Source organism: Nymphaea colorata, chromosome 2 (genome assembly GCF_008831285.2).
Source record: "Nymphaea colorata isolate Beijing-Zhang1983 chromosome 2, ASM883128v2, whole genome shotgun sequence".
In the NCBI taxonomy this organism is placed as follows: Eukaryota; Viridiplantae; Streptophyta; class Magnoliopsida; order Nymphaeales; family Nymphaeaceae; genus Nymphaea; species Nymphaea colorata.
The window spans coordinates 200449-265603 of record NC_045139.1 but is presented as its reverse complement, the minus strand read 5'-3'; the positions used below and the strand labels follow the sequence as shown (position 1 = coordinate 265603).

Sequence of the window (65155 nt, the reverse complement as noted above, 5' to 3'; positions counted from 1 at the left end):
CAGCTGCTTCAACAAATTTGTGATAACTCGACGTACTCTCCTTGTGGTAATTCACCGTCAAATGCATGAAGCATGAATAACTCTCGCGACAGATCTTCATTCAGTTCTTGTGGCTTGTAAATTTCATCTTGTTTCACGTTGTGGGCTAGCAGTACCCCCTCATCTCTAGTTGTGATTATGATCACGATTCCTGAGCCAAACCAATCTCTCTCACCAGCCAATGCATCAAGTTGTTCTCCGGAATCAACGTCATCTAAGATAATCAGAACTCTTTTACAAACTGGCCCTGTCTTTGATCACATTTTTTCCTTGTGCAACATCACGTAAGGATGTATTTTTTCTTTCAAGATATCTTCAATGAACTGTTTTGTAAGTTGACCAATCCATTGGGTTGCCCAGCATTTTCCCTAACATTTGAAATAAAACAAGTGGCGCCATTGAACTCTTCGGCTAAGTCGTTGTAAACAGCCTTGGCAATCGTTGTTTTTCCAATACCACCCATACCATGGATGCCAACCACATGAACACATCAATATTGCCTCCATTCTCCAATATTTTCTTCACGTCATGAACACGAGTTTCAATCCCGATTGGACCAACCACACGAACACCATTAATATTGCTTCCATTCTTCCAACATTTTCTTCACGTCATGAACACGAGTTTCAATCTCGATTGGATGCTTTGCGACTTCGAATGGCTTCTTGTTCAGTTTGGCTGACACTCTCTTAATGACTGCACGCTTTAGCTTTGCCTCATCCCTGCAAGTATTAATTTCTCCCATGCATGACAAACCATGAACAATAGGAAAAATGAATTTATGATGCTCCTTTTGCAGATCCAATATGAATATCTGCATATGTGTATTTATTGATTGTTTACAATGAAAATCTCTTTCCATAACAGGCTTCATTCAGTTAATTTACACCTTTCTTTCATCAGTTTTCCCACATTCATCCATATGTTTGAACGTTTGGTCCCACTCATCCGTAAGTCTGCTCCGGTTCACGCAAATAAACATTTGAGTTATATTAAGGCTGGTCACTGGGGAAGAAGACTGGCTACTTTACGTTCCAGTACACTTTAAATATTTATAAACATTTTCCAGGAAAACTAATGGCGTGCATGTAATTTTTATAAGCAAGAACTCGAAAATTGATCAAATAATCTTCTGTTCATTGGTAAGTAAGAAATTTTAAGAAGAAAAACGTGTGTCCGTTAATTTTAGATTTCTCATAAAATCTGATACATGCTTTCTGGGGAAACATGATTTTTCTTTTGGTTAATTGTTTAATTAAGTTTTTCAACACAAAGATCACGTCTTAATTGTCTCACTTTAACTGATAGTAGCTTTAAGGATATGTCCCGGTTAATTAAGTAAAGTAATTAAGTGAAAGATGAATTTGAGAAACTCGAATAGTGAAGGATGCATTTGATTAATATAGCTCATAAGATAATGATTTTAAAGAAAAAAAAAAATCTAAAATACTAGCCAAACATGATGTTGGGATAACGCAAGCCGAAAATAAGGTTATGAGTAAGATATGAATGGAAGCAACTGAAAGCTATGGACAACAAGCATCAGCGACTTTACATTTGGAGAGAGAGAGAAAGAAAGAGAGAGGTGATTAAACTTTAATTCATCTAGAGGGAGAGAGGGAGAGAGAGATACCCATTCATGTCCTTGAGAGTGAAGCCAGAGATATTTCGACTTTCTTCAATGCTTCCCTCCATTCCATCACCTCCTCTTGGTCCTGTTCCTTGTTCGATTGATGATCCTTAAACGCAGATTTGAAAGGGCCACCCTGGTTGCAGACGTCAGAAGGTTCCACGCCAAAAAACACCGGAATTATCTCCTTTCCACACTCCACACTTTTGGTCACCTCTTTCAAGCACCATTTTGATTCTGCAAAGCGTTTGGAGAAGATGGGAACAACGATCTTGGACCTGTCTATGTATTCCAACAGCTTGTTGATCTCCTCCCCCTTTTCCAACTTCTCGCAGTCTATGAAGGTGGTAATACCGCGCTCCTGGAGCCCGTCATGAAGATGCCCAGTGAAACCCTTTCGGGTGTCTTCGCTTCTGAAGCTGAGGAAACACTTCAAACTCAGATCCATCAACTCTTGGTGAAGATGGTGAAGGTAATGTCTCTAGTACCTCTTCCCCTGCCTCCATGTTTCTTCCTCTAATTCCTCCACTACCATTTTGGTTGGCTGAAAATTGCAAGAAATCCTTGATTCGCTGAAGGAAGACATGACCAAAGAGAACGGTGATGAAGAGTACTATGAATAAAGCTGCAAAGATCACCATTTTCCCGATCTTAGCTTGGAGAACCAAGAAGAAGATGGTAAAATTAGGCAATCTTTTCGTGGTCAGCAACACCGCCTCCACACAGAATATTAATAACTATCACAACAGTAGACACACAAAACGATCACTCCTCCTCACCCAACAAGCAGGAACAAGGCAGGAGATCGACAAGAGATGACAAGTGATATCGAGGAAGCTTCTGGCTGAGCTTCTTTCGGTGGAACAAGGGATCTTAATTAATGGCGGAAGACCCCATTGCATTACACCCTTTTTACCCTGTTTTTGATTAATTATCCGTTGCCTAGTCAACAGTTGAAACTTTCTTGTAAATGAAATTTCTTGGTAGTTTTCTAGTTGAATGTTCATCCATTTTCCTATGCATAAAATCATTTTCGCTTGAACTGATCCATTTTTTGTTTGCAGGAAGAGTAATATACTGTTGGACACATTCATTGTTTATGGCATATTTAAATTTGTTTTCTTTTTAAAATGTCCTTCAATTTTCAGATAGCCAAACAAAAAAAAAAGGAGAGAGAGAGATCTCATTTCACAGAGAATCTAGATTTGCTTTTGCCAAATGATTGTAACTATATGGTACTTCTTTTTTTTCAAATATTGTCATGAAAAAACTGCACTTGAACAATTAATCACTTATATAATTTCCTGAACTTAGTTCGGAGAACCAAGAGGAAAGTGGTAAGATCTGGCAAGCTTTCGTGGTCACCAACACACTCAAAAAATGATCACGCTTCACCCAAGAAGCAGGAAGAAGGCAGGAGATCGATAAGAGATATCGAGGAAGCTTTTGGATGAGCTTCCCGGCTCTTAATTTATGGCAGAAGACGCCATGACATTGCTTCTTTTTTACCCTGTTCTTGATGAACTACACTCTTGTAAAGATCTACCCCAATCATCGTGCTGGACACGTTCACATTGCCAAACGATCCATAACATTTAATACCGCGGGTCCGTTATGTTCAGCTCCATCCATACAGTGACAATCTTGAAGAAATTTTGACAGGAATGTAAATTCACCTACCTGCAATTTAGAACCTTCATTATCAGCCGAGCACTTATAAAATAGTTTCATTTTGTTTTCTTATGAGACTTATCCAACTAGTAGTTAGTTCTTTCTTTCTCCCAGTGAAAAGAATTGTGAACGTGGCCAAGTTTCTGATCAATCATGAGGATGCCAACATCTTTAGGTTGAAGAGGAAGATGAACATCAACAACTATATTTAGCAATTCGTCACTGTCATGGTCTAGACAATTTACAGGCTTTTTTTTATCTGAAGAGCACCAAGGAACAAAAATAGTACAATACCTACATTATAGATCTAAAAACTGACAATACATTGACCTTCTTCTACCTAGAATGGCAAAAAATGATCAATTTGTAATTTTTTTTATCATAAACGTGGCCTTAATTCTTTAGGGGTCGTTCGGTAATAGGAACTACAATAAAGTGTTTCATGAACATGTTCCAATCTTTTAATGCAGATTCATGGAACACTGTGTTACAATGATTTTTTTTTTCTCTTTATGGTAAATTTAATGATGGTTTTAATTCATTTCTCTTTACTACAAACACATCATTTTCAATTCTGAAATCAAAATTTCTGACTATTAAACACAACAAGGAGCTAGAATTGGAATTTTAATTCAAATTCCAATCCAATTTGAAAGGAAATTTTGCTTCTAAAATTTTAATTCTAAAATCAAAATTCAAGGTCTTCAAGTGCCATCTTAGAAAAATCATTCAAATATTGACTTTTCCAAATGAGACATGCACCCACTTCATGACTTAAATAGCTTGGCCCACAACATTAACCTCTAGAAACAGACAATCCTGAAGAAATTTTGATAGCAATGTAAATGCACCATATTTTGTCAACATCTTATTACTATGCCATATTTTGTCTAAAACATTTTGAACATAATTTTAAGTGTTTTAAATTTTATTCTTGGGTTGGAACAAATTTTATGTGCTTGGTGTATGCAATTGCCCACAACAGCCAAACGTAGCACCATAAATTCTTGGCTCAGATCCAAAACAATGTTTCATTGTTTAAAAACATGTCTGGATCCGACATCCGCCTGAAATGGACTTTACATTTTAATTGGACTTGGATGCCGAACTGCATTAACCGCAGGTCAATTATTAATCAGCAATTCCAACAATTTTTCAATATTAATCTAAAAAGTTGGATTATTCAACAATAAATTACATGATCATTGATCACTCTATTATCATGCCTAAATTACTGAAATGCCCAACTATGATTTTTGTGTGGCCTCATATTTCATTGTTATCATAAACCCATTGGCCAAGTCAGATTTTCTTTTTTTTTTTGGAGAGGCACTCACAACCTTTAATACTTAAACATGCAGTTACATGTATAACAAAGTAAATATCAAACGATTTTATTGTAAAAATGAAAGAAAATTAAGAAGCTGGTGTGGGCAATTGCCCACACCAGCCCATATGTGGCTCCGCCACTCACAAACCCGGTTTTTGTTGATTCTGATTTTACTCATATTTTCCTAAATAATCTGTGTTCACCTTGTGATTTGGTATACCAATTGGACCATTGGATCCGAACATTCGTAATTTAATACATGCTTGTACTCTTTGAAAGGATCTAGTATATCCGACCACGATTGAAGAACTTGTATCCGGTAATTTATAAGATTCAAATTGCATGTTCCGTTTCATCGCTAAATGACAAAGCTTAAAATCCTATGCTTATCACACCATGCTCGTTGATTTTGAGTTTGAGAGAAAAGAAAATGAGTTTTTAATATAATTTCAATCCCTCCGAAAATGGAAAGATTGGAAAGGAAATGAATAGATGATCATTCTCTTTCCTTGCTTCTCCTTTCCCTCCCCATTCCCTTCTCTCTGCTTTCCCTTCCTTTTTCCTTCCATCCATTCCTTTCTCTTGGTCCAAATATAGAGTTAAGGACCAATAAAAGAAATAAGGGCTTCTGCTCTTGCTCGGGTAGTAAGATTAATCTTTTTCTTCATCCAACAACTAAATATCATTTAATAAATGTAGAATCGGACTCCATTTCCCATTTCTTGAAATAGCAAATGGACCAAATGTTGAGGGGTTTGGCGGTTGGTTTGCATTGGTAATATAGTCTCAGCTCCCCTGGCAATTTCATCTTTTTTTGTGTTCTCCCTTCACTATTTCCGTCCTTGATAGCATGGAGGTTTGTTTCTTTCACTGTCACAAAAAACATGTTTTATTGGAAAAAAGCACATATAATACGGTAAAACACAATCAGCCGTATAATACCTGTTTTATTCCCGTCTTTTTAAAAAAACGTCAGAAAATTAAAAAAAACATGTATTATACCTGTTTTTTTGTATTTTTTCATATTTTTATGAATTTTTATAATTTTTAGGATTTATTAAATGTTTTAAATTTTTTAAAAATTTGCCGAGATTTTCTCGTTTTATTTCCGAGATACACAACTTTGTTGTATTATACCCGTCTTTTTCCTCGTCGTATAACACCCATACACATTTTTTGTTTTCATAGTTGAATTCCAGTCATCTTCACCTTTGTTCTGTATTACTATGGTCACAGATAGAAGATAGAGTTTTGAAGCTGCAAAACCAACTCATGAGAAGACGGTGGGTTTTTTATGATGTATCGAGGGATTTATTTGACACCATGTTGTTATTGTTTCATGAATATGCCCAAAACTTTGATACGTATTATGTGTTTCATCACTGTCACAGCTCCCCTGGCAATTTCATCTTTTTTTCCGTCCTTGATAGCATGGAGGTTTGTTTCTTTCACTGTCACAAAAAACATGTTTTATTGGAAAAAGGCACATATAATACGGTAAAACACAATCAGCCGTACTTTTTAAAAAAACGTCAGAAAATTAAAAAAAAACATGTATTATACCTGTTTTTTTGTATTTTTTCATATTTTTATGAATTTTTATAATTTTTAGGATTTATTAAATGTTTTAAATTTTTTAAAAATTTGTCAAGATTTTCTCGTTTTATTTCCGAGATACACAACTTTGTTGTATTATACCCGTCTTTTTCCTCGTCGTATAATACCCATACACATTTTTTGTTTTCATAGTTGAATTCCAGTCATCTTCACCTTTGTTCTGTATTACTGTGGTCGCAGATAGAAGATAGAGTTTTGAAGCTGCAAAACCAACTCATGAGAAGACGGTGGGTTTTTTATGATGTATCGAGGGATTTGTTTGACACCATGTTGTTATTGTTTCATGAATATGCCCAAAACTTTGATACGTATTATGTGTTTCATAATTCTGCCCAATGTTTAGGCTGCATGAACAGTTTGATATTGTTGCTGAGTGGCTTTAAAGGGTGCGTTTGGGTGATTCGAAGGCAAAATGAGGTTTAACATGTATTTGGATGATGATCAAAACTGGTTTTTGTTAGAAAACATTATTTTCAAAAGAGACTGATAAGCTTGTGCATACCATCATGTTGTTTCGTCCAAAGGGAGTGAGTATTCCATCTGAATCAGGTGAAGAAGAAGGAGAAGGAGTTTCCAGTCTCAGTTGGCAGTCCTGTAAGGTGGTGAAATTTTCTTGGGCTCTCGCCTTCTCTTCCATTGGCACTGAAGTTGGGATTACTGGATAGTTGTTCATTTTGGTTCATTTCTGGAGTTGTTAGGATTAATGTGTTGCACTTGTTTTGCTCTTGGCTTTTGGATTTTGAAGTTGTGAGTGTTGGGTAGTTCTTAAATTTATAATTTCTTGAGTATGCTAGGCTCAAGATATTGAAAGAAATGGTGAGGGAGATACTAAAGGCCCAAGTTCATCTTGTTCTGAGCCGAAACGCCATTTTTTGGGCATGGGTTTTGCAGAGAAGACGGTGGAAAAAGCTATCAAACAAAACGGTTAGGGATCGGGTTGAGATTACTGAAAATCTCAGGTCCGATCATCCTTCTGTCGGGCTTGAAAACCACAGTTAGGAACAGTGGCAGAGCCAGAAATTTCTGCTTAAGGGATACTCTTAGTTCAAATTCCAAACTTTGAGCTACTCTCACATGTAAAAACAACAAAAAATAATGAAGTACCAATACATAAACAGAACAAATTTTATGTGTTTCGTGCATGCAATTAATTGTATGCAACAGCCACAATGTAGCTCCGCCACTGGTTAGAAAATCTATTGGTTGTTTAAGTAGAGGGCCATACAAACTTAGAGTTTAAAATAACTTCAAGTCTGATATCTAAGGCTGTCAAACCCACCCTTAGATTAGATTAAAGCTCATTAAGCAATCTTATAAGTATACACACATCTATGAGAGTGTCTCCCAAAAAATCTCTCCCCGTCCCTCCCACCCTTCCTCTCTCTCTCTCTCTCTCTCATATTCATTGTCACAAAAAACATGTATAGGTATAATGTGGCGAGGAAAAAGATGAGTATAATACGGTAAAATTGTATATTTGAGGAATAAAATGAAAAATTTTAAAACATTTAATAAATCTTAAAAATTATAAAAAAATAAAAATTAATAAAAAAATAAGAAAAACGTAAAAAATAGAGAAAACGTATAATACAGGTATTATATATTATACATATTTTTTTGTTTTTTAGCATTTTCTAAAAAACTTGTTTTTTTAATGTTTTATACAGCTGATGGGTATAATACGGTAAAATTGTATATTTGAGGAATAAAACGGAAAAATTTAAAACATTTAATAAATCTTAAAAATTATAAAAAAATAAAAATTAATAAAAAACAAAAAAATAAGAAAAACATAAAAAATGGGGGAAAACGTATAATACAGGTATTATATACGTATTTTTTTGTTTTTTAGCATTTTTCTAAAAAACTTGTTTTTTTAATGTTTTATACAGCTGACTTGTTTTTCACGTTTTATACGCTTTTTTTTAATAAAACACGTTTTTTGTGACAATTATATATATATATATATATATATATATATATATATATATATATATATATATATATATATATATATATATATATATATATATATATATATGCTTTTGAATTGAATATTGGTCCCACTCCCTTTGCATAAACGTAAAAAAAAGCTAACTGGACCCATGCCACAGCAAATATGGTCCAAAGTCAGAGGATCAGATTCTATTGTCCATTGAAAGGACTAATTCTGATTCTTCTACTCACTTAATGGCAAAGTTGAAGGCGAAAGGGACACTACTTTATGGTCATTTGTCATGCCATTTCAATTTTCCTCCCTTGGTTACTTGGTAAACAAGAAACTGTTTCAATCCAAAGGCTTACTACTTAGGGCTTCTTTGGTTCCTTGTAAATGAAAATATGTCAGACACCTTGCTTTCATCCAATCCAAAAGATATAACATACTTTGCAATAAATTATATGTTTTCTTTACAAAATGTTATCTTATGTACCTTCATTATCAAATATACTTTTCCACTGCAGTAAAACCTCTTTTGAACATTGGTAATCAAATTTATGCTTTACATGTAGGAAATTTTGTATTTGATGATGCCTTTTGGCCATAATCTCAAAAAGAGCCTATTGGTTTTATTTTTTGCTAACAACTGCCAACAGGCAACAGGGGCCTGAGATAGTGAGACTGTTTTTTGTTGGAATATTAGAAAATTTATGTTTTCTAACTTTTCTTTTTTGTGAAGAAATATTTCCACTTTTATATGAAATTACCATCGGTATCATTTTTTTTTCTACTGGATTAGCACTTTCGATCAGAGTTAGGGGCAATCTTAAATATGATTCCATCTGTGTTTTGATTTCTCCTTTCCTCTTTCTGATGATATCCAAATATCCATATCCATATTTTGAAAGTTGTGGTTAAACCCATGTCTCAGGTCAGGGCAGAGCCAAGGTAGGGCTCGCATGGGCCCTTGCCCCACCTCAAAAAATTTTAAAGAAAGAAATTACATATAAATTTTTAAAAATTTTACTTGTTTGTATAAAATTTTGAAAAATGATATTTTGGCTCTAGTCAAAATTTAAAAACTTTAATTCTTCCCCCTCCCCATCATGAAAAATTTTTAGCTCTGCCCCAGTTTGAGATTAAGTCTGGGCTCCAAGTCTTGCCGTGACCAGTACTCAGTACTCAGCCCGACTCAGGCCCGAAAAAACATGACCCAAGCAAGCCTGGGTGGGCCCGATAAGCGCAGATGGGCCCAATAACAACCTTTTTTTTATTTTTTTAGTTATATATATATATATATATATATATATATATATATATATATATATATATATATATATATATAACATTTTATTATTTGTATGTATTACATTATATTAAAAAATATTTTTTTAATATAATCGGGCCGGGCGGGGCTGGGGCTTGAGTTTTTTGAATCCGGTCAGGCCTGGCCTGGGCCCGACTAATTATCGGGCCAGACCGGCCCGATGTCCAAGCTTGTTTAAGTTCTACACAAGTTGGTAGGTTGGTAAAAGCTGATTCTCAGTTTGATTTTTCGTGCGCTCTTCGTCATATTCCCAAGCAGCCTTGAACCTCGAGGGCATAATCACCTCCTTCTAACATCAGGAAACAGGAACTTAGATCCATGTCTTGTAACACCAAAACCTTGTTCGATCTATTTGGATTCGGATCGACCTGAAAAATTGATCCGGTCATGTCACATTCGAATCCATTCTGGGACCTCATCAGAACCCCGTTGGCTCACGCCAGCGACTGGACCCTAACGACCAATGGGTCCTACGAAATCCATGTTCTAGAAACAACGGAAAGAGCGGATCCATAAACTTTATCCAAGCAATATCCATGCCCATTTGTCCAGTAGAAAAAGGATGTAAATGGATCTGATGCAAGATCCATATCTTCTTACTTTTGACTGTCTTGAATTCAATAGGTATCTGAATATGTACGTTTGTCTCATGGGTCCGGCACATTTGAACTTGGATCCGCAGCCAAGCAACCGCCCTCTGACCACCCAATGATACTTACGGTCCCAACTCAACATCATCATCACATGACCATTGCCATCATCATCATCTCATCACATCTTCCATGGTGTTTGTCAAATCTGAGACCGTCAAGTTTGGATTTGAAATTCAACTCAAACCCAAATTCGATGTCACTCAAACACTCCAAAAACATTGTCTCTGGATATCATATCGACTAATACACATTGGCCTATATCAGCATTTTATATCAGATATGCTGAAACGATGCGTACCAGCCGATACTGGCAAATGAGATTCCGATTTGGATAATAATGTTACCGATACGTTGAAGTTTAGATCCAATATCCAACGTATTTAACTGATCCATATCCGAACCATTTAGATCCGGGCCATGCCACCAGAACAAAACCGTTTTCCTTCCCTTTAGATTCTCCGACCAATCAATTTTATCCTCTCAACCGACACCATGTAAGAGGACGCGTGGCGGTGACATGAAGAAATAACTAAAACGCATTTTTTTTTTCTACCGCGTCTTCCATTTTCGATGTTTGACATCAAGGAACAGTTCAATGTCAAGCCCCACTGATTTTGCTACCAGTTGTCGAAGGCAAAGCGAACGTTTGTATCAAATTTGAAATAGAAGCAAAAAGAAAGTTGGACAAGAAGGAGGTAGAATCATTTCTGGTTCATAAATACTAATGATCCAAAGGAGGCTGTCATTGGGGCTGACGTTGTCTATTCAGACGTCTGGGCAAGCATGGGACAAAAGGATGAGGCTGCATACCGCAAGCAACAGTTCCAAGGTTTTCAGGTAAGCCTAATCATATAGTTGGTCACTTATTTTTTTGAGATCTAGGAGTCACTCAAAAAACTATAAAAACGTAATACGCTGAAAGTTCAGTTTCCTTTCAAAAATTGTGAAGAATCTTAGGAGACTTACAAAGGAACTAGCTAATAGATTGATTGTTTTTGTTCCTAACCTTTTTAAGGTTGAAACTAAGCTGCTAAGAGGCACGTTGAGATATGCCAAAATAGAAACCTGAGCCCCGTACAGGAGTGGGTCAGGTTGTACCACACCGGACTAGAGCTCGGAGTGGGTCAGGTTGTACCACACCGGACTCAAGCTCTTAGTTCGGTGGATCCAAAACCCATCTCTTAAGTCATATCCCCTTCAGTTCCAACTCAAAAGGGTTAGGAATCATGATAATCCATCTTTCGGCCAGCCTCATACGATCTTAGATACGGGGACAGAATTTTCAGGATGTTGCAAAAACCCCTAGCCCTAGTTTTGAATAAAGTACAAACTGCATTGTGGAGAAATGAATGAGGCAAAACGGGGATACTATTTACCATTGTCCTAAAATAGCTTGATTGGTTGAACCATGGTCCCAAATATCATTCACGGGTTTTTTGACAAGTAGGTTTTTTTTGGGTTTTTTTTTTTTGAAATTATTCCAGAAAACTCAAGAGAAAATAAAAGTCTAAATGAGAAACTAAATAAAAGATGTCAGAAAAATTAGATAAATGATAAAAATAATGTTTAATGATAAAAATGATTTGATAAATAACTTCATTTAAGTTTAAATTTGATTCTTGATTTCATGATGATATTGATGTAAAAAATGAGAAAAGACAAAAAAGACAAAGAAAGAGGTGTGATAAAAACACAATAAATATATTTTCTTATTTTAAAAAATTGCACCTTTTTGGGGCTTTCTGTATTACTTGTTTTTCTTGTTAATATCACGATATTTTTGAAAATATCATATCTGTGACAATGGAGTGACTACAAAGTCACTTCTGTAGTGGTGCATGACAGAACTACCTTTTGCGTGTTTTTTACGAGGACTTGCAAGCCATGTTGGTGTTTGATTTTGGGCCTTTTGGCATCACCCACTTATATCATCTTATATACCATGTGACAGTCTAGTTGATCTACAATAATTTACTCAAATGTGCATAATGTGATTGCAGGTGGACGAAGCACTGATGAAATTGGCAGGACCTAAGGCATACTTCATGCATTGTCTACCAGCTGAACGGGGCACTGAAGTCACAGATGCCGTGATTGAATCATCCCGCTCTATTGTCTTTCCTCAAGCTGAGAATCGCTTGCATGCACAGAATGCTGTAATGCTGCACGCTTTGGGATTATGAAGGTTGCAACCTCAAATATGTTCCCAATTTTGTATTGCTGATAAATGTGTAGCATTGACAATTTTCTACGCTCACTGATAAGCGGACAAAAACATGGAGAATTTTTACATGCTTTTTTCCTTGGGATATAATGCATAAAAAATAACATTAGATTTTGTGGAGCTGTAAAGATTGCAGCTTGCTTCATGAACGCTTCTGCAGAAACTTGCCTACATGTGCATGCATTTAACATACAAGAATAATCTTCAACAGGAGATATGAACATTTACAAGTTTGTTATCATGCACATAGGTTCCATTTGCTCTTCATGCTTGAAAGCTGCACTCCAGAATGCTTCTTGTACAACTGATGCCACTGCACTGATAGACAGGATGGCTTCCTGTGCGTGGAAGTTAGTTTAAAACGGTTGCATTACAATGGAAAAATCTGGGACGATGACATGAAGCTTTTCAACGCTCCTCGGAATTGAATTTGTTCCATGCCTCCTGCAAAAGCATAAATAGGTTATCGTCACAACAATCAGGGTTTCCTCATAATTGAATGTCTACTCGGTTCTCCCAGTGTAGTGTTATCAAACTTATGCTGCAAAACAATTCCAGGGTAGAGGGGCCACTTGCACCAGCGAAACTTCATAGCCGTCTCTTCAAGCATGAAAGAATGAATAGACCATTAGCATCTCTCCTCGCCATTAATTACGTCTTCTATCAATCTCGTCTTTCATGGTTATTTCAAGATAATCAGAAGCACCATTTGTATCAACTCGAGATTTAAAGGCAGGCCACTACGTAACGGAAGGCGCGTCAATAGTGCTATTTCGTACGCACACCACAGATGATAATCAACGCAGTTGTGTACGGAAAGGACGTTTTTTCTAGCATATCATTGATTGTCGAGGACATACCTTGAGTAAATCGAAGACCTTTTCACAAATATACTTCTGTTGAACGGTTGCACCCCGTTGTTGAACCTTGTCAGGATGTACACAAAGGGTAGCCTTCCGATAGGCCTTCTTGACAGCGGCAGATGTTATTATTTCCGTCAGTGGCACAGGCTGCCATCCATTCTCGGGCCCAAGGATCTAAAAGCAATTATTATACAAAATGTGTTATATACTAACCTTCGTGTGTTTAAGCAAAGAGGGACCACCTTTCTTAGCTGGGCTCATGCAATGTGGATAGCAAAATAAAAATGCAGAGAAATTCTTTTGCACATTAAAAATACAGAATTTGGTACTCAGATAAGAACTATACGTACATATTGCAGTGTTGAAAGCAATGCACGCAAATTTCCTTCCTTCCCAGTCGACCACCTTTTGACATCACCATCAAGGCTTTCAGCTAATCTCTATAGTTACGACACACCAAGTTAGTATATGGCACAGCTAAACTTGGTAATGAAAACGCAGTAAGTCATCACGTTCTCACATTTCTTTCTGCCTGCTCCCTTTGAGCAAGAATATCACGAGCTTTCTTGTCCGCAAGAGCTTTTGCCTAACATTAAACCACAGATTAAGTTTCAGCATTGTCCAAATATGATTCATGATCAGGTCGCTCAAAGCAAGAAAATATGTCAAAAGCAGCTTCAACATAATAGATAAGAGCTTGTAGTTTAGTGGGTAGAAAATCCGACAAAACACATTCAAGCAGTACCAGTCAACATGACATAGATAATACAAGTATAAATTCACTTTGACATTTAAACAACTGCAACTGAGACTTAGGAGTAAATGAGTTGGCAACACTCATACCGCACGTTCTGTAGTACGCCGATATCGATCAAACTTTGCCTTTCGCCTTTTCTCTGTCTCTGATCCAAAATAAATTTAGGTAAGTTATGGCCTTTAATAGGACTGCAACAGGTTTCAAGATACGCTACACTTGTTTTTTGATTTGGAAAAAGGTATTATCAGACACAAGATGGAACAGCAGTACGAGTAAATTTGGTATTAAAACAATTAGAGACTTCAAACAGAAAACAAACATACCACTTGATGAAGCATCACGTGTGTTCTGCACCTCCTGCCAGATTTGAAGATTGCTTAGTTCTCAGAAGTAGGATGAACCAGAAAAAACAAACACTAAAGGGCAAAAGTAGTAGGTGAAAAAAAAAAAAAAGGTAAAATATGCTCACAGCGGTAGTGCTCCGAGCACCATTCATTCTCAGGCTTGTCCCATCTTCACGATCATTATCTTTTTTCTGCTTATCTCTTAATGCAGCAGCAAACCTCTCGGCAACAGCTCTTTCCATACGCTCCCTTGCCTCTGCAGCAACTTTCTCAACAATTGCTCTTTCAGCAGCTCTTTCACGAGCCTCTGCAGTTGCTTTATCTACAGCAGATCGCTCTGTCCTGAACTTGCCTTCTGCAGAAGTCCTGTCTACGACCTTGGGTTCAGGTGGAGCTTTCTCCCTGGCTTCAACAGTTGCTCTCTCTACAGCTGCTTTTTCCGCCTTATCCCAGGCATCAGCAACTGGCTTATCACGAGCTTCATGAGTAGCTCGTTCAACAGCAATCCTGTCCTTTTCTCTTTCGCGTTCCCTTTCTTTTTCTTCTTCTAGTTTCATTAACCGCTCCATTTCTTGTTCCCGATCCCTTTTCAGTCTTTCCTTTTCCAATTGAGATTTTTCTTTTTCACCTTTTTCATGGATTTCATTGAACTTTCTCATCTTCTGTTCAACTCCTTGAATCTCATTGATTTTGTGAGACATCTTTAATATCTTATCTTTCTCTTCCAATTTATTAACATGTTGGGCTGCTTCCACTTTCTTCTCTTTGATTTCCTGCACAGGAGTTGTTTGAGCAGTATTTTGCCTTTTAGTTGTTGCATCAAGATCATCACCATCCACAAGAATATGAAATGCTTTTTCATTTTGTTTATGCTTATCAGCTGCTTCATTAGCTTTCACGCTGATGTTTTCTTCCTGAAACACTGCCTCTTGAGTAGCCCTTGGTTTGTTCTTCTGAATTTCTTCTTGCTTTCTGGATTCTTGAACATCTTTTAATCCGTTTATTCTCTCTCTCAGTTTGTGATTCTTCCCTGCTGTGGTTAACTCTTCCAGTTTTTCATTTCCTTGGCAGTCCTGACCAACCTTTATCTGCTCCTCCTTTTCTTCCTGCAGCTGAACCTCTTCTTGAGCAACATCTTTTTTGTTCTTGAGCATTTCAACTCGCTTTATGGATTCTTCAGCAGTCTCTAAATCATTTGAACATTCATTATCTTGATGAATCTCCCCTCTTGCAGATATTTTTTCCTCTTCATTTCTTTCCCTCACCATATTATCAGGTGTCAGCTTCTCCTCCTCTTCTTGCTGCTGGACTTTCTCTTTGTTCTCATGCACTTCATCTTGCTCTCTAGATTCTTGAGTTGTCACTGCTCCATGTGAACTTCCACCCTGTTCATGAGGCTCCCTAGTAGTAGCTCTTTGTTCCTCTCTTTCATTTCCTTTGCTTTCTTCCTGAAAAATTTTTTGTTCCTTATTCTCGTCCTGCTGCTGGATCTCTGCTTCTTGAGCAGCCTTTTCGTTCTTCTTATGCACCACATCTTCCTTTTTGAATTCTTGAGAAGTCCTCAATCTATTTGAACATTCTTCCTCATGACTTTCCAGTGTGGAAGCAAACTTTTCCTCTATTTTTTCCTGCTGCCAAGTCTCTTCTTCTTGAGCAGCCTTTTCAGTCTTCTTATGCACCTCATCTTCCTTTTTGAATTCTTGAGCAATCTTCAATCCATTTGAACGTTCCTCCTCATGAGTTTCTAGTGTGGAAGCAAACTTTTCCTCTGTTTTTTCCTGCTGCCAAGTCTCTTCCAGTCCCATCGGTTCTTGAGCAGCCATTTGTTTGATCAGATTCATCTTCTCTTGATTCATGGACTCTTGAGCAGTCTCCAGTGTATCTGAGCATGCTCCCTGTTGATGAATCTCTCCTGTTGCAGTTACTTTTCCATCAACTTCATTTCCCACCCAGTATTTTTTATCAGTTTCTATCTTCTCGCTTTCCATATGCTGCTGAGTTGTTTGAACAGCCTTCATAGTCATACCTGTATCGTGTTCACCCATAATTTGTTTCTTCATACCATCCTCCCTTCCATGAGAACAATGATCAGATTCTACTTTCTTCTCATTTTGCTTCCTTTCACAAATCTCAACAGCTGCATTCTCCATCTTCTCACTTACCCTACATATGTGAACCTCCTCCTCTTGAGTTGTTTGAATAGCCTTCATACCTGTATTGTGTTCTGTCATAATTTGTTTCTTCATACCATCCTCCCTTCCATGAGAACTATGATCAGATTCTACTTTCTTCTCATTTTGCTTCCTTTCACAAATCTCAACAGCTGCATTCTCCATCTTCTCACTTACCCTACATATGTGAACCTCCTCCTCTTGAGTTGTTTGAACAGCCTTCATACCCGTATCGTGTTCAGTCATAATTCGTTTCTTCATACCATCCTCCCTTCCATGAGAACGATGATCAGATTCTACCTTCTTGTCATTTTGCTCCTTTTCACAAATCACAACAGCTGCATTCCCCATGTTCTCCCTTACCCTGCATGTGTGAACCTCCTCCACTTGGTGTTCTCTTCTGTTCGTTTTCTGATCACGGGAATCTGAAACCACACTTGTTCCCTTCCTTGCTTTTTCCTCAGTGCATTTCTGGACAAGGACAAAACTCCTTTCTGTTTTTTGAAGTTCAAAACGCTCCAAAGGAGGTTCCACTATTTCCTTGTGCCTGTGTTGCTCAAGACAATGAGTCCCTTCGTTAATTTTGTTCTTATCAGACTCCTTGACAACTTCTGATCCATTCTCCAGACTCTTCTTGGCGCATTCCTCATCCAGGTCAAGACAACTTTGCTTCTCTGGATAGTGAGAATCTTTCTTCGGAGGTCTCCTCTCCTTATGTTCTTCTTGGCAACATTCTTTATACTCACAGTCTGATACTTCAAGAGTCATCTCTAAAGTGCACTCAAAGAATTCTTGAGCACTGTCACATTCTTCTTGCACCTTGTTCCTTTTCTCCTCTCTGTCAGTTTCTTCTTTCTCCATGTTCTTTTTTCCTTTTTTGTCTGTGAACTTTTTATTGTTTTTTAGACTATTTTTTCTTCTTTCCCTGAACTCCTTTGCTAGCTTTAGCTTGGCCTTTGCTTCCTCCATCACTTCCTTCATTGCAGCTGCAGAGGCAGCAGCAGCTGAATTCATGTCAACCTCAACATCTAGGAAACGAGGTGAACTCTGTTTTGAGGCCTCTTCTGCTGAGAAAGTTCCTGAAGCAGCCATGGCATGACGTTGTCGACTGCTGTTCCTCCCATTAAGCAAATCACTGTTCTCATAAAAACTGGTGCTTGTACCCAGCCTTTTTTCAGAAATACCTCGCTTATTTGAATCATGCTTGATGCCTAACATGGGAGGTGGTCTTGAAGGAGGTGGCAGTTCCGTAGGCTGAGTCTGAAGGCTAATCTCAGTAACAGACAAAAATACATCCTTTGACTCGTACTTATCAACACCATAGTCATGGTACGAAGGATATACATGTGAATTAACGAAAGGGCCATCTTCCAACTGACAGGGCTTCAACGTGGCATCTAAGTCGTCTTTCTTGAGCTCATGTCTGAACATTTTAGGTAGGGAATTATCTTTAGAGTCACTTAACAAGGTTCTCTTTGGCGACTTCAAATCGGCTATATTGTCAAGCTTTATTTCTGCTACCTTTTCAGTGACAATAGATGCACTGCTTGCATTAATGCTACCTTTTGTGTTACGAGTCTCCACAGAGGAAAAGTCAGGATCAACCACAATTGTGCTCTTTGAAGCAGCATCGAGTTCTGAAACAAGCATTTCCCTTTGGGCATTCTCTTTGCTTTTGTGATTTATTATTTGAGGTGACATATCCAACTGCATTTGGTTACCACACAATTGCTGATTTGCAGATTTTGAAGCAACTGAGATGTTCTCTGAAACAGAGGTAGAGATTCCATCTGAATTGTCCATGCGAATACTGGAAATTTTGGTAGGAACCTTCTCTAAAGGCTTCTTTTCTCCATCAACTCTGTTAAAAGAAAATCTCAGATCACTTTGTTGATGTCTTCTTCAACAAAGCAGAACATACAGATAGGCCAACATAACAATGAGCATGGCATTAACCACATGAATAAAGGAGACACTGAGAAAGAAGGCATAGTGGCATCAGTTTGAAGTTTGTATACACAATATAATGTTAATGTTCCATATCTTACTATAGAAAGTGCAAGAGCATAAATCCATGCACATAAGGTGAAAAGAAAAAATAAGTCACTTTTTTCTGCGCTAGACAAATACCGTTGGGATCAGGTCATAATCGGTTCTCCAAATGAATGCATGTCTACTTGTCTAGTAATGCTAACATTAGGTTGTTCATCAACTCTCCAGCTAGGGCATCTTGAAAATGGTGCTGGTACAACATGCTCAAGTCCATGAAGAGGATGCACCAAATCCATCATGTTTGGCACTGATGGCTCAAAAGGAAACGTAGATTCTTGTTATATACATTCATTTAGTCCATATATTAGTCACCCAAATGCATGTCATGTCCTCTCAGTAATACCTGAGCTTCATTTCTGACCTTTCTTCTTGCTCTTGGATTGGCCAACTTTTGCTTCTACATGTACATTCAGAATTTACAATTTATTGAATGTACTTAGTCTTACAGCTTTGAGAACTACCATCGACCAAATAGAGATGAGAGGCATCAACTAATGACAATCTATTAAAGTTTCCTACCCAGACCCAAAAAGACATGATACTACAGCTCGCATATTTATACTTTTCATAGTTACAGAAATCTTGCAAAGAGCTCACAAGTTGAATTAGGAAGTGAATTTCTTTTATGCTTTTAAAGCTTCAGGAAGAGTTAGATTCACCAATATAAGCCGAACGTTCATAACATTAGGATCATTTTCATGTCATAACTTAAAAGAACTGCTATTCATTTTCCATTTGTTCGATTTTTTTTTTTTTGGTTCAAAACACTAAAGTACATACTCGTTCAGTAGAATCCACCTTTCCGTTCTTATTCTTTCCACATACGCTTCGGTCATATTTGACATTGATCAGGCTTTCCAATTCACTTCTTACCCTAGTATTTCATCGCTAACCTACGGAGTTGACCATTCCTCCTTTTCTGTTTTATATGTATTTTTCAGCCGGGAGATCCTTGTACCCGTTTCAAAAATAACTAAGAGAAGAACAAGAATGACGGAGTTGATGAACATAATCCTTGATACGACATCCTTTCCTCGCTCTTTCTAGACAAAGACGACCAATATCCATGTTCGTTGCCAAAACCAAGCAGAGCTTCTCCTTTTACTTGAAAGACGTGCAGCGTTCCGGCTCTGCATCCCTTCTACGAGTAGATTGCGAACAAAATCGACACAGCAGAACGCAGAAACAGAGAACCCAAAGTCAAGTGAGAAAAAGAAAAACAAGAGCTCAAGTATTAGTCACCATGACAGTAGTAGAGTGATGATGGAAGTGGCAGAAGCCACAAAAATAGGAGTAGCTGTAGAAGCTGCAACAGTTGCAGTAGTAATAGTAGTAGCAGCAGCAGCAGTAACAATAGTGGTGGTAGCACTAATGTAATAGCAGTGAAAGACAAGGAACGATTTCTAGTTCCAGAAAGAATCAACTAAGGACGAAAAGAATGAAGCAGAAAAGGAAACACTCACACATAGCGGGCTTTCTTAGCAGAATCACCCCTAAAACCCTTCATTTCAGCAGTGGCCTGAGATCGTCCGAGCAGCTCGTCGAGCGAGACAGTGAAATCACAAGCGAACCCGCCAAAGATGTCCGCATAGGAGTCGCCGGAGACTAGCGCGACCTCGCCGTCGTAGTCGCTGGCGAGCTCGAGGAACGGCACAGGAGGCGTCTTCTGAGCAGGGGAAGGACCACGGAATATCTCGGCGTAGTCGTCGACGCAGGGGGGAAACGAGGGGACAGTGTATTTCGGGGGACCGCCGAATACGTCGTCGTAAACGGTCCGAGTAGGAGGGAAGCCATTGCCATTGGCGGCCTTCTTTCCGCTGTGTGCACGGAAGCCATGGCGGCCTCTCAGGACTGATGGCCTCACCTCCTCCATGGCGGAAACCTCCCCACAAGCCGGAAGAGAGACAGAGGGGATTCAGAACAAAGAGGAGGGAGGAAGGGCGCGGGGAAGAAGACGGTGACGGTGGTGCTGAAGATGGTACTATTATTTTTGTTCCAATTTTTTTTTTTTTTTTGTCCTCCTCTTCTGCTTTTATACCTTGAAAGTTGTACTCCAAACACCCCCAGAATTTGGTCTCCTTTATTTTCCTTTTCTCTGCCTCCTTTCCTTCCTTTTCCCCTTTTCTCTCTCTGGCTCTCTGGTTCATCGTCTTCTTTCCGTCCCACGGCGATCGGCGATTTTTTGGCGATATTGGCCTTAATACGGAGGGTGGAGACCCGGGATTCGTGGAAAAATTACGTAAACAACCTTCACGAATTGATAAAAATGCTATGGTTTGAAAAGAAAATGGAGGGCGTGGGAAGGAGACGGGGGCGCACAGTCATGTCACGGCTGGCTGTTTGTTTTATTATTATTAAATGACTACAGAAGACGGGGACATCCCAGCCACGGCCTACTACTTCTTCCTTCTTCCCTTTTCCCGTTGCTAACTTGAAAAAGAAAAAGCAGGCACACGCCGGCCGGCCCTCTCTCTCTACTCTGTTGGCCCCGGAGAAATTCTCCGGCCGGTGCGTGAGAGATAGCAGTTTGAGCAGTTTGGGTAGCTGCTTTGATGAGAATCATGCTTGCCTGAATCAGCCGGTGCGCATTCTCTTACCCAAGCAACTCAAGCCCCTTTCAATATGTGCGTCAACTCGCTGACTCTGCCCCATATTATAAAAAGTTCAACCACGATAAACATTTCGTTTTAAAATTTTTGGAATAATTGGAATTGTTTAAAAGTTACCAGTACATGCTGAAAACGAATGCGTAGGCCGGCATAAAATTGGTTTTCTTTTTCTATACAACAGTGATTGTGGTCTAATGGGGGTATATATATATATATATGGAGAGAGAGAGAGAGAGAGAGAGAGAGATTAAAAAGTCCAATAAGTTGACGTATCATTGTGGTCAAGCATGAAACACATTGGAGTTGCTAGCTTTCACCTTTTTGGTTAAACATCTAAAGCATAAAACTTGAAAGTGTACTTTCTTCTTCTTTTTTTAATTTGTGGAGCAACTTTTTTCAACGAACCAACTGAGCGGATCATGCCTCCCATTCGGATCTGCTGAAATAATGGATGACGATGGCATTAGTACAAGAGTTCCAAACTCTCTCTCTCTCTCTCTCTTAACTCTTAAGGGCATGTTGCTTTCAATCTGCTCGTGAAGTTGAACTCTGGAATCCTCCTTTAGGCTACCAAAAACCTAATTTCTTTATCAAAACAAAAACTGAAAATGTAGTTCTTAATATTTCTCTGCATGTATGTCTTGAGGGCAAACCCAAGATCTTAATTAGAAATTCTTGTTTCTCAAATTAATTGCGCAGACATAATAAATTATATATATATATAAATATATCATTGCTTCCTGTTCGGGCTTCATTCGTCACCTTTTGTTTTGTCCTGCTTCCTTCTTTAGAAGCCTTATAATATTGAAGTCTGCCCTTCTTCTGGTCTTCTTGTGTTTTTTTTCTCTTTTACTGGAAAAAGGCAAAACGCAGGCTAACTTTGACAGATGAATCTGCTAATTGGTGGAAATATATCACCAATACAAGCAATTAGACTTGAATCTGTAATGTTGCTGCTAAAAAGGAGTTGATTTCGACTGCGCAATTGTATTCTGCAAGTGGGCAGCCATTGCAGCAAAGTTGGTAAGGCTCCAACCGGCTAAAACAAACCGACACTTTCATTCCCACTCCTCACAAGTATGAAGTACCCTTTACTTGGAAACGGAAGCTGGCTACTTAGGTGGGTGTTGGGGCAATTCTGCTGAAAATTCTCGTGCCTGTTGTTGCGTAAACTGCCTCCATATGGTTACGTTACTTGCTGCTGAGATATTGTTAGGTAAGAACACATGAATATTTCCGATTCACACAAATATTTGGGTTGCTTGAATTGGAGATCTGAATGAGAAGATTGCTTCCATAGGCTCCACCAGTAAACGAAGTTGTGAGGAAGGGGAGGACGTGTTTGTATGTGACGGAGAAGAGTTGCTTTCTGCAAACTGCAAACAAACACTTGGTGTCTTCTTATGGGCGACTGACTATACGTCTTCTCCCCGGATTGCATTAAAGCGCCAAGAGAACTGAAAAGAACGTTTGTGTTGTGCGCATCACGTTTAACTCATGCCCGCCTCTTCTCAACGGATATTAAATCCGAGATTTGGAGGTTTTTTGTTTGTCTTCTGGTGGAGACCGTTTGTGGGGAAATTAACATTTTGGGTGGCAGTACTTTGCGGCCAACGTCCGACAAAGGGCCTCTACTTTCTCTATTTTATTTTATGCGCACGAGCAATAGGTTCTGGAGACAACTACCAAACGAGGAAGGCTTCTCTTCTCCTCCCTTCTTCCCATTAAAGAGACATATATATATATAGGCTCCAGTGAGACGACCGTATTACCTTTCCCTTCATGTAGAAGCCATGGAGAAGAATTAGCATGTCCAAGGGTTGATTGGAGTTCTTTATCTTGTTTTGTTTTGTTAGGAACTCCAGTCCACTTTTGAATATAAAGATATATATAGTTGGATCTATGTTTATGTAACGTGATTCGAATAGTTATAAATTTGTAATTGGATCCAAAACCATAGGCCCCGCCGCTTCCCTCTATTTAAAGGAGCATAGAGTTCATCTGAGATGAAAAAGTCATTTTTAGGTTGTGTTTGATAGCTTCGGATCTTAAATTTGATGTTGCATTAAAAGATGTATTTTGAGAAATTTTCATTTTGTTTAAATCGATACTATGTGTTAAAAAATCTGTTAATTATTTTATTGTCTTGCTTTATTTTAATCTCAATTTCTGTTATTTATTTTCTGCTTTTATTTTCATATATGTCGTCCTTCTTTACCCTAGTTGTGACTGCTCCATCATACACATCTCAACATGGTCACTAGGCTTTTAAGCGGTAAAGATTTTGTTTGAAGATCTCCTTACCTTGCAATAATCTTTTTGCATCTCTTTTATATATATATATATATATATATATATATAAAAGAGAGAGAGAGAGAGAATTTGAAATGTGATCAGTACAAACAAAAACACAAAAACCGTCACTTCTTTCTCTCTGACAGACTGCACTCATGTTAAAAAATTAAAATAAAAAGTTATGAGGGCGTTGCTAGAGATAAAAAGGGAAAAACTTGGGTCGTACTGCCCACCCGACGGTTCGGCCCTACCGATCGGCCTAACGGCAATCTGTTGGTCAGATGGGATCGGAGCAGAGAAAGAGGGGGAATTAGGTAGAGAGCGAGAGCACGGTTCTGCCGGCGGCTGAGTGGGTTAGGGAGGGGGAGGGGCAGTTTCGGTAATCCGGTTAGGGTTTCGGAATCGGCGTAGCGGCGCGGGCTTCCGAGGAATCCACAAATCGGCGAGTTTTTTTGGGCTCCTTTTCCTTGCGCTTAAAATATAGCCCTGTGAGGCCCCATCTTTTACATTTTTGGCCTTCCCTTTATATTTAGTTATTTTATAGGTTGGGTGTGTTTTCAAAGGGGGCCGCGGGAAAGAGTTGCGGCGGGAGGGTGATGGATGGGGCCTTTTGTTCCTTTCAAACGCGCGTGGGGCCAACACATGCTTTCGCCGGCATCTTGTAGAGACTCCCCTTCACTTAGCCTCGAATTACTGTCACGTCCTTGCCCTTGCCCTGCCCCCCCACGGCCTACCACCTCTCACCTTCATTCCGTTTGTTTGTGCTTGTTGAGGATGTAGGGACACGTTTGGACCACTCAAACACTAGATTGAACTTTTTTTCAAAACGTTTAAAGCAGTGTTTATGTATATATGAGGTATTTGTGAATATCAATCTCTTTTTGTTGCCCTACCTGACCTGGATTAGTGGCGCATCAAAAGAAAAGTTGCGTCAAGTCAATTCGATTCTTGTGAGCGCTATTTTCCTTTTCCTGTATTGTATGGAGGTAGAACATTTTATCGAATAGAACATAGATTTAGTTTTCTCCAAACACTAAAGCAGCCCTGGACTCTAGGCATTAGAGGGGGAGGGGAGAGGTTTAGCCCTCTCTTTTAAGCCATAGGTCATAATCCTTTCACTAACTGTGTAATTCAAATCGACCCTAAGAAATGTTACTTTTATTTTAAGGGTAGACAAACCGTTGGTACCCATTTTGGGGTCAGACAAGTCTACATATATGTATGTGGGTTTTACTGTTTAGACCGTTGCGTCCTGTCTCTTCCTCGCAAATGTGTCTGATGAACCGTCGATTTTCTTTGTCCCTAATAAGCTAAATAAAATAGTGAATTTAAGAGTATGGGCAGATTATGGGTTAAGAATGAAACGGTACTCAAATAAATGGGCATGTTCCAATGTCCATGTCGTCGGTTCACTTAAAGTCATAGTAAATCTCCTTGAATTCTTTGTATTTTACCAACTCTTTTGAAACCACTTGGCCACTTGGGGATGCTACTAATTGTTGAATGTTGCGAAACGTGACCTCTTCTTCTTCTTTTTTTATCCATTGATGGGCAAGTTGGGTATTAAAATTTTACATCAATGGAGATGGAGATGGAGATGGCCGGGGGATTTGAACGTTTTTTTATGACGTTGGACACTCTAGTGAAGTGGGTGAAAGCTCCTGTTAGCTACTTTTTTTTTTTTCTCAATGCCTTGCACATTTCTTATAAGTTATATAACCTTTGCCTCTTAAGGGCGGTTTGGAAAGAGGAACAATGCTTTACTATTTTATTAATTAATATAATACTTTTTAAAATGTCTAATAAATCTAACCTTTTTTTGTGTGTTTAGATGTGTGAGATAATAACAAACGGTCTCTTAATATATTATTTATTCATGATCGAATGCCCGCTATGACATCATTTGGTGGGTCTACCTTTGTTGGACTAGTTTAGCTCCTCTCCCGCCTTAGTGGCCCCCAATTTGATGAGCTAACTCGGTGTTGTAAAGCACCAAATGTTAATGTTGTTCCTGCTTTCTTACAATTACAATTATCTAAGTGGACTTGTGAAAAAGGAAGGTGGACTCTTAAAAAATCTAACCAATGACGTCATTCCTCAACTTAGAATGCACATATCCAAGAGAGTTTAGCACAATGAGGGAGCAGTTGGGTTAGCAAATATTGACACCCGCATACTTTTCTTTTCATTATTAATATTATTGTTTTAATTTGAGAAGATGGGATTGCTTTTAGAAAAGTGGTCACTCTCTCTCTCACTAAACTACTGCACCATATCATATCCATGAGAGTATGATTGTGATGTATCGTTTGATAAGAAGAAGCATTCAGCAGGGTTTATTAGTTAAGAGACCATTAGCGGCATAGTGGAGTCCGTCATTGCATTTACAACGGAGGCTGTATGGGATGACGAGGGAGAACCAAGAAAAGGGGATGGCCTGGCACGTAAATAGGGGATGGAAGGGAGGGGTGTTTTCGGTAGTGGGTTGGGCACATGGTGCCGCCGCCTGGGTGGGGTCAGTGGGCTCCATTTTCTATTGCTTCTGTCCCAGCGGCAGCGCCGATTGAACCTCTCCTCCTCCTCCTTTTATTTTATTTTATTTATTTTTGAGAATTCGACTGGCAAAAGGGGCGCGCGCCTTGGTTCAGCTCAGCAGCCGCGAGGAATTCTCGAGAGTTACATGGAGGAGAAAAAAAAAAAAAAAAAAAAACCCCTAAAATGACATGAGGTGGGGTCCACAAGCCGCTGAGCTGGAGCCTGCTCAGGCACGAACTTGCACGTCCTCCTCGGGTCCCATGCAGCTCCTCCCAAACTACCTAAACCCCCACTCTTCCTCAACATTTCCACAACGAAACCCCGCACCCATGTCAAGTAGTATCGCCAACATCTCGTCATATATTTTGGACTTGTAGCCAAAAAAAATTCATTTTTACTGTATGTTTTCCCTGTTTTTCTTTTTTTATTTTTTACAAAATAATTGGAAAGCGGGGTCCAGCCGGCCACCGCCCAATCTTTTGACCTTTCCACCGGCCGGCCGTCATCTTCTACTTTTTAAAGAGATAAATTGAAGTTCCGAGAAATAAGGCGAGATTTTCAAAACTCGCCTACTTTTTTATTTTTTTGGGTTCATACCCGTCGTAGAAGTAGAAGCAGGGCCTGTGGTTTCTGTAATTTTGCTTCCCCAGTAAAATTTGCCAATATAATAAGCAATTAAAAATCGTCACGAGATTTTGAAGGACGTTTCGTGCCTGCGGGTCCCACCGGCTCCAGGTAGAGACCAGGGGAGTTCCCGGTTTAGGACTTAGGAGGATCCCATTCCCCCGGTCGGACCAGCAAACGGGTCCCGCCATCGTATCCCCTTCCCACCTGACATTATATGTATCTGGGCTCCAGCTGTGCCCGCCCTTCCTCGTGGCAATGGTGGAGCAACTTGAGTTTGGATCCGATCTGGTCTGGGTCCATCCCAGACAGGCCACGTCAAGCAGTCTGGACACAGTACAGGCCGAGCTGGCTCGGTGCCTTGACCCAGCCCTCCCACGGACCAACTTGCGGCGTGTAGGCCAGCCCTGTTCCAGTCTGCTAATTTCAACGGGGAGCAAGATTCACATCCATGCGGTTCGAACTGATGACCAGGCGCGTTCACATGGAGCCGATTATGGTTCATCCGTCTGTATTCGTAGAATCAGAATTCACTGTCACTGCTGGATGCTGGATTGGTCAAGGTCGTGACTGGACTCTGACAAGGGCGGAAGGAAAGGACGCATCATCATCCGAGGATGGGCACAAGATTACGAGCCTTAACCGACCACCCCCATCAGACCACATGCTCTGCCCCCACACACCACTCAGCTGGCTTCCATCTACTCCACCCAGTCGTCGGCGCCGGTCGTAATCTGGATCTGCACCTGGTTCAACGGTATTCGGCTAGCGCGATTCGGGTCCGCTCTCTCCATGAAGCAGGGCAGGGGTAGCTTCGGAGAGCCAGTGGAGAAGAAAAGCGCAGGAGGGTCACGGGAGGAAAGGGACAACCGCCATGTCTGGAGGGGAGCGAAGACCGGATTGGGCGAGGAAGCGGAGACCGGTTCGTACATCACAGTGAAGGTAGAGAGCGTGCATGGCCATGGCATGACGAGGTAGCGCATAAGTGTGGACAAGGCAAATGGCCGCCCCACTGCATGCCTTCTCTTTTTTTTTTTACTTTCTTTAGTTTGGGGAGGGAGGAGTTGTTGGAGAAGAAGACAGGTTACATGTTGCAATGCCTACCCATGCAGATCGTACCCCAATCTCTTACAGCTTACACCCTTCCGAGGACAAGGCCAACGCCTACACCGACGAGTCTCTCTCTTCTCTTTCTCGCAGAGTGAAACCCATGGCTTGCAATCATTGAGGAGGGCTACTGTTGAAAAGGACAGATATCATCTTGAAAGCACTGTTGCTTGGCCACCATGTGAACCCCCCTCTGCTCTTGCTTTATCTGAAAAGAAAGGGTGTGACTTCTTCTTTCAGGGCCAAATTCTGGGAGTCATCCCTCTCTCTCTCTCTCTCCCTCTCTAGCCATGAATTTCCTACCACTAGCTGCCAGTTCATAGAATTATGAAAACAGGACAGCCAAAAGCGCTCCAGTTGCATTTGGAGACTGATTGGATATTTGGTGGGGGATCACTGGCTTTTCAGAGCTTGGTAGGGGCACTGGTAGTAGAGACACTGTTTGAGGCTGTTTAGATGATGTTTTTATGCTTGAAGTAGCGAAAATTTCCACAAGAAATTTAGAAAACACTCTTACAAGATTTTGGCATTTGTGATGCATGAAAAGAGTTCCCGGATGCTACCTTGCTTTCGTGTTTCTTCTTTAGTACTTATATATTGAAGATGTTAATACAGAACTGTGATCACGTGACCTGATCATGCAGCAAAAAACATAGGTTAGGCGAATATAGTGTTTCACATTGCCAAGCAACTACAGTGGTTAACCTTCTCCATGCTCTTAACATCGGCACTTACTGTTTCACCCGGGTTCTATCCAATTGCTTGTCCATTAATTTATGTTGAGAGCAGTAGTACATGTATTTGCTCGAGTATTGGTTCCGGTTTGGCATTCCGATGTGACACCGACGGGCCAATGGTCCCGTTCTCACTGTGGACTCTGAAACAATGCCCTTTCTCTTGGCTAACTTAATGGGCCTACTCGAACATTGTTCGTTTCTTGTGTACTCCTGATCATTGGTTTAAACAGACGCCAGTTACATCACTCCAGGTACGTTCTTCTAAATGTGGCATTAATGGTGCCGATAATTTCTGCGAGGCCTGTACATTTAGACGCCAGAAATATTGGTGGTGGTTATGCTTGGCCAACTCTAACCTACCGGTGTAAATTAATATTAGGAATAGCACATCAATTCACAGCTTCATTCTCCTGACCAAAATTGGTTCAGTTGACTCCACGCCAAACTTTGTCTTACCTGCAACTGTTTTCCTTTTAAAATCACATATGCTTCATCATTTGGTCGATTATGGTTTTTAAAATTTCCTTGTCATTGCATGTAGTTATCAGTGGAGAGATGTTCGTCCGTTTGCTCCTGAGCCATCTGCAGCCCAACGACGTTTATAGTACTACAAGAACAAAATTTGATGACCATAGCCTACCTGTTTACACCACCGCATGATAATCAATTTTAAGAGTTTTGTTTTTCTACGATGGTAACTGACAGGCTGCAGGGTGGTGATAATTAAAAGATGGTGGGTATGAAATCATGAATTGGACAACAGCATTATTGTCAAGAAAGCAGGATATCAATGGATGACCTCTCATATGCACAATCAACATATATCACGTTTGATTTCTGTGGGCACACCGGCAATCAGCTACTAGCTAGTCTACTGTGGCGACACCACACGAGCTTTTTCATCTCCATCGCATTCTGATTACCTGCACCACAGACAGAGCTCGTCAGTTGTAATAGTCTGAGTAACTCGATCAATATTAATCGCACCAGAGAGGCATACAACTTTTAGGTGTCGAATGGAAAGTGATACATGAAAGTAAATATATTTTTAAGTCCATGATTGGAATCAATCATGACAACAAGAGTACTTCTCGGCCCAATGCGCATGCAATCAGAAGGGACATCGTCTAATTGGAAAAGGAGAAGAAGAAAAGCAAAAAAGATGCGATGGCATTCCTAATAACATATAACTACATGATTACTAGCGACAATCGATCGATATAATAATAACCATTTTCTTATGACGAAGAGAAAGCTGGAGGTGGAACATGGCACAATCGAGAGCTGCCTCTCGTTTGTTGTCCCCAGTCACTTCTCTTTCACAGCAATGGGAAACGTATGAGATTTTTATAAAGCAAAGACCTACCATTCAAGACATGGCTCATGAAGTGTGCTGCAGACTGGTAGCTAGCATGCACGGGAAGCCTACCGACAATGAACTGTTTCTCAACGCATAAATCATTTCAAACTCATCCATTCGATCGTTATCTGTTGCGGCAATTGGATGACAGCGAGTTATTCTGCTGGTGAGAATCATTCAATTGCCAATAGCAGAACCTTGTCATCGTCAAATTGATGTGGCCGATTGGAAAATGCCAAACCATCAAACAGCTGGAAACTTTCCTGCAGAATTCCTCAAATGTCTAGGAATTAACTACGAAGTATTACAAGAAAGAAGTTGGCAATAGCACAGAAAGGGAAATAATTGGATGCATGAGAGATGATCAAATGAGGACGAGAAGAGGCAGTACAATGCTTATGCTTTTGGGAAGTGATATGAGGCCATCCTGTCTCACAAAGAGAAGATGGTAGGCTAATAAACCAATCCTAATAAGTATCTAAACCTTTAATTTGTCCAGAACAAACTCAAATGCAGAAAATATTGTCTACAACTTCTAATGAGTAGGTCTATTTTCCTAATATAAGTCTCTCCTTCTCTCTGAGAAACCTTTCTGCTTGCGATTGATGGAGCATGTTGGTAATCGTCAGCTCAGCTCAACAGGCAGGCCTGATGGTACTCTGAACAAGTGATCAATATACACCAGATATGCGAGCACCACCACCCAGATATGCTTGAACGGAGCATCAGCTCATGAGATAGCTAGCAGAAATGGTTCATGTTCCCGGGCTTGCTCAAGTCTCTCACTACTACTTGATTTACATATGAGACTTAGTTGATAACTGGCATCTGTACCCTCCTATATAATTGAGAGATAGTTACCATGGAAAAAGAAAAGTTGCATGAAAATGGAAATAGAGGATATCTAGCTGCAGCTAACCGCAATGATTCAATTTGTACTAAGAAAAAACTATGCGTGAAGCCAAGGGCTAGCATGAAACACCAGCGAACAAAGATCTATTTGTATTCCCTCCTATATAATTGAGAGATACTTTCCATGGAGAAAGAAAAGTTGCATGAAAATGAAAATAGAGGATATCTAGCTGCAGCTAACTGCAATGATTCAATTTGTACGAAGAAAAAACTATGTATGAAGCCAATGGCTAGCATGAAACACGAGCGAACAAATATGTATTTGTATAACCTCCTATATAATTGAGAGATAGTTACCATGGAAAAAGAAAAGTTGCATGAAAATGAAAATAGAGGAAATCTAGCTGCAGCTAACTGCAACGATTCAATTTGTACTAAGAAAAAACTATGTAGGAAGACAATGGCTAGCATGAAACACGAGTGAACAAATATGTATTTGTATGTTCGATACGGTGCTCAACTATCCATGCAGCTTTGGGATGTTACAATTCACTCTTTAGGCACAAATATATTGTATGCGAAAGATTCCAGGTCCGAATTTTAGAACTCAACTCTCATATTCACTGCAAAACCCAGCATATAATTGAATAAAACGCTTCTTAATTTGTGTCAAGGCTGAAGCCGTGAGGATACTTATCAGCAAAAGAAAGGTCGACCATTGGGTTTTGCATGAAGGGAAAACGAATAATGGCATGTTATGCTTGAACCTTAACCAGGTTACCATTCGACACTTCCGGAAAATGCATTTCTCACCGATCAATGCTTTCACTTACTCCCTCTAATTAAACTTTTATGGATCGGATTTGAGGTTCATTCATTTTCTTATGCTGGAAATGATGAATTCCAGTGGGTTCCCCTAAAACTTTGTTTCTGTGAATGAGAAGTGAAATATTATCAATAACAACAGAATCAAAGTATAGTTGATGTGATCGAATCCTAGACCAGCTATTGCTATTTCTCCTCAATCCCATACGGCTAGATCCGTTTAATGCCGCAGATTTCATAAGGCCCACATCCGGACCGAATCCACTTGTCTTCAGATTTCCTTACTCGTGGATGTGATCATAGTTGATTTTCTCAGTTTAGCCCGATACTTGACTAATCTGAACTTGCAAATATGTTCGTTTAGATAGTTAATATATAGGGAATGCCCATTGAACGAGGTACCTTTCAAGTTTAGGCGGACCAAAGTGTGAAATATTAACAACAACAACAATAATGAGTTTGGTTTATTTTGTACTCAATCTTTTTTATGAAGGTAAAGTTATTAATTTTGACCCAGAATTTGGTTTCCACTGTACTCTAAGGATAATACGACACAACACAAGGGAAGCTGTTTGTGGACACCTTTCACAACTTTCTCATTCCTGTTTGATGGAGTCCAAGGGAGTTCCTTCAAGCTGAACGATACTCAAGTTGTTTTTGTTCTAAGTCTCGGAGATGCATCCAAACTTGCCGGATCGCCCATAAATCCCACCATTGCCTGACTAGGCGATGATGGCTCGACTCGGTTGCAGTAAAAATACATGAAAAAAATTAGCCTTTTAGAGAGTAAAGACCTTACTTCAACTATATGCAATAAAAATACATCAAAATTTAATGATCTAACTCAGCTGAGTCGACGAGTCTACTCGCTAACTCAATGACCCGACCATCTACTGATCCGAGTTCGAGTCATGAGTTTGCCAATTATACCATACATATATAATTATACTATGCATATAATATATGAATCTCCCAACGAAGTACCGTCCACGATCTGGCTGACAATTGCTAACTAGGATATTGGATCAACATCTGATCGAATGCGAACCCGATGAGGTTGATTCGGTAATGGTGCGTGTGGATTTGGATTTCCCACTCATCCGACCCGTACATCCGTTTTCTTGCGGGAAAAGAAATGCGTCGGACGGAGTTCAAAACGGTCGCTAAATCGCCCTCTGCTCTCCGAGAATCTCCCATTATGCCATCCGACGAGGTGGGTCCCACCTCACCCGGGTCGTGCTCCGCCCCTCTATTGCCTCTTGCAACAGTAGGTCAGGTTAGCGAACTTATGGGGGAGCTCGACGTCCTTGAAACTTGACTCGTTGTCCAGTGATCAAGCTAATAAAGAAGTTAAATTAAACAAGCAGAGGTCGATCTAACTCTTTCCTTTTTCACTACAATCTAAGTTAGGTCTTTCTCATAAAACGCACAATTCTTTTAAGATTAGAAATAGTTAAGTTCGAACTCTAAAACTGTTTTAAACGATATGAAACTAAGATTGATCAAGCTATTTTCCAATGATAATAAAGGAGAATGTATTGGCTCGAAGATATCTGAATTAGCAACTAACTAGTTTGCACGAGTTAGTTATATAACTGGCCGATATATTAATATGAGCCGAACGAAGACCAACCCTTGGTGAACCCGGTCCACGCTCAGACGCTAGAGCGACTCAATGGCTTTCAAGTAATTTGGGCTAAAAACAAGTGCCATCTCCTTTCGCTTCTCTCAGTACCCTCCCCTTCATAAAGTGCAGGGGAAGAGACACTAGGGCACACAAATTCCGGCACCCTTCGCAGTTCCCTTTTTCCGGCGAGAAGCACAGGTAGAGGGGAGACAGGGAGGGAAGATGTTCAGGAACCAGTATGACACGGACGTTACGACGTGGAGCCCCGCAGGCCGCCTCTTCCAGGTGGAGTATGCCATGGAAGCCGTGAAACAGGGGAGTGCCGCGATCGGGCTGAGGTCCCGCAGCCACGTCGTCCTCGCTAGCGTCAATAAGGCCAACTCCGAGCTCTCGTCCCACCAGCGGAAGATCTTCAAGATCGACGACCACATCGGGATCGCCATCGCGGGGCTCACCGCCGATGGCCGCGTCCTCTCCAGATACCTTAGGTCCGAGTGCATCAACTACAGCTTCGTCTACGAGTCGTCCCTCCCGGTCGGCAGGTTGGTCGTCCAGCTTGCCGATAAGGCCCAGGTGCGCCCACAACTGGCAATCGGTCCTTCTGATGTTTTTCTCTGCTTGAGGCCTGTTTTTTTCTTTTGTTCGTTTTTTCATTGTGCATTTTGATAATTGCTTCCGACCCTGGAAAATTCATGTTGTTTCCAAGCAATAAGTGTAGTTAGTGGGATACCTGAATCTGTTAGATTGCTAATTCCTTATAGTTCTAAAGTATAGGCCAAGTAGTTATCTGGATATAAAGAATGGTTGGTCGACCCATTCCTTGAAAAGCAAGTAATCTTGTGTTAAATTGGATGGAGAAAATAAGATCATGGTCTCCAACATTGGATCCTTGACTTATTGAATTCTATGAAACAGTTATTGAAATGCTGGATGTGATGTTTGAGTTTCACACTAGGTGCTCGAGGTTCTACATGGCAGTGTGGGTTTTCGGGTGACCATGCTTTCATATTACTCTGTGCGTGGTCAATTTGGAGGTGCATAGTTTACATTTAGCTTAATTACTGCGATAGATAGTTTCTAGAGTGAAATCACTTTGTTTTCAGATTAGTATGAAATTTGACTCCTTTGGGCTTTTAGTGCAAGAACTTTCTGACTAGTTTTCTAGTTGCCAGTAGAGATGAAACTCTAAGAAATAGAAGCGTGCTCTGTTTCGTCTGTTTATATATCGAGCTTAAGTTTCACACTTTCCTGTGTAGTTCAATAGGAAAAGCAGTGCCATTATCTACATAATGTGAAAATGATGATTGAACAGTAAATATTTTCTTTTCCAACTGAGCATGTGATAGAGTCAAGAGAAAAAAAAAAACAGGTGCGGTCAGCAACACCCGATTTGGTTTGACCAAGTTGAGCGTTGTGTCGGGCTGCACCCACACTCGCACCGACGCAGGTGTGCCACCATATTTGGCGCACCCTGTGTGACTTAGGATCAGTGACACGCGATGGTGGAGATAATGTAGATATCACGAGCAAAAGTACACCTATTTGGGTATGCTGCACGGTGAAGCCTTCATGAGGAACAAAATTTTTTGTGAGGTTATTGTTTGACCAGCATCTTTTATATGGAATTGAATGTTGGGCGACCAAGAAGAAAAATGAAGTCAGAATCCATGAAGATAGATATGATGGACGAGGGATTTTTGAAGTTGTAAGAAAGTCAATCAATAACTCATGTATTAGAATTCATTTAGATTAACAAGATCAATCATTTAAGATGGTTTGAACATATTATGCAAAAGCCTATTGTTACACAAATAAGAAATGTTGAGACGATACATCATGCAAGTGGAAGGAATGATAAAAATGAGAAGGCCATTGAAACTTGCTGGAATATAACCAGAGGTGATACAAAGAATATGAAGCAAGGGCATGTTTGGATGGTGAAGAAAATGGTCTAACAGACTAAGGCAAACCTTGTGCATAATCCCTATTCTGCTAATTCCAACAAAACGGATGGTGTCTCGTGGCGCCCTCCATTATTCCACCATTTCCCTTTATTTTTAAGGGGTACTCCTCCAAAATTTCTGTTGCACCCTTAAGTGTGAGACAGATAAAGTGGGTGAGAATGAGATGGTACGTCAAGGGAGGGCCTACTCCACTTTTGAAACATGCCATAAAGTTTTCACTTTATATAGAAACAAGTGGAGAAACAGGATCCGTAGACTTGACTATAGTTCAGACTTCAGACAGACGTAGTTGAACAGCTTGCTAATCAGCAACATTAGGCAGGTCAACCAAGTTAGGGATTTTTGGACTTCTTTCTCCAATCTGTTCCTAAGCAGTTGAAATCAGATGTGAATATTGACAGTTCTGGAAATTTTTTTCTAGAATACAGTATAGATATTAGAATCTATCCAACCCAACCACATGTTGGAGTTTCCATTGTCTTGTCCCGATGAATCATGTTAGAGAAAGCAGAAGCTTGAGAAGGATATGGATATTGAGAAAGCTTCACCATCTTTACTTCCAAATTGAGATCAATCTGCTTATCGTCGTTTTTAGTTATAGTACATGATCTCAGATCCTCTTACTGATACCACATTTAGAAAATTATACAATGTAATAAAAAAAAAAGATCTTCTGATTTAAAGGATTATACAAGGGAATGCACTTTTTGTTGAACTAGGAGGAACTTCAGTTGCCTTCCCTCACTCTTAAATCTTATTGATAACTCTCTTTCACCTTGAATTTTGAAGGTTTTATACCTAGGTGCATACTGTGCATGTAACCGATAATATGTGTTTAGATGGTATCAAGTTGAGTTGGCTTTCCAATTTTCTTTTCTTTCATTTTCATTTTTAACATTGAGGTGATGAATATTTCTATGTACCTGTTTTATTGTCTGGATGCGGAGACATGTACGCATGTGTATATCTGCTATGTTCCACCTGATACAACTTTCTTTTTTATAGTTTGTGAAACTTGGCATGCTAGTGATACTTTAATTCAATGTTGAAATGTGGTTGCTGATTGGATCTTGCAGTAGTTTTATTTCTTCTTGCATAATTCCTGGTAGTGCACAAATCCAGTGCAGCCTGAGGTATTTTGCGTAGGCACCTTGCATAGAATGAAAACTGAGAGCTGCGTCAAATTCTTATATGCATCTTGTTGACTTGTTCTTATATTTTGCCTAAATGGACAAATTATTTTCTCATAGACTTGTTTCCTGCATCTGCTTTGATGTGTCATTGCCTACCTTTTTGTGTATTTGGAAACATTTGGCCATATAACTTATCATAAATAAAATTTTCAGCTTTTGGTTTACCTTTTATTACGTCACTCAAATAGTTCATGCCCTTATTATTAAATAAGAAATTAGCTTGTTAGAGAATGACGTTTCCCTGTAAAACTCCCTGGCCTTTTACATGGTTATGAAATGTGATGAGAAAATGCATGTGGCAACTGCTCATTGGAGTAAGTGGTCAATTTATAATTTTATATGTTTTGCTGAAAGTGAGGTAGATCACTATCATCAAGATGGCCTGAATCCCCTCATTATTGATAAACCCTGTTTTTATGTTCATCCCATGTTCAACAACATAGATGGACATAACATATCCTTGAGATTTCATTGTGTGATTAATGACTAGTTATTTAGCAGATTTTCTTTCTTGTTAGAGCATTGAAGCCAGTTGAACATATCGAACGTTCCTTGCTGGTTTTTGCTAGATAGTTTGCATATGCTTTTTGTTTTCCTCCACTTGGAGTGAATCCATAAGCGTTGTATTTGTTAGTTGATGTTTTCTTATTTTGGTTTTAAGGCATATTCTAAGAGTCTAAAGTAATTTGTTTTTTTTTTTTATTAAATAGAAGGAATGTGTAGGTTTTCCATATACGATGGCCTAGTACTGTCAGCATTTTGGACTGAAAAGGAAGCTGCAACATGAGCGCCTAGGCAGCAGGCATCGTGCAGCACTTGAGTCATAGATTTATTGCTTTAGTTTAGTTGATCTCGGTCGCCCATGTCAAAATTTGCATATAATCATCTTGGTCACGGTGGGCTTTGAAAGAAAAGACTTGCTGGCTGCGAAGTCATCTTTGTCACTTTTATCCATTTCTTTAGTGGTTACTATGTCCGAATCCTGAAATGCTCCTCTTTTAGGTCTGCACACAAAGGTCCTGGAAGAGGCCCTACGGCGTGGGGCTTCTGGTTGCTGGACTAGACGAATCTGGTGCTCATCTTTACTACAACTGCCCAAGTGGCAACTATTTTGAATACCAAGCCTTTGCCATCGGTTCACGTTCGCAAGCTGCAAAGACCTACCTGGAGAGAAAGTTCGAGACGTTCAATGACTGCTCGCGCGAGGAGCTCATAAAGCACGGTCTTTTCGCAATCAAGGAGACTCTACAGGGTGAGCAGCTTAGTAACTCTAGTTGCACCGTTGCCATTCTCGGGAAGGACGAACCTTTTCAGATAATCGATCAGAAGACCCTTCAACAGCTCATTGATACGTTGGAGCCAAAGGAAGAAGCATCTGACCAGAGCGCCATGGAGGAAGACAAGAGCCCAGATGTTGCGCCCATGGATATCTAGTTACGAAAGAGGGTATGAAACTGTTTGATTTTTATTTATGGAACATTTCTTCGGGAATGCGACTCTTCACCTTATGGTAGACGAGGATCACACTGGAACTGCATGTGAGCTGTCGCTTAAGTGTCTTCGCTTGCAAATTTTATTATATTTTCGCTCCGTTAATGTATCTTCGTTGGTGTGCATGTTATGCGGGTCTTTTGTATGCCATACTCTGGGTAGTTTGGCGTTCAGTTTTGTCCCGACCACACACGCTCTCTCGCTCTCTCTCTGCGTTCTTTCTATCATGAAAAAAGCAATCAACCTTTTTGGGCACTCTACTCGAGTTTATTAAAATTGGTGACGAGCCAAGTATCGTCTTCTCCAGTCACTTACCGTGAAGCACCCAACCGTGTTATTTCCATATATATCATACTCTGTAACATGATAACAGTCCTTCCAATATTTGAGAAGAGTTTCTTTTAGTCCTGATATAAGGCCCAACGGGGGGAAGTCGGTTAAACTAAAGAGTTTGTTTACTTCTACCGATATTTCCTAGTAAAAATGCATGGAAGAATAAATGGTTCTGATGTTCCCGCTTCCGCTTGTGAAGTTTATCATTCAAGGGAGTATGCAGTCCAGCTTGCAGGGGGAAGACCACCACTTGGCCGCATGTACCTTCTCCGTTTCCCGCTAGATTGTCTGGATTCTCATATTTTCTCGAGATATCAGCGTTGGTTGACAAAGCGAGTAAAGTTTATCTGCTGCATTTTCCACAAGTATAGAGGCTTGAAAATTGAAACTGAACCTGCGTCTTCTTCCGATGATATTTCCTGCACAGTCTAGGATACAAGAGGTTCTTTTAAATGATAGAACTCACCAGGAATGACCTGAATTGGAATTAAGCCTATCTATTCCTGAATCCAAAACTTGCTCATCGCCCAGTCATTTATCTGCCACTCAACCTTCTCTTTTTATCATCTTTCCCTCCAAGCTGTTGTTAGCTCTTATCGTATATTATGAACCACGCTTTCGAAAGTGCCCCACAACCCCATAAAACTTATTGACTTTCTTCAACCAGCAAGTGGCTTGCCTCTGTTTAACCTCACTAGGGCAAGGATTTTGACGATGGCAAGGTTGTGTGGCCTTAGTCCACAATACACGAGCAGATATATTGCCGGTGTGTGCTACAAGGGGCTAAGGGTGGATTGTTATTTGTGGGATAGAGCTTGCGTCCAATGAGGGGAGCATCTCGCCTTACATACCTTCTCAGAAGCACCCCTACCCCAGGGTTCAGAGCTATATCGATGTTTGGTGTGAGCCTGCAGTACATGTCAGCTAATTGATTCGTCCCATCTCATTGGTATAAGGGAGGGAGTGACCTCTTGAAATCCAAGCACCTCTCCATTTCGCCAGTGTGTGATATGAGACAGATGAACCAACGTAAGTATGTTTAACCTCTAATTGTCAACTTATTCAATAGATCAAAGTCCAGACCGGTTTAATCTCGACAGGAGTCGTTCAAATAGGTAATATGTTTATTCAGGCCTGGTTTATGAATTCTTCAACTTGGAGAAAAAGCAAGGCTTAAACTTGAGTCGGGCTGGAGCTTGTAAGGTACCAATCTGATATAGCAATCATGAGATCATATGGGCCCAACTGAGCTTGAAATGACGGTTTCCTATGTAACTCATGAGTTTGGATGGTAGTTCTTGATAGCTCGTTGATAAGATGACATGACCTAAAACAATCTGTTTTGCACATACATGACTCACCTGCCATGTTGATGTTCGAGACTTCGAGTTTTTTGGTGAAGTTGGCAGTTGCCATTTACAACGGTAAGGAAGTCTCACGATTGCAGCATTTTTTTTTGGAATAGAAAGGGGTATGTAACATTTTGTTATGAGGATCGAGTGAATCCTTATCCTTGTCTCTTTCCATCTTGATCTTGTACCCAGCTGTATTTGGCTCCCTGTCATTCCTGGAATTGGTGTGAGTGAAATACTGTGCGCCCCTTCTCCCGTGGATGTAAGCTATCAAGTTCTTCTGCTTCCGTGTTTTCAAACAGTTGAGTCAGATTGGGTTCAACTCAATATCATTTTGAACTGACTTGTGAATAGCATCGCACAAACGGAACCAAACCGTAGACTACTCGATTCAGTTCCGTATTCCAGACATTTACAACATGAACGGCGGTTAACTATGCATGCTCACGTTCTTGAATTTCCCGACACCAGCCACAGTTTGGCAACTGGAAAAATGAGGAGCTACCAACATGTATCATTGTTTTCTTCAAGTCACGCTAAAAGAAAATTTTGACAGGTACATAAATTATGTGAAGTTGATTGATCGGCTTCTGTCGTGGGCTATATGGCTTTCAGTGCCCATGCTGTAATTTTCCACTTTGATGTATTGGCGAATGTTCAAATCAAGAGAATCCACATAAATGGTGATCATATTTTCCTAAAAGCTCTTCTGCTCATATATTAAAAAGTAATTACACTAATGTGCTATGGGAGATCGGCATTAAAATTCCTTCAACGGAAAGTCAGATCAATTCTCTCTCTACTGAGAGAATTATGGTCTTTTACTTGTCTCGTCGACTACTATGGAGGAATAGGGAATCGGATGCCCAGACAACATAATGCGTCGATGTTTCAGATATTCTGTACTCCTGAATTGGCAATAAAAAAGTAGGGGAGAGCTACCTACTTTTCGTCTTAGCAAGGATCAGGCTTTTTCTTTTTGTCCCTTAGGCAACGATTGGACTGCATAGACGTCAATTGCGCTGCATGAAGAATAAAATATTGCAGGGCCAATCATATAACATGGTCATGGTGGTTACTGAACCAAATCATGCATACTACCGCTGTTTACTTTATATGGGGGTGGGGGGGGGGGGGCTATATTTGTAGAGCACTAAATTGGACCTTGGGGGTGTGATCGTGGGCTTCGAAATGCATTTACTTTTCGGCTCAAATTCTTCTCCGTTTTTGTTTCCTCTGTGTATTTATGAATCATATTCCTGAAGGATTTGTTATGAACTATGATTTTGTTTAATAAGGTATGAACACTGCATGATAGGAGAGGAAAGGTGGAAAGGTGGACCACCTCTTTTATAGGTGCTGACGCATGTGTTCTGCAAGTTGGTATTTCGAACTGAGAGTCGGCAGGTGACTGGTGGTAGCAGACAGGAAGCTGTCTGGGCACTCACATGGCTGTTCTTCCGTCACCCAGATTCTCTAGAAAAGCTAGGATCACATACGGTGTACACAGTCACGCACCCTGCAACTGGCCGGCAAAGGAGGATGGTTATTGTTTGTTTCGAGAGAACAATTATTGCCATGCTCACTTGTCATGCGTGCTTCATAAATTTCTCCCGAACCCATTTTTTCTGTTGTCTTTCCCCTTCTGAACCTTGTACCATCAAGAGCATTCTGGACAGCCGTTCATTTCTTGATTCGTTCTCATTTTTAATTTTATGCTGAGAGAATAGCTGTTGTTGGTTCCTTTTTTTTCTTTTCCTCTTCTGCTCAGAGAATTGATAGAAACGTATCTGAAGTTGATTTCTTGGTTAAGATCGATTAGGCAATGAGGCTTCTTCCTCCCCAGAAGAATACTTTAATTTTTCTACTTTATTGGCAGATTTTTCTCCTAATCAGTTAGTTCCTGTTTTGTTAGTTCTTGATAAAGAAAGGGTTCGAGGCGGCTTTCAGAAGAATCAAGCTCGTTGCCCTGTAAATAGCGGATAGTCCACTCTTTATTTGGTAGAGCAAATGGTAGAGAGAGAGAGAGAGGGAAGGTAGTTGGTGCTTCAACAATCTCCTTGTTTTCCCAGTTACTTATAATTGATCTGATCTCTTCCACAAAATTTAAGAGTGAAGCCCAAACGATAATCCGCCCCCATCTGGCAAGGTTATTATGGTTGATGGCGACTAGCGAGGGCAATTTCTAGTGGGCACATGATCATGCTATTCGATCGGAAAGATGGCTGGTTACAAGCAAATAATCGAGAGTTTGACCTAAAAAAAGGTCTCACTGCCTCGGCAGCTTGGCCCTTTGCATTAACATTCTATATTCTAATAGGCTATACCACAAAATGGTGCTCAAACATAAAAGAAAGCATTGCATTCCTACCTTTGAAACAAGAGTTACATCCGCCCAGACGCTTAGATGTCAAAAGCAAAGACAAAAACACAATATGCTTTCGTAACAATCAATGGAGTGCAAAAAATATTAAAGAGAATACCCAAGCCTGACATAGCACCTCTCGGTAGCTTAAGTTAGACGACCCCAAAAATGGCTCTGCCCTCTGCCGAAACCATAACAAATAGCTCAGCTGAAACGAACATATGCATTAGTTCTCCTCCTGTCATTCTGTTTAATTCTTCATGAGATCAGGAACTGAAAGGCCCTGTAAGTGCATCTGCTGGAACATCCATCGCCAGTTCTCGGGTCTCACCTCACCACCAAGATCTCGGATCACAGATCCACCACTGCAAACACCTGCTTTGCAGCATTCTTCGAGAGAGAGTCCCTTGACCATGCCATACAAGAACCCGCTGGCAAAAAGATCCCCGGCTCCAGTAGCATCAGTTGCTTGTGTTTCCCCTACAGCTCCAACTCGGACAACCTAACAGTATCCAATGACTTTCAGAAACTGGAAAATCTTATCAACAATCTGGACACCATCTACAAAAGCTAAAAGCAGTGCATGTACGTACATGTGAATTTTAAAGAATACCTAATTTGACATAAATTTTCAGGAGCAGGAAATTCGGTTCTCAAGTTTCAGAAGCTTCTTAAAGAACAAAAGCATAATTTGATTATTCTGAAGAGAATTGTGCTCAAACAACTTTTAGAAAAGTAACTAATCACTGGAAACAAATGGTAATATCTTCTTTGAAAGAAAAAATTGCTCTTTGGGCTTTAGCCTTGGCAGAAAACAATACGCAGAATAACTGAGTTCGCCCTTTCAAGAAATATTGCTACATAAATATTGTACTATTGTATCAATATGAGGACCTGAGGTTATACTAGGTTACAAATGGTGGGACAATGCGGGCAAGCTACACATATTAGAGGCCAGGTTGGAATCGGATCTGGCACAACAATAAAAATTTTCACACCAGATTCATTAAGTAGATTACATTCATAATAAGCTCCTCGTTGGTGAGCTGCCCACCACCCAAATCCATCTATCATGAAGCGCATGAATTCCCAAGTAACAAATTTTTACTGACCTCCTTGCCGTGTTTAGCTATGCATCCTTTAGGACCTAATGTCACCACCGCCCACTGGCAATTTGCAGCCAAAAAATTTAGAGCAGCTTCTGCATCTGTCTGTGCCTTACCCCTGAATATCCAGTGGAAACATGCTTGAGAGAGGAGGTACATGAAATCTAGAGGAGCTATTCGTCTCTATATCACCTATTGGCATCACATCGCAAGTTTGGCAAATAACCAGAGACAGCTTTTAGCAAAGTTTACCTCATTAATTCTCGGGCTTCATCTTCATTAGCAAAACAGAGGTCAACCATTCCATTCTCCAACAAATGTAGAAGATGTGCCTTATAGTCACGAACCATCTAACAGTTGAAACATTATGAATAATTGATCAATTCTACTGTACCAATTTAAGGATGATCTTTTTATAATTAGATGAAATGAATCAAAAATATAAATGGAAGATTTCTGGAGATTCACCTCAAAACTTGCCAAGTCCATAGACACAAGTACTCCTTCCAGTTTTGCAATTCTAATAGCTGTGTGGATTAGTTCTAAATTGAAAATCCCATATCTCAATACCAGCCACTGAACACAGTAAACTGATCAGTTATTCAAATAATCCACCAAAATGTGCAACGCAGAGTTCTTAAAGAAAACAACTTTAAGAAGCATCTAAGAGGTGGACAGAGAGAATGTAAGACGGGACGAGCATCACAAAGGGATGGACAGAAGCCACCATACTAAATCCATTCCCTTTTTGATTGTCCACAAATAGCAAAAGCATATCTGTAATCTCTGGTTGCTCGAAAATGAAATTGAATAATTTTGAAGAGAAAAATGGATGATAAAAATGAAAGTCGAGAAGGGGAACCACCTTGGAACCTCTTAAGTCTTCTCTAGTTAATTCGTCAGCCTGGACAAATAGAATAATAAACATTAGAGGACAAATTCATAACACAACTTTCTGAATTTCCATTACAGATGATCAAGTAACACAGAAGCACCTGAATCCTTACTGCACTGGATAGACATGGCCTCATGGTCCGGTTACCCAATGCATCCACAAGGCATGCACACTGTGATTCATTTACACTCTTAGAGTCAGTCTGTCAAAGAGAGAAGAAGAGAAGAAACATCCATTAAAACCATAATAAAGCAAGTTGTGAAATTTTTCTAACCTGACCAGTGGGCCCCTTTTTCATTCTCAACCGTGTTAAATTCACACCATTACAACTCATGTTAGATACAAATAATTTTCCCTGCTCATCATCACCGCATGCACCAACAATTGCACATGAAATACCAAATCCAGCAGATAAACCACGAACAGTGTTGGCTACACTGCCACCTGCTATTGTCCTTATGGAAGTGACGTCTTCAGGCAGTGGAAGAATATGGGTGTTTACTTCACTCAGAATATATTCCAGTTCTGCAATCTGCACCTGTTGGTCCACCAGATAATTGTGTAAATCAATTGAGTTTCAACATCGTGTGCGAAAAGCAAAAGCCGGAAAGGACTGGTACTTTAGGTAGATTAATGGGCCCAATGAGGTTTCATTTTCCATTTAAACTGCAAATATGCAACAAATATGCCATGATTACCTTCATTAACCAGATACCCATCTCGAAAGCTATGAATTCACTTCGTGAACCTCAAAGTTGAGATGGCCATAAATGACAGCAACTAGAAACTAAGGGGGCTACAAGGAATAGCATGTGTACTCCATTCTACCGGATATAATAATTAAGATCAAATAAGAGGACAAGATATAAAAAGGTGACACTGATCCATTAAAAAAAATCAACTGGCATGTGAACATGACGTGATGTTACAGCCTCAAGATAGAAGGATAAATCGTTAACATAAACAAAAGTCTCACTGATAGCAATCAGTACAATGCGCAGTCCATCTCAAGATATATGATCCTGTAAACAAACCGCAGGCACAAACATCATATGGGTGTGATGCCCGTGACTGATAAATCAGAACATGAGCATTTACGAGACGGCATTTGCCTTTGCACCTGCTTAACCAAGACTGACTGCACGACATTCCATAATGAAACTTTTGATCTCGTCCTTTTTTTTTCCAAATTTAAATGAGTATTCATACATTGCTACAAAGTAAAAGCAAGTAGGTTAATCCTGCACACGCGTATTCAGCTATAAGAATATCACTGTGAAGATAGAATGGTATAGGGTTCATAATCAACGAAACTCGTTGCAAAAAGGTTCTCTTTGTTTCCTTGCAAGAGTTATATTTGTTGTTTCCGGTACAATAATTCGCTAGACTGCGCCGGGGAAATGATGACACAGCTAGTGAGGTAAAACCGAGGCGCGTCAATTGTTGGTTGAAAACTATTTTCAAACTGAAGATTACGAAGTAAAGCAATAACATCAGTTTTTGCTTCCTAAATAAGAATCTGAAGAACGAAGCAATAACTTTGGTTCGAAGTTTAGAAAAAACTTTGTGTAGGGAAGAGCATGCAGTTTACAAATGCCTCTCCTGAGAACTGGGCCTCACTGGCTTCAGCCTCCTCTTGCAGAATTCGCAAGACGGGGAAAGGACGAAAAAGATAAAAAAGATAAACGATAAATACTGCAGAAATCTCATGAAGGCGAGCCTGCAACGCCTCACCAAACCAGGAAAAAAAAAAGGGAGAGAGGGAGAGAGAGAGAGAGAGAGAGAGGGAAATTCATCACGCATGGATTTCCGAGATCGGGACCAAAGTTAGTCCCTTCGACCAAAATTAATCAGCCAACTACAGCCAAACATCAACACCGCACAGTCATCCACCAAACAAACAGAAACTTATTACTACCACTAATTCTTCTCTTCTATCACCCACTCCGCAGATAAAACTCAAGTCCTGGATGTGAACGCTGGAAAAGAGTAAATGATATTCCGGAAACAATCCTGATATGAGGTATATATTTCTGTTCACCTTTCCTTGTGACTTGTGAGTCGTATAAAATTGAAACAGCGGGAAGAATGGAAGCCCATATAACCCAAAGTATAGAAGAAAGAATACAAGAGACGCCTCATTGGTTGGATTGGCAACCACTGTTTTGGTTTGTTCAGTTCTTCCGTTTGGGATAGTCTTACTACACTACCTGTTGGGAGCCTCCTCGGTCGCCTGGAATGGAATCCAACAGATCCCAGTCCACCCTGGCCACGTGATCGAGGAGTGCGGACGGCTGGAGGCCAACCACGAGTGGCCGAGTTTGTCCTTCCTTCTTGGGCAGGAGGGAGGGGAATTCTTCTGCCCCCATCCTCCCCAGCTTCTCAGGAGCAGCTTCGCGTCTCCTCTCCCCGCCTCTCCCGGCACAAAACGGATGATCTTATATAGACACTCGCGTCACAGAAATTAAGGGAGAGAGAGGGATGAACCGCCCCCCTGCGGCCCCTACCCCGAGTCACGTCCTCCTAATCCTAGACCGCGGGACGAACTCAGGCCAAGTCATACGAGAACGTAGCATACTCAGCACCCACCAACCCTGCAATTATTTTGGGGGAAGAAAAACTTTCTTCTTCCCTGCTTGGACGCTATCGGCCGCTCTTCAGTCCCCAAAAGAAAATCCCATGCTTTGTAATTTCTTGATACACCTTCAGAAAAATTCCATGCTTTCTAATTTTGGGTACGCCTTAAAGTTTTCTTTTACAGTTGCCAATCAATAACAATCGAACACTGTAAATGTGGGTTTCCTATATTAAAAAATGATAAGTATAGTTTCGTTTGCATTAGGCCATGTCGGCCTTAGAATGACTCAAAAATTAGAGAAGTTTTTGCTCATGCATTTAAAAAGAAAATAATATTTTTTTATAAAAAGAAAGCATACTGTTCATAAAAATAGTCTCATAAGAGTTTGAAAAACAATTTCATTCAACCTAGGAAGGAAAGAAATGATAGTTTAAACAATAGGAATGTAGTCTAGTGAAAGAAGTTAAAAGAATTCTTTTCCATTGTTCATGGGGAGGGGTTGACATGAGCTTTGACAAGTTCACCCTCCTTTTTAAGGGTAGGCAAGAACAATGGGTAGTCGGTAGCCAGCTCCTGATGGACCAGGCTTGGGCTGGCTATTAGACATTCGAGTCAGGCCGATATAAAAGCTTAGGCCGATATAAAAGCTTAGGGGTCAGACTATATATATATATATATATATATATATATAGTTGACATCGAACCGGGTAATCAATAAGTGTAAAGTTGATGTCTGGCTCAGGCCGATAACTAAGCGGGTCGGGCTTGGGCTGCTGCCAAAGGCTTTGGGCCAGCCCGAGCCCGACTTTGTCGAGCCTTGGCCCAGCCCGGCCTGGGCGGATGAAAGTCTGTCTTGTGTCAATAGAAACATGAGGCTTGTTTCAAGATTAATATCAAAAGTTTTGACCCTAAACTGATCTTTTTGCTTCTTTTGATTTGCCATCTGCCCTAAGAACCCCGTACAAGGAAAATTCGATCGAAGGTACAACTTTGGTACACACCCTCAATCTCTCAAAATAAGCGTTTCTGAATTTCTTGATAGTAAAGTACATGATTGGTAAGTGCCAAGCAGATGATGAAGTAACATTGTGAAGTTCTTGAGAATAATATAGAACCAAATTTGACCGTTTGGTTCAATTTGACAGAGATATAACATTGATTTGGAGCAAAATTGATAAAAGTTAGGTATGCGTTTAGTTCAATTTGACTGAGATCTAAAGTTGAGTTGTAGCATAATGACAGAGTTTGGCATCTGATCGGCAGTTGTTACTAACAGCTTCCACGGTTCTTCGGAGTCTGGACAGAGTTGGGGAATAATGATAGAGTCTATATAAACGTACATATTTCACGGTTGACTGCAGGGGCGGAGGGTGGTGTTGGCTTAGTGTGGGCAATTGCCCACACGGTCCCACAAAAAATGGTTAATTTTATGTTGAAATTTTATGTCTGATTTTTGAATTTACATGCAGGTTTCCCTTAAAAATCTAAAAGGTGCATAACTAATGCCCTTTTGTTGAAATTTTCTGGCTCCATCCCTAGTTGACCTACTATGGAGCCAACATGGTGAATGTATGAACCCAGTGGAGAAGCAAGACAATGCAAAATACAAGCAACGAACTCTTCTTTCCATCTACTGCGGCCACTGTTTCTTTGAGCCGTATCTTCCTTTTAACTAAAAGCCTTTTCCCGGGACATACGAAGCTGCCGGCCGGAGAAGTCTTTCCCATGCCTAGATATCACGAAGTAGATCAACAACTCTTTAGTTTCAATTTCAACTGTCTCTGTTTGAGCATGAAGAAAGGGCGTGGCTTCGTGCTGGTCCCTTGTTTCCACAAAGGAACCTGCATGCTAATGGTAGGTCTGGCGCTGGTCACCGGAATTTAGGTATCACAATAGCCATAGAAGGGAATGAGGTAAATGGTAGTGCATCCTTTTACTGTTTCAGTGAATACCATTTTGGTTTTAGTTTTTTGTTGGTTAGTGACAAACAAAACAAAAATGGTATATATATATATATATATATATATATATATAAAGACAGAGAGAAAAACTAATAGGTGCTAGTATTTAGATGCTACACAAATGAAGATAAGCAGTTGATCTCCTCTAAATTTGTGGTTGAAAGAAAAACCAGATAAGAGCAAAAAAAGTGTGAATTAATGATAGATGAATATACCCATCACTCTTTTTTCTTTGTATTTTCTTTCAATTGCTAATTGCTGATATGAAAAGGATCAATAGCTCATATTGTCACCTACCAGTAGCACCTACAGTTATATATCTATATATATATATATATATATATATAACACAAAATACATTGAACATAACTCCATCCATTGTCATCTAAAATTTCTCGCAACTTTCTGTTGTACACGGGGGGAAGAGAGAGAGAGAGAGAGAAAGAGATGGGTTTTTCTTAGTGAGAGAGCGGCGGGCAGTAGCCGAAAGCGCACAAAGGCAGCAGGCCACAACTTTTGTCTTCTTTTAACAGAATCATAATATCAGGATATCATATTATGATAGGAGCACTGTGCCCTCATCACAAAACCCTAGGCGACTGTTTAGGATTCTTTGTACTTTCGTCATGAGCCCCAGGCCAAAAGAAAACCGCTATCAATTCACTGCCCGCAATAATTCCAATGATTCAATTTATTGGACACCACAGTTCAGGCTTTAAATGAGCCGGATACAACGAACAAGGTTTGAGGAGGACCTAACACAGCGCTCCTCATTAAAAAAAATGCATTTTTTTGGAAGATACCAAATTGAAAAAGAATAGTATAAGCAATAAATGATGCAAGCAGAAGCAAGGCAGCCAATTCTTTGATAACCATTGCATGACATGAACATGAACAGTAGTGCTGAACATGAGCCGTGTCAAACTCAGCTGGAATACCTTAAGCCACAGCTCTGCTCGAGCTCTAGTTAGCCAGCTCGAGCTTTTTAAGCTTGAGAGCTCTAGTTAACCAGGACCTTAAAAACCTCGAACCCGACTCTGTTAAACTCAAGCTAAGATTTGGCTTGGGCTTGAGGTTAACCAAGCATGTTAATAAAAAATTAGATTTTAACTTGAATGATACCGAAGGGAAGTTTGTAAGGCACATGGAAAACCCACTTGAACTCTCACATTCACAAAGGAACACATTGGAAGTAGGCAATATGAGAATAAACACTTCCCTTTTCCATGAATAGCTGTCTTCCTCTAAAAATGGTAGTTGCTACATATCTTGTTGAGGAACCATGATGGTGCTGGTTTAGTATGGCCTCCCAATGTTACTTGTCGAGATTGGCTGTGGAAGGTGAGAAGCACCCCTTTTTTCACATGGAGCATTTGGTGGAGGATCTCTAATCATTTTAGGGTGAAGAGAGCTCCAAACTTCAGTTTGATCAGATGACTTAAGTGGTGGTTCTGTTGCAAATTCAAGAATAGTTCCCCGGACATATGCGGAAAGTAACTATTTCTGTTGTCGTGGTTTGGGACATCTGGAAACTTAGAAGCAACCTCCAGCATGATGGAAAAGGTAAAAACAAGCAATGCTGCGGAGAGGAACATTTCCTTTCCCTTGACTAGGGAGAGAATGAAAGACATGCAGCTCTTAGCTGAAAGACTATTGGGGTGTTTGACAACAGTAACAGTCCATAATTGATAAAACACTTTTACAAATCTGCCTCACATACATGGAACAGTAACATACTGTTCATGCCGCCAAACCACCCCTGTGGAAATCACTTACAACTGGCTGTGGGTTAGGGATTGTGCCTACAACATTCATATATTAGCATTCATATCTCCATCATTCACTAGGGACTGGAACTGATGGAATTGCCGCAGGTAGGAGCCCTTGGGCTATTGTTATCTGGGAGGAAGATGGTGGATGAGAAACTAACGAGAATAAGGTGATCTTCGGATGCTTGGAGGCTGTCAAGGACGAGAAAGTTAGGGAGAAATGGCGGGATTTGTTGGGGCTGGCTTGGTGATGTTGTCAGAGGCACACTCCCAGTTCTGCTGGCTCTTGGCGTGAGTTTAGTAAGCATGCGGTTGACAATAAACCGGCGGCTGAAGCCAGCTTGCTGCCCACTGCAAACCCTACGCTTCTCAGAATTTCAGAACGGAAGGTCCGAATGGGAACGGAACCCATTCCATATGAACATGAACAGTGCATGGATCTGATTGTAGATCCCTTTTCTTTTTTGCCGTAACCACTCCTTCAATAACAAAGGTTGTGGGTCTAACTCCATCAGATGTTTCCTGAAGAACTATGATGCAGCTGCTATCTGATCATATTGATCAAGCGGCTAAACGACCTGATCTATGTTGAGCTCAAGGTGGTTCCCACATTTTCCAGTGCCCTCCATCTCAAGAACCTATACATATATACTTCATGAAAGAATATCGCACAGCATGAATAAAGCGCTCCAGCGGGCAGCAGCGTGCAAACCTATGACGCTGCTTGACTTGTGTAAGTAAAGTAACTTCACCGTAGAGCCTTACCGTTACCTTCCCTGGACTGAAAGCAATAGAGTGTATTTGAATGGAGTATCTTGGGAACACCCAACTTCCAAATGAGGCAATTGACAACCAAACTTGTAAGAGTAGTAACTGAAGTCATGACTTCCAAAAAGTCGGTACAATAGAAAATCAAGGATGGGTAAGTCAGCCTTTTGTAGGAACTAGAAACCGCCTTCCCTTAGAAAATAAGGTACCTAACTGCGAAAGATGCAGGGCCTTTTATTCTTGACCAACTCTGGAAATGCTCCAGCACACACCATATCAAAATTGAAGTTGTCTAAGAAAATGAAATGCCCCGTAATGCAAATGGAACAATCCGGAATTCTGATATCGGCAAATTCTAAAAATACAGATATTCTTAGCAGAGCCATTTCCCACCCAAAATGAGCGGTAGGCCAATATCAGGCTGATGAAATTAAATTTTGAAATTTCAGTTCAATATATCTGTAAAATTTATTAGGAAACTAATGCATTTACCAACAAAGAAAAAAGCCAAAGCATTTACCAACAAAGATAGTGTGGTTGCCTTGTTGACAGAAAGATCAATGAGCTGCTTTAGCAGGTTTGTCAGGCAAAATGCTGTCTGGAAGAACAAGCTCTGGTGGAACTTCACGCACAACCCCCAGCATTGAATCATACTCCTCATCCCTCCGTGCAAACTTTTTCCTCAGCAACTTCTCAAGCTCAATCTCATCAAAGGTCTTTGCATTTTCTGCTGCATGCACCTGTGCTAAATTGCAATAATTGGTTGCTGACTGAGATATGAAAGCTATCTCCTCTTCTGTAAGTTTCCGGAGGAATTTTGCTGGATTGCCTCCCCAAACCTGTATTTGACAAGAAGTCAGCAAATAAGAATAACATCAACAAAATTCCTAGGAAGCGCTACAAGACATAGTACAGAATCACTTCTCAACCTGTATTAGGATCATGAGCAATTCTACTTGAACGTCACAGCTGAGAAGTGGAAAAAGAAAAGGAACTGAAAACAGTACCTCTCCAGAGGGAATTCTGGTATTCTGCTTCACAAGTGCCCCAGCAGCAACCATGCCATGTTTCTCAACAACCACCCCATCAAGAAGAGTTGCACCCATCCCAACAAAGGCCTCATCCTCGACAGTGCATCCATGCAAAACAGCACTATGACCTACTCAAATAAAATATACTATGTCAAAATAATTTTATGTCTAATATCCATAAAATGAGATGAATTTAAGATCGATAAAATCTAGCAACAGATTTGCTGAAAAAAAAAAGAAAGAAAGCTACTTACCTACTGTGACACTGTCCCCAATGATAGTAGGTAGCACCTTTCCACTCAGGTTAGACTTTGCAACATGAACAAGTGAATTGTCCTGAATGTTTGTTCTAGAACCAATACTGATATTATTCACATCTCCTGTAACAGACAAGTTGTAACATCTATGAAGAAAGCCACGTTGCATGGAAAACAATTGCAGCCACAGCACAATCTGAGACAAGGGCTTTTAAACGAAATCCACAACCAGAAAGATAATAACCAGTTTCCCAGAGAGCAAGACAGCAGTATTTGTCAGGCTTTTCACCGGAGAGTACTTCCATAGAATTTGGTTTGCTGTGCAGGTGCCAATCTAGATTGACTGAATCATATGATTCACAGGTTCCGTAGATCATTCACAAGCACAACCTACATCATGGAATTCAGGCCTATTGCATGACTAAAGCTTGACTGAGAAAAAAAATGTATGTTCATTTGGCTCAATAACGAAGCAAAGCATGAGTTAAGGATGTCTTTCATTAAATGAGATGCCTAAGCAAATGTATTTCATTAGGATTAGCAACCTTTTGTGCTTGTTGAATTTCCACAAAAAATATTCAGATAAAACACTCACGGAACATGTTTAATGATTAGGAAAGTAATCTGCTAGCATGGGATGCAAAAGTTTACCAGGCAGTTGACCCTTATGAAGAGGTTGAGTTACTACACTTATCTTAGCCAAAAGGTCGAGAATGGCATATGAAGCAGTTGAGTTAAAGTTTAAAGACTAATAGATGTACATTTCCAGTTGACAAAGGTCCTATTTCTGTTTTGCCAAAAAAAATCATACATTTTGTTTTGCAATTAAATTTTCTCCAAGATAGGCCAAACCATCTTTAACAGAACTTCTAGATTTGGTTCATACTTTAATTTTTAGTTACTCATAATCCAACTGGATAATAAAAAACACGTGTATATTTCACATGAATAATTGGATAAACAAAGCATGATAGCAGAGACACCCATCCATTTACCAATGAATTATGATGCATAACCATGGCATCTGAAGGGGCAACTGAGGACTTTGAAATATCAAATTATATTCTTTGAGACAGTAAAATACAATAAAAACATTATAAACAACAAAAAAAAAGGAAAAAAAAAACATCCTATAAAAACATAATCCTTGGAAAAAAATATTAAAAGTAAATAAACACAAGGTAACAACCAAGAAATTAGTGCAACCAACAATATTGCAAATTTAAAAGTAACACATTGAAGATGAAAACAATAAGGACCATGAATAAGAAACAAAAAAGGAAAACAATGTTGTGAGGCTAGTAAAAATTTAAGCACATCACAGAGAAAAGATACTAGAAAAAAGATAACAAGAGATGTTGATATCCCAAGTTAAATAAGTGAATAAACAAAAAAAAACAAAAGGCTGTCTAGGCAATTTCACGATTTTCAATTTTTTAAAGACAGAGATATAATGAAATTAAGGTGCGCTTCCTCAACTGTCATATTCATTTTTGTAAAGTTGCCTCTCATCTTTACGCTCTCACACATTTCTCATCATCCTGTCAATACCTGCCTCCTTGAATTTTCTGCATGGAAAGCAAAAATCACCACCATCACTTGTTCATATCCTTTCCCTATTTATTTATTATACCAATCTTGAAATTATCCTTTTCCTCCATTATCAGCTTTGATTTTAATTTGAAGTGTTGCACAAGCAGAAGCACCAGCTTTGAAATGGAAATGCCTAGCAATCCCAGACTAGGAAAACTTAAATCTTATTTCAACTTAAATCAGAGTTTGCATGAAATTGCATGGCAGAGTTCTTGAGACACTATTAACACATAACTACACAATTCACAACAGACCATAACAAGGATAAAGGGAACGAGTTGGTGCATCAACAGATTCAAGGATGATTTTGCATAGAACAACTATGTATAGGACAAGCTGGTGTCCTTAGGCAAGAATAAAGTGAACAAAAGGCAGTGCATCATTAACAGGTTCAAGGCTGATTTGTCTAAAAGGAAAAACCATGGAAATAATTTAGGTCCTGAAATTGTTATAATGTCCTTTGCTTAAATTGCTACAGCCCACTTGCCAGATATGTATCATAAACATCAAACACCACATTTTTATAGACAAATAACTTTTTCATGAATGAAAGCTTATAAATTATCTATAAGGTAACAGCTATAGGGGAAATGAGAATACACAGATTTCATAAATGGTCTGAGAACAAAAACAAATTGAGACACGTTTTGCTGAAAGCACTCCAACATGATTATATAATCCAGTTATAAATCTTATAAACATATCAACACAGCGAAAACACTGCAGAAATAGATTCTTAAATGACAAAAAAGAAAGTGCTTTACATGTCAAAAATAGTAACTATAAAGTCAGACACTATACAACTCTGAGTCTACTGCCTATCTAAGAAACTTGAATAACCTGGTGGAAACCATAGACAACTGGAGAGATTTTGCTTTCATGAAACAACATAAAATGAGCTAACCTAGCTAACTATGGCACAAGCAGAAACTACTGACACCAATCATTCTGAGCAGGAAAACAACAGTTGCAAACACACCTTATCCAAGTTTGAATCAGCAGGTCAACCAAGACTGGAATGAAATAGCGGATGAATTTGACGTCACCAAACTAGTCTATCTTTTATATACTTTTTCTTCATGCATTTCATAAATGTGCAATGCTCAATAATTTTTGTGAAGAACAAATCATGGCTATATCATCAAGATGACAAGATCAATCACTACATAGAATACATGCAAAAGCTACTTGAGCTTCCTGGAAATAGAAACAGATGAAATGAATCTTTAACTGCATGGCACCTTATATAATACATTTAAAATTATCCCATAGCCAAAAAGTTTCCTTATCAAAGAACCGGACTCTCTCAAACACAACAATCACTACAAAGCATAAAGCAAGAGGTCTTGTCCGCAAATGTTCTCAAAATAGATTACAGGTTATCATCTTAGATACATTTTGAGATTAGCGCATACCTCTTAAAACACAGCCATACCAAATAGATGATGCAGACCCCACTTGTACCTCCCCAATTACTGAAGCACTTGGAGCAACAAATGCATCCTTGTGAACACTTGGAACTTTGTCAAAGATATTCATGAGTGTCCGGTGCCTTGATACTGTTATCATTTGAAAATAAAGAAGTTAGAAAATTTTGAAACATAAGTTTTATTTTGCATCAATCTCAGCTTTGAATTGTGAATGATGCACCCCACAAGGAATAGGTAAGATGGAAAGAGAAAAAAATGCATATGTAACGTATATATCTATCAAGTTTTCCAAAAATATATGCATTCTCTCCAGCAAAAGAGTGCTCAGCCTCACCTGATGTCCTTATGGAATAATTAACAAAAACATAATAAAAGAAAGAAAAAAATATAAACAAAGTATTCATCATTGTAGAAATTGTTTGCAGGTCTTATCACCAACATACAGAAATGTCAGGATACAAGAATATCAGAAATTTAGAGACAAAATTGGTCAAAGAATTCTAAATGTCCAGACATGAAAATAAATAAGAAATGATACAAGCTGTGAATGGTGAAGATTATAGTCCACACTAAATAGAGCGTCTGAAGTAAAAAGGCAACTGTTAAATAGGCATTCTGAAAAAATAAGAGAAACATATACAAAGCTAGTATCATGTCTCCCCAATGACATTAATCTTATTTTAGTAAGAAGAAACGAAACATATGTTTTCCCTCCTAGCTGATGAAGAAACAAGAGTATGCTAATTGTGTGAAAATTCTTCAATTACTATACATAATTTTATGAAATGGTAATCTGATACAAATAATCCATTACCTCGACATCCATTAGCAAATCTCAAAAATGTAATGATCTCCTGGCACTCATGCTAAAGACCAAACAAATGAAAGCCCTAGTCCAGTCAATGAACTAAGGAATTCCCAGTTCCCTTTGTTAAAACGAGGCACAATTCAAAGAAAACATTTAGTTGAAGACAAATACTGTGTTTAACATTGACCTGATAGAGAAAAGAAACAGCCTTTCTCCCCCTTAGAAGACCTGATAGAGAAAAGAAACAGCCTTTCTCCCCCTTAGAAAGCACTGGGTAAATGAGCATCAAGGTTCAGACAGATGGATCCAACGTAGGTTTGGATAAAACTAAACATAGCACAAACATTTTTAGTTTAGTCCCATACTAATGACTAATCAACCTTAACTTCGAGGTTGGTGTAATGTTTTTTTTACATGAGAGGCCAACTGCATCATATTTTCCACCAGTGTCCATGTTGGCATCAGGCTGAATGTCACAATGAGAAATTCAATGCCTGGTAAATATAAACTTTTCCAAGTCTATGATTGAAATTAATTGGCATTTCTCCTATGTCAATGTCCAAAATGAACTCAACTCCAAAACCATTTCAGGTCTACGTCTTGAAGAAGCCTTTTTTCTTTGTCTTTGAAATAAAATATTTGTCAATGAATGTCAGAGACAGCACATAAGAGTCTACATATCATTGCAATTAATAGTTCTAGTAATATTAGTCCAAAAGATCTCTGTTATGCACAGATAGAGGTCAAGCAGCACAAAGTTTGCGAGGTTTAAGGGCCAAAATCTTGGGCAGGGAACTGATCAACCAGCACCCATTTCAGACTCTACTCTAAAACTCCTGTAAAGTAATAGTTCTAGTAATATTAGTCCAAAAGATCTCTGTTATGCACAGATAGAGGTCAAGCAGCACAAAGTTTGCGAGGTTTAAGGGCCAAAATCTTGGGCAGGGAACTGATCAACCAGCACCCATTTCAGACTCTACTCTAAAACTCCTGTAAAGTACAATCGATGTCAGGCTAGGCAGAAACCTCTTGTCCAAGTAGAACTTGTAGATATGAACCCAAGGCATTGTTCTGTCCTTGACCTGAAACCCCTGGCAGCTCTCCTTTACCACCATGCTGTAATGACCTTGTGGCAAAGGATGCAAGTCCTGAGAACTAAATTCTACACCTCCTCCAGCTTGGAGGCATTAGGCCAACTTACATTGCTAAGTGCATGAAGCTCTTCTAGGGAAGGACAACTGACAATAATTTTTTCACTTGATCACTAAATTAACAAAGTGGGAACCAAAACATTTTTAAAGGTCTGGTAGAACCTCACGCCTTCTCCAACCACTGAAAATTTAATAAAAGACCAGACCAAGTTCCACTCTTGTCCACTCCATTTGCTATACTAGGATGGGAATTGAGGGCCTATTTACAAACCTTGGATGTTTAAATATAATCTTGGTATTGTGAGAGGAGAAAAATGATAAACAGTGCTCCTTCTAAGGTCACAAGGTCCCAGTACAACGGGAACAAACCCCATCAAGCTATGGACAGGGCAGCTAAATGAGCTACGTTTTATGCACTATGATTCAGCCTGTGACTAATGACAAGCTGAGACCAAGTTTTACAAGCTGGCTCTTTTTTATTTTTGTAAATGAAATTGTAACATGTTAAGTTTATCATACAACTCATACGCATGAAATATGTGTATAACACAACAAAATATAGTATAATATATTGAACTAATAGAAGACAAGCCTCACGGTCCTTACCCTTGTTACAGCATGGAGCAACAAAATATGAAGAAATAAAGTAAATTCATGTAAATTCATGTGTAAGGCCGTCTAACTTGCAATACTAAGCTAAATCAGAATATTTCTTTTCTCATACATATCAAATTATGCTGTAAGCCTGTAACAACAAGCAGTTTGCACTTGCAATGTGTGTAATCGATAAAATAGCAGATATTTGGTAATTCGACTAACCGGTCTCAGAAAAGTTTAACGCTGGCGGGGGCAAAGGGGGCAATCACGTGCTAAATTAAATAATGCTAAGCCCGAAAAACAACAGTGGGGAAAATCCATGTGCAGTCTTCCCAGAACACAAAGCTCTTAAATGACCAATATACCAACGTCAAATTAATTCCAAAAAAGTTAAAGATGTTTTTACTTGTTTACATAATCAATCCACCAAAAAGTAACTGGTAGGATGCCAACACGGGAGCAAATCTACCTATGTTGCGTTACCTCTGTATCTTGCTACTATGTAGGAAATTCAGTGCCAAATTTTCAAGAAAATTGAAAACTACAACCGTCAATAACCCATACGAACGTAATACACTTCCTGTTTCACTATTCGACTGGAACATGAGCTTAAATAAGCACGACAAACAATAGTACACAGTCGACTAACAATTAGAATAGTCAACGATCGGAGCAACCACTAGTGGGACAAGTCTACCTTCGCCGCTTAACCATACTGAGACTATAGGAGGGAGAGAGAAGACAGGCGCATACAATTCTGAATCAACTGATCCCCTATTCAACCTTTCAACAGACAATAACTCGGAAGCCCATACAGAAGAAAAATCTTTTTCCAATCAACCCAAGAGTGGTGCTTCGATGAGGTTTGGTTGGGGGTTCAAAGCATCATGAAATCCCCATTACAGCAATGGAACCAACATGGCCCCCTTAGAGACGATCTATGCGCATAAGCAACAAAAAATTCAGAGGACATTCGTAAAGAAAATGAGGCCACAAATCTAAAGTTGGGAGGGGTAAAAAATCAACTGCAAGATACGAATTCCTGAAAACGATCGCTAAAATGAAAATTAAACCGAAGAAATGGGGGATATTTCAGGAGACGTACACTGCTCTTGGAAGTAGTAGCTCCCCTGAAGACGGCAACCTAGACGATCTATGGCCTGACCGGTCTCCCGAATCCAGAATCCGACGGTATAGATTGCTTTCCCCAACGTACCCATCCTCCTGTACCTGGAAAAACGATTGGGCCCCGGTGGATTCTCCGGCCGCTCCAACGAAGGACCTCTGTATCCTTCCTCCCCTCTCTTGCAGCAGTGGACTCGAGAAATGAGATGGGGGAAGAGCGAAAGGAACAGCTCCCAACTTGTGGGGCAATTCGGGTAAATTTTTGGAGTGGAAGAGGCTCCCCACCCGGCTCCAGGAGGACTCAGGAAAAAGCTTACTTTCTTCCGTCGCGACGGTCGCAACAGGGCCGAGTACACAACCCCAACCCCACCAAACCTTTCCTTCCCTTGGCTTACATTTTAGTTGCGACTTGTTAAATTGATTCCAACAAGTCATTTTTTGCTGCTCTTTCTGAAAAAAAGGTCCATTTGTATCGAATCTTTGAAGTTTTAACAGTGTAGCTGCCGCTCTGGACCAAGCCATACTATGATGTCAACAAATTGTATTTGAATCGGATGTACATTTTGTATGATTTATTGAACGTTCATGTAGTCTGATTCAGAATACGAATCAAGAAAAGTGTAGATTACATTCAAAGCTGAATTTCAGATTCACAATCTAAAGTTGATATGAATTCGTATTTTATTTTCAAGTCCCAATCCAAGTCCAACTTTTAAATGCATAAATGAATCCAACTGTATTGTATTGGGATATGTTAAGATCTCATTTTCAAAATGTATAGATAAAATCCTTATTCACTATGATTAGCAGCACCTCGTTTTGAATCAAAACTTAAATCCTTATCCAAATTCAATCTGATATTCATTTAAAACCAAATTTGAATCCCAATCCAGTCATATGTAGTTCTTTTAATAATCAAATGTTATTTTTTTTTTTAGAATCGGACTTTTTTAAAGCAATTTGGTCGAATAACTAGTTTGCATTTGATCCCTTAATATCGCTAAGCAATACTTTCTTAAAGTTCCAATTCTATTCAGCTTGCTCCGGATAGTGAATTGAATTGTTTTTCTTCGGAACTGTTTGCTGCTAGTCCTTAAATATTCCTAAGAGAGCGAATAAATGAAAGAATGCATTCAAGATTACTCAAAACAGAGCTAGCTATCCAACGTTTATTGGAATGCAGAAACTAAAGATTAGGGTTCTGATCATTCCATTCACAAGCCAAAGGCAACATGCCGGAAAAAAATTTACCTTGGGTGTTTTTTTATGAAGCGTTTAGCCCTTATTACGCAAATCAGAAGAGGATGGTGATTTTCTGGAGTTGCGGGAAAAATATAGGAACCTTCCGTTTGCCCTTTCCGATCTGAGGAGAAGGCCATTTGCACCGCCGCTGCGACTTCTCCACCACTCCTGTTTTCACCCAAACGACGCCGATCCAGCCGTCCCCATTTCGTCTGGGAATGATGAAGTCCCTCTTCTCCAGCAACGCCCGAGCTCGCCGCCGACTTTTCCTTCTCCTCCGCCAAAACCCTTCAGGTACTCCTTCCCCTTCTTCTCCTCTCCACCGAAGCTTGGTCTTCTACTCGTCCTCCTCCGCCTTGTCTTGCACCGCCTTTCGCGGTGGCCGTGGACTCGCTTGTGCTACTGCCTCTCCTTGCGGAGTTTCAGAGACGACCAAGAAAACCCCCTTATCACCATCTCCTCCCCTGCTGCGGGGGTTAATACGACGGGCGCATTCGTTGCAACTTCTGCAAAACGAAGAGAAGGAAGGCCGCCGAAGAGGGGAGGAAGATGGAGAAGAAGAAGACAGTACCATGAACGAATTCCTCTCCAGATTCGTGTCCGTCATGCGGGGAAAGCTATGCGATGTATATCCAGATTGCGGCAAGGACACCATCAACAGCATGCTCGTCGTCATTGTCCAGAAGGTCGTCGCCGAGCTGGAGAAGGGCTCCATTGAACACATGATCACCGATGCTTCCTCTACCGCCTTGGCCATGGGAGGAATACAATCCCACGACGATCTGAGTCTGGACTTGTGGACGACGGTCTGGGAGGCGAGCAACCTCATATTGGAAGACATGAGGAAGACGAGGAAGAGGGAAGAGATGAAAAAGTGCCTGCAGGCGGAGGACGTCAAGGCAATGTGCCAGTTTGCGAGGGACGTGGGCGTGAGGGGAGACATGCTCCGGGAGATGAGACTCAAATGGGCGGAAGAGAAATTCTCAGAGCGTGAGTTCTACCGCAGCTTGGAGAGTCTGAAAGCCGAGTCCGATGCTGCGAGTACTCGGCTGATTGAATCACCTGCTAATGCTGATGATGGTAGTGGTGATGTCGATGGCATTGGTCACTCTGGTGCTGATGGTGGCGAGGAAGGATCTTCTCCGTCAGTTGTATTGCCGCAGAGACGTGGGAAAATCAAGTATCGAATATATGGACTGGACATGTCGGATCCCAAATGGGGAGACGTGGCAGAGCGGCTGGCCCAGGCAGAGAAGGTGATCGTTCCCGAAGAACCTAAGATGATAACTGGAAAATGTAAACTCGTTACGCAGAAAATCCTATCCTTATCAGAGAATGAGGACCCATCTGCATTGTTGGCAGAATGGGCGGAGCTTCTTGAACCGGGGAAGGTGGATTGGTTAGCTTTGTTGGATAAGTTGAAAGAGCGTAATCCAGTACTCTCCTTCAAGGTCAGTTATTCTTGATCGAGACAAACGTGTAATTTTTTCCTTCTTGTTAGAATTTTGCTTGGTGTTATCGCTCGCTTTGCCATTCCTAGATGGCTATGTGGGTTGACTGTTCCAAAATCTTCTTTTTTAGTCGTGATTGTTTTTGTCATACATGTACTGAAGAATCAGTTCAATTGTTCGCTATTGCGACAATTTCTTCTTTCAGTTTCTGAAATCTTAAAATCATTGAAAGGCCTTGTTATTCCTGAAAATCACGGGGAAAACTAGAGATGATTTATTCTTTATATTTCACAAGTAGCTTCTTTGCTTTATATTTTGACAAAATTTTTCCTGATGAAGTTGTTATTCTTCCTATCGGGTAATAGGTTGCTGAACAGTTACTGAGCGAACAGTCATTCATGGCAGACATTCGTGACTATTTCAAGTTGATAGATGGTCATGCGAAGGAAAACCGTGTGGAAGATGCTGAGAGGATTCTTCAGAAAATGATAGCTAAAGGAATTACTCCAGACATTCTAACTCAAACGGTTTTGGTTCATATGTATAGCAAAGCTGGCAACCTTGAACGTGCCAAAGCAGCGTTTGATGACATAAGGAACCATGGTTTCCGCCCTGATGCAAAGGCATACAACTCTATGATCCTGGCTTACGTAAATGATGGCCAGCCAAAGGCAGGAGAAGCACTTATGAGGGAAATGGAAGCAAGGGATATAAAACCTACGAAGGAGATATACATGGAACTTTTGAGATCCTTTGCTCAACGTGGTCATGTTGATGGGGCTCAAAGAATTGTTAACACCATGCAGTTTGCTGGCTATCAACCTGATCTGGAGTCATGTACACTGCTTGTGGAGGCATATGGGCAAGCAGGTGATCCTGATCAGGCAAGGAACAACTTTGATTTTATGATTAAAGCAGGCCACAAGCCGGACGACAGATGCACTGCCAGCATGATAGCAGCATATGAAAAAAAGAATTTGCTTGACAAGGCATTAGCTCTGCTGTTGGATCTGGAGAAGAATGGGCTTGAACTTGGGGTCTCCACCTACACAGTCTTGGTCGATTGGCTGGGGAAACTGCAGCTTGTTGATGAAGCAGAGCAGGCCCTGAATAAGATTGCTGAGAAGGGGAAGGCCCCTTTCAAGATTAACATAAGCCTCTGTGACATGTATGCAAGGGCAGGCGTAAAAAAGAAGGCACTAGAAGCCCTGGGAATCATAGAGAGTAAGCTGGAGAGCTTGAGAGTGGACGAGTTTGAGAGGATAATACATGGCCTCCTAGCAGGTGGGCTCGTGAGTGATGCAAAGAGAATCCATGAAGTCATGCAGAAACAAGGGCATCCATCATCAGAGCCAATCAAAGTTGCCCTCATGACTGCTCAAGTAATTCCTCGGCAAAAGTCATGGACCAGATAAAACAGCAACCCAGATTTTGTCAGTCCAGTCTGCTCCCCCCTTCTTGGCGTATGCCGTCGTGTAATAGGCAGTTTCTTTTCCTTTTTTAGTTTCCACATAATCTTGAGGAGAAAAACTTTAGGTCTCTCTGCTCTGCCCTCTAACACCCACACCCTTGTGTAAATGATGGATGGTTCATTTCTTATATGGAGTTTCTTTGTGACGTATGGGCAGGTAATGCTTAAATTAATACCTCTTATGATGACAACTGGAAACGTATACAGTGAGTCTTCGTTCCATGCTTGTGGAATTCCCTATTATGCTTAACATCAGAAGAGTCTGATAACACCTATTGGAAGGGATGGATTTCTAAACACATTTACTTGTTGAAAGGGATATAAGATCTATTGATTATGCTACACGGCAGCATGATGAATGTCAATTGATTCAGTATCTTCCCGTTGAATTCTACTAGAGAGCGTCTCGTTTCAGAACTATTAACTATCTAAATTGTCCAGTTTCATGTCTATTGCCAAGATAGATATCCCTTGGAGCAGGCATACCGCATAAATATAAAAGGGAATATGGAGTTTCATGGTCGTCAGAGAACTCATGTTCAAGAAATAGATATGACAATTGCCGGCAGAAACGAAAAGACCAAATCTTCCATTATCAGACAGACCTTGACCGATGCCTAGTATGTGGCACTTTCTGATCAACCCACAAGATTCTTTTTCGGTTTGCTAAGCCTGTCTTGCCATAAGAAGTTCCACATCAAGGTCTGGTTTTGTTGCACAACGCACTAAGGCATGAAATGAACGGACATCAAGTACTGGGGAAGGAACTGAAGACGTGCTGGATTAACGTCACGCGACCAGCCATTGAGAGAGTGCGCCTTTCCAAAGAGCACTTGTTTTGTAGTTTACTAATCGTCCCTGTCCATGCAGTAGAGAAGATCTTTGAAAGCTGAAGGGCAAGACCCCAGTAATTGAATGTAGTGTCCACTGCAACAGAGTTGAAGACCTTCCTGGCGTTGAGGTGCGACTGTGCATCTCCATCAACCACCATCAGCTTACATCTCCATCAACCACCATCAGCTTACATTTCTCCTCATTAACCTGAATTCCTGTCCAAGCAGAAAACACTTTACATATAGTTAGCACATGAATTATTTGTGATAAAGAGGCTTCATCAGCATATTGGAGAAGATTTCTAGAGAACACGTGGAAGGCGACCAAGGCGAGAAGTTGCTGTATCCTTAGACCGCGTGGATAAGTAATTAGAATGCTGCAGAGAGAGAGAGAGAGAGAGAGAGGGATGATTAACATTACTCCCTTTCCTTTAGTCCAATGGTGCGTTGGGACTGAGGCCAACCAACATGAAGAAGTCGGGGGGATCTGCAGGAAAAGCAAATTGGAGAGAGAAAAATTAATTAGATATAGGTCTGCAGGAAAAAAAAATTGGAACAATTCAAAATAAAATAGCTAGCAGTTGTTATATGCATGACCACAACATTCATATAAACTAGCTACCAATTGACGTTAACTTTCACTTGTTTTCCTCCTTGTAGTTTGTTTCGCTTTATTTGCTAAGGCAGTGCGTAAAACTAAGATGCACTCATTTTTTTTCTTTTTTCTTTTGGGTTCTATTCAAGTCCGGGAAGGGTGCCGAACAGAGTTGAGGCATTCTGTTCGAGAGTCGCACTCCCTCCATTGACCTTTACTGCCAAAAAATAAAAATAAAAATAAAAATTCACAGCTAAGAAGATTTTATTATTATTTTTCTCTAATTGAAGGCATGGTAGTTTATGAGCAACCAGATCACGACACCCAAGCTTTATATAAAGAAGTTTATGTCCATACTACCACCCAAAAAGGGTCTTGAAACCAGCGGTTGGCTCTAAGGCAAGGCCAGCTAGGCCCTCTCTCTTGTTTCTTGTTTCAAAAGTAACTGGGATCTTTTCTCTGCCTATGCTCTTACAGACAACAGCTTTCTGCGAGCAGCAAAACTTCCATTAGTCTTCCAGTCTAGAAGCCAATGCCGCGGAGAGCCATTATTCTGATAGTTGGCTTCTGGGCTTTCCTCACAATCATCACCCCGACTCTTGTCCTCT

General features: G+C 40.0%; 7 protein-coding genes and 1 pseudogene across 9 annotated transcripts; 4 read left to right on the top strand and 4 right to left on the bottom strand.

Moving 5' to 3' along the window:
- Positions 1 to 1676: 1676 nt before the first annotated feature.
- LOC116248996 (disease resistance protein Roq1-like) lies at positions 1677 to 2310 on the bottom strand. The gene is made up of 2 exons (XM_031622078.1): positions 2158 to 2310; positions 1677 to 2030 (listed from the first exon to the last, which is right to left on the bottom strand). Exons 1-2 carry the CDS (start codon positions 2308 to 2310, stop codon positions 1677 to 1679), a joined length of 507 nt encoding a protein of 168 aa, XP_031477938.1.
- Positions 2311 to 10931: 8621 nt separating this feature from the next.
- LOC116247618 (ornithine transcarbamylase, chloroplastic-like) lies at positions 10932 to 12544 on the top strand. The gene is made up of 2 exons (XM_031619823.2): positions 10932 to 11043; positions 12207 to 12544. Exons 1-2 carry the CDS (start codon positions 10990 to 10992, stop codon positions 12387 to 12389), a joined length of 237 nt encoding a protein of 78 aa, XP_031475683.1. The 5' UTR covers positions 10932 to 10989; the 3' UTR covers positions 12390 to 12544.
- Positions 12465 to 20773, bottom strand: LOC116247617 (auxilin-related protein 1-like). 3 transcript variants are annotated; one of them, XM_050075934.1, is made up of 9 exons: positions 20081 to 20773; positions 16944 to 18426; positions 14520 to 16757; positions 14374 to 14407; positions 14137 to 14195; positions 13814 to 13879; positions 13644 to 13733; positions 13291 to 13467; positions 12465 to 12874 (listed from the first exon to the last, which is right to left on the bottom strand). In XM_050075934.1, the coding sequence occupies exons 1-9, from the start codon at positions 20488 to 20490 to the stop codon at positions 12839 to 12841; spliced, it is 4593 nt and encodes a 1530-aa protein (XP_049931891.1). In that variant the 5' UTR covers positions 20491 to 20773; the 3' UTR covers positions 12465 to 12838. The 3 variants fall into 3 exon arrangements, with proteins under 3 accessions (XP_049931891.1, XP_049931892.1, XP_031475681.1); XM_050075935.1 differs by having other exon boundaries at positions 14520 to 16571; XM_031619821.2 differs by having other exon boundaries at positions 14520 to 18426.
- Positions 20774 to 33320: 12547 nt separating this feature from the next.
- On the top strand, positions 33321 to 37961 carry LOC116248893 (proteasome subunit alpha type-1-A-like). Its single transcript, XM_031621920.2, has 2 exons — positions 33321 to 33761; positions 37348 to 37961. Exons 1-2 carry the CDS (start codon positions 33411 to 33413, stop codon positions 37777 to 37779), a joined length of 783 nt encoding a protein of 260 aa, XP_031477780.1. The 5' UTR covers positions 33321 to 33410; the 3' UTR covers positions 37780 to 37961.
- Positions 37962 to 41868: 3907 nt separating this feature from the next.
- LOC116249153 (uncharacterized) lies at positions 41869 to 46489 on the bottom strand. Its single transcript, XM_031622327.2, has 8 exons — positions 46098 to 46489; positions 44162 to 44425; positions 43988 to 44059; positions 43858 to 43896; positions 43461 to 43568; positions 43245 to 43342; positions 42999 to 43110; positions 41869 to 42388 (listed from the first exon to the last, which is right to left on the bottom strand). Exons 1-8 carry the CDS (start codon positions 46254 to 46256, stop codon positions 42137 to 42139), a joined length of 1104 nt encoding a protein of 367 aa, XP_031478187.1. The 5' UTR covers positions 46257 to 46489; the 3' UTR covers positions 41869 to 42136.
- On the top strand, positions 45271 to 45404 carry LOC126409860 (U4 spliceosomal RNA; annotated as a pseudogene).
- A 4790-nt stretch (positions 46490 to 51279) lies between the features above and the next one.
- Positions 51280 to 59314, bottom strand: LOC116248744 (gamma carbonic anhydrase 1, mitochondrial). The gene is made up of 5 exons (XM_031621705.2): positions 58936 to 59314; positions 55260 to 55403; positions 52249 to 52374; positions 51971 to 52122; positions 51280 to 51802 (listed from the first exon to the last, which is right to left on the bottom strand). The coding sequence occupies exons 1-5, from the start codon at positions 59048 to 59050 to the stop codon at positions 51521 to 51523; spliced, it is 819 nt and encodes a 272-aa protein (XP_031477565.1). The 5' UTR covers positions 59051 to 59314; the 3' UTR covers positions 51280 to 51520.
- Positions 59315 to 60121: 807 nt separating this feature from the next.
- Positions 60122 to 63269, top strand: LOC116248172 (uncharacterized). Its single transcript, XM_031620815.2, has 2 exons — positions 60122 to 61648; positions 62014 to 63269. Exons 1-2 carry the CDS (start codon positions 60416 to 60418, stop codon positions 63061 to 63063), a joined length of 2283 nt encoding a protein of 760 aa, XP_031476675.1. The 5' UTR covers positions 60122 to 60415; the 3' UTR covers positions 63064 to 63269.
- Positions 63270 to 65155: the final 1886 nt, after the last annotated feature.

Coding starts and splice junctions, on each gene's coding strand:
- LOC116248996 (XM_031622078.1), bottom strand. CDS start 2,310: ATGGTGATCTTTGCAGCTTTATTCATAGTACTCTTCATCACCGTTCTC. Junction 2,031..2,157: donor ACATGGAGGCAGGGGAAGAG/GTACTAGAGACA, acceptor GACGGGCTCCAG/GAGCGCGGTATTACCACCTT.
- LOC116247618 (XM_031619823.2), top strand. CDS start 10,990: ATGGGACAAAAGGATGAGGCTGCATACCGCAAGCAACAGTTCCAAGGT. Junction 11,044..12,206: donor AACAGTTCCAAGGTTTTCAG/GTAAGCCTAATC, acceptor ATGTGATTGCAG/GTGGACGAAGCACTGATGAA.
- LOC116247617 (XM_031619821.2), bottom strand. CDS start 20,490: ATGGAGGAGGTGAGGCCATCAGTCCTGAGAGGCCGCCATGGCTTCCGT. Junction 13,880..14,136: donor GGCGTACTACAGAACGTGCG/GTATGAGTGTTG, acceptor GTTTAATGTTAG/GCAAAAGCTCTTGCGGACAA. Junction 12,875..13,290: donor AGGTCTTCGATTTACTCAAG/GTATGTCCTCGA, acceptor ATGCTTTTGCAG/GAGGCATGGAACAAATTCAA.
- LOC116248893 (XM_031621920.2), top strand. CDS start 33,411: ATGTTCAGGAACCAGTATGACACGGACGTTACGACGTGGAGCCCCGCA. Junction 33,762..37,347: donor AGCTTGCCGATAAGGCCCAG/GTGCGCCCACAA, acceptor CTCCTCTTTTAG/GTCTGCACACAAAGGTCCTG.
- LOC116249153 (XM_031622327.2), bottom strand. CDS start 46,256: ATGGGGGCAGAAGAATTCCCCTCCCTCCTGCCCAAGAAGGAAGGACAA. Junction 44,426..46,097: donor ACCGAGGAGGCTCCCAACAG/GTAGTGTAGTAA, acceptor GTGGACCAACAG/GTGCAGATTGCAGAACTGGA. Junction 43,111..43,244: donor GAAGCCCGAGAATTAATGAG/GTAAACTTTGCT, acceptor CTGGATATTCAG/GGGTAAGGCACAGACAGATG.
- LOC116248744 (XM_031621705.2), bottom strand. CDS start 59,050: ATGGGTACGTTGGGGAAAGCAATCTATACCGTCGGATTCTGGATTCGG. Junction 52,375..55,259: donor GTATGGCTGTGTTTTAAGAG/GTATGCGCTAAT, acceptor TGTCTGTTACAG/GAGATGTGAATAATATCAGT. Junction 51,803..51,970: donor CCAGAATTCCCTCTGGAGAG/GTACTGTTTTCA, acceptor TGTCAAATACAG/GTTTGGGGAGGCAATCCAGC.
- LOC116248172 (XM_031620815.2), top strand. CDS start 60,416: ATGATGAAGTCCCTCTTCTCCAGCAACGCCCGAGCTCGCCGCCGACTT. Junction 61,649..62,013: donor ATCCAGTACTCTCCTTCAAG/GTCAGTTATTCT, acceptor ATCGGGTAATAG/GTTGCTGAACAGTTACTGAG.